We start from the raw sequence: 72,089 nt of genomic DNA on the forward strand, positions 1-72,089 counted from the left end.
AATGGAATTCTGATTTCGGGCACAGTATTGTGCCATGTCATTCGCATATTTACTACCAGTGGCAATATAATCACCACTTTGACTATGGGCAGCACACTTCACAACAGTCAATTGCTTAGGCAACTGTATCGCCTCAAGCAATTTTCCAACCACTTCAGCATTCTTAATGGGAGTTCCACTTGATGTCAAAAAGCCTCTCTGCAGCCATATTTGACCGAAGTCGTGTACGACTCCGAATCCATACTGGCTGTCAGTCCTCACAGACACTCTCACACTCTTTCCAATCTTACATGCTCTAGTCAAAGCCACAAGTTCAGCTACTTGTGCTGATTTTACTCCTTTCAAACATGATGCTTCCATTACTGCTGCAACTGTACATACCGCATAGGCTGCACTTAACACTCCATCATCTGTTCTCAAACATGACCCATCCACAAACAGAACAAAATCACTTTCTGGTAAAGGTACATCTTTTATGTCAGGTCGAGGTTTTGTACAGAAATCAAGTACATCCAGACAGTCATGATCTGCTTCATCTCTGACTTCCACATTCTCAGCATCAGGCAGTAATGTTGAAGGATTCACATTCAAACATCTCACAAGACTTACATTCGTGGCACCTAGTATAACTTTCTCATACTTAGTCATACTTGTGTCATATACTGAGTGCGACTCCTTGTTAAAAGGATTGCCACATCATGAGGTACGAACACTTTCACAGGATATCCCATCACAGTTCCCTCACTCTGTTCCAAACTTCGGCATGTAGCAGCTACTGCTTTCAAAAACCCAGGTAACTGAGTCCAGCGTTGATGAAAAATATGCAATTGTTCTCCTCAGTTTTCCATGCTTCTGTATTAGCACAGAGAGCGCACATCCATTTCTCTCACTGCAATACAACTCAAACTCCTTTTCATAGTCAGGCATACCTAATGCAGGTGCTTCACACAACCCATCTCTCAATCTTTTGAATGCTGCCAATTCCACTTTGTTCAAATCAATGGGATCTTTCACATCGCTTCTTGTCAGTTGTACCAAAGGTTTTGCTTTCAATTAAAAATTGCTAATCCATATACAACAATATCCAACCATTCCCAGAAACATTCTCAACTCTCTTTGGGTCATGGGTGGACTCATTCTTTTTATGATCTTGATCCTGTCTATCGTTATTTTTCTCAGTCCTTTTCCAATGTGATGTCCTAAATATTGTACTTCGTTCTTGCAAAATTGTAATTTTGATGGTGACACTTTAAGTCCTCCATCTGCCAAATGATTCAGCAAGGCTATCGTGTCAAGTTCACAAGCCTCACGGGTTTTCGATGCCACAAGAAGGTCGCCGATGTATTGGACTAGTACTGAATTTTCGGGCATTTCTAGACTTTCCAAAGACTTCTTCAATAGCTGGTTAAATATCGAGGGGCTTTCTGTATACCCCTGTGGAATTCGGCACCAAGCCAAAATACGCTCGCCGAAACGAAATGCAAAAATTTGCTGACTGTCATGGTGCAATGGGATGGAAAAGAAAACATGGCATAGATCAATTACTGTATACCATTCTGCGTCATGAGGAATTTGATATAGAATCACAGATGGATTTGGTACAATAGGACAGCAAGACACAACAATTTTGTTTATCTTTATCAGATCTTGTACTATCCTGAACTTCACACTAGGCTTTTTCAGTCCCATTATTGGTGAATTACATGGACTGCTCATTACTTCTCTCAAGATTCCTTGTTTTATCATCTTTTCAATCACAGGAGTCACTCCTTCAATTATTTCAGGTGTCAATTTATATTGAGGGACATTTGGATAACTTACTCCTTCTTTTACTGTTATTTTTACTGGATCTACATTTCTCATTAACCCCTTCAGTGCCACGCCCTGTCCCCCTCCTGTGCCGGGCGTTGCACTAGTGGGTGGGGTTCATGACGAGATAGTCTCGTCATGGGCACAGCGCAACCGTGCTCCATGACGAGACTATCTCGTCATGGGCACTGAAGAGGTTAATCCTACGTCTTCTCCTGTGAAATCCCAAACTTCTGCCTTAACAGATTGTTTTAATTCTTTAGGTAATTCATCGGGGTTAAATACAGCATAGGTTTCAATAACCTTATTTTCCTGTTTGTCATTGTCATTTTATACAGCACATCTCCATCTGGGGTTTCAAATGCTATCACATCCGGGGTACAAAATATAGTGCAGTTCATCTTGCACAACAAATCTCTACCTAACAAATTCACAGGACTGGTATCGCACACGACAAAGCGGTGCATTTCAGAGAATTTCCCTATGCTAACTTTCACTGGATCTGTAAGGTAAGTTTTAATCTGCCTGTTGGATACACCAACTACTTGGATCGTTTCATCCGAGAGAGGAAGATTCTTAACATCAGCTGATCTGACAGTTGATCGAGTAGCACCAGTATCAACTCGGAAAGTAATGCTTTTATCGTTAATCTTTCCATCTACAAGTGGGCCTGACTAGTCTACTTCTAGAGTTGCGCCAAGTACGCACTCTTCTTCCTCCCTTCGGTACCGTCAATAACTTTCTTCTGAATTACTCTCATCGCGTTGCAGCCAATACTGCGAAGCAGCGCTAGCACGCGGCGGCTTATTTACCTGTTCTCCGTTGTAGAATCCCGTTTCATTACTATACCTCTGGGAATTTTTGCTCTGTGGAAAAGGCGGTTTTGGCACCTGATTCTGTTGGGTAACAACCTGCTGATGTCGCTGCGGTTGACCACTCACCTCATTCTGCACCTGTGGATTCAATTATGCATTTTCATCGTTAGTACTTGGGGGAAATTTACACTCGGATTTCCAATGCCCTATCCTACCGCAATTATGACACAGACATTTCTTTTTAGCTTCCTCTATATTTCCTTTACCTTTCCCAGGACTACATTTTTGTCTTGATCCTGTATTATTCGCTTATTCTGCTAATTGAGCTTCCTGTCTCTCTGCTACCTTCACTTGTGCCCACATAGCCTTTTCTTTCAATTTTTGCTGTTTAGCCTCAATTTCATCCCTGAAATATTTAGCATGTCTCAATACTTCGTCTATTTTTTTATTCTGCCAGTCTACAGTATGTTGCTTTATCATCTCACTAATTTCTGGACGAAGACCATATACAAATCTGTATACGAAATGACTTAGATCCTTTTCACTCAGATTTTCATCTCCACTAAACTGTTTAAAGGCCAAAATCAGCCTCTCATAATATGCATGTACTGACTTTTTTCTTTCCTGATGAGTTCTGTCAATTTTTACCCAATCTGTCTCTGTAGGTGGAACCTTATTCTTCAGAAAGGCAATAACCTGTTCATACTTCTTCATTACCTCGGGGTCTGGAGCCCCTGTTTTTGGATCTCTTGAGTATTCCTGTGTTGGCCAATCTATCATTATTTTATACTCTGTCCATAGGTCTGCTGGTACTATCATGTCAAACAGGCTGTTTAGATCAATCCATAATTCTTTGGACAATTTCACGAATCTGTCTACCTGTCTATACCCTCAACGGGGTTTTCACGTAGTCGAGGGAAGTCATTTGTGAATGACAAAATATCTTGCCTAGTCCATGGGACATGTACATATCCTCCTCCTGGAATTTCTCTCATATGGCATTCTGTTACTACCTTCTCCTTTTCTCTAACCGGGAAAGCTGAAAAGGTTTTATCTGAAGCATCATCTCGTTTTCGATACCATCTACTTTTCCATTTGTCCACATCTCCCCATTTTCTCAACAAAATAATTATTTCTTTAATCTGACTCATTCGTCCTGTGGTATTCATATTTTCAATGTCCTTTTCAGTGAAATCTACCCGATATGGTTTCTATAGGGCTTTTACCTTTTCAATATCTATACCCATTTCATGTGCCACTTCTTCTAATCTTTCATGGAGACTTTTTGCTCTCCAGGTTATGCTTTTACACAGAAATAACAACTCCTCATCCTGGTAGGTTTTTAACTTCTCCGTAGGGATCGTTCCTACTATTAACTCTTCCAGTACCATTCGTAGTTTGGCCACATCTATTGACTGGGATTCTTTGTCTTTTTTCTGCAAGCTTCTCAACCATTCACTTAATTCCTCTGTAGATGGAAAAAATATCATAGAGGGTTTGAAGTGATGCGGTATGCGGTGGCGCCTCCTCGTATGTATGTGAGTATATAGCAAAACAAATGTGCACGGTGCTACAGGTGGGGGGATAACCCTGAACCCCCAAAGTAGACCGAAGTCTAAGATTTAAGTATTACAGATGACCTGTGCACACATGATAGTATCAACAGCTTGAATTACTGTCAGTCACAAAGAACACAATTATAACAGCCGTCAAATGGAGTTTTCTTTCTTTATGGTTTAATCGGTGATCAGATGCCCAGCCAACACGTGTTTCGTCAGAGTGTAAACCCACGGCTTCTTCAGAGCTAATGGACAAAGAGGTAGAGGTGCAATGAATCGAAATCCGGTTTTCGATAGATCCTCATACTTATACACGTACTCGCCGATGCCCTACACCAGGAAGACGATAGTGCTCCTGTTCTGGTACTTACCTCAATTTATTAATTGCACCTCTACCTACCTATTCAGCCGGGACGGAAGTACAACTGGCGGAGAGACTTTCGCTTTTCAGACCATCTGTCCATTAGCCCTGAAGAAGTCGTGGGTTTACACACTGACGAAACACGTGTTGGCTGGGCATCTGATCACCGATTAAACCATAAAGAAAGAAAACTCCATTTGACTGCTGTTATAATTGTGTTCTTTGTGACTGACAGTAATTCAAGCTGTTGATAGTATCATGTGGGCACAGGTCATCTGTAATCCTCTGTAGATGGACCTACTGACTTCTCTACATTACTTTGTCCAGAATCCTTTTGTGTTTAATATTGACTCCACTGTCGTTATACGTCTTTCTGCACAATTCTGGCCTACAAACGGATTATTTGAAACATTTGGTTCAATCATACTTATTGTCTGTCTCCATGGATTGTCATTTTGACTCAATTTTGACTGTTCAACCTGTTTATTGCTTTTATAAGGGACCGTTAAACAATGTTCGCCATCTTTTTGTTTATCGAAAATAGGCATTACTGGACCTATCGTTACTGGGACTGTTACAGCTTCCAGATTTTTGGTTAATTCTCTTATTTTCTCTGTCAATTCTAAGGTTGTCTTTGCTAGTTCCTCTAAATTTTCACCATCTATTTTACTTCCGGACTTCCTTTCTACCTCTAATGGAATTGTTTTTTCTTAAATCTTGGAACTCTGTTTCCGATTTTATGATTCGTAAAGTTTCTTTCATTGGGGCACTAGGTGTCAATATTTCTGGTTCTGGCCGATATGGGGGTGGATTTTTATAGAACATGTCATCAAGAACATCATCCTCTGATTCATTCACTCCATACCCTCTTGTTTCCATATTATGTCTCTTTTCTGCGCATTTTCTTCCTTCATTTTCTCCAGCAGTTCTTACAGAAAACAAGCCCTCAGTCATACTCGCATTCCGCCATCTTCTCATTCGATCATTATGATTCTCATGTCCGTAAGACCTACCAAACATGTACCTATACCTTCCGCCACTTCTCTGTCTTTCTCGGTCATGCATCTCATCTTCCGATTCTGTCAATGCTTCAAATTTTGCTGGTCTAGGTCTTGGTTCTAAATTCATCATTTTCTCTCTTAAATTTCTCAAAACTGCCAAATTAAATTAACCATGTTCTGGAAAAGCCAAAACTCTGTCTTTCTCAGTATACTTGACCCAATTGTCTAACCAAATACAGGTGTGATATCCGTATTTCGCAACCATAAAGGATGCGGGGGTTTTCGGTGGAGGAAGTAATTGTCCTTCCCTAGTCACAATCATGTTGTCCTTCTTAAACCATTTTTAATTCTACCGAACCAGGACTTCTTCTCCTTTTCGGGTGGATCGTAATACATCATTTCTACCTTTTCGTACATCTCTAGTTTCTCCTCTTGACTGTACCGCTTTTCTGTCCAATTGTAGCGCGACTCACATTAATGCACCAATCTGGAACGTCTACGTCACTCTGTAATTTTCCAATCCCAGCGCGACTCACACTAACGCACCAATCCGGAGCGTCTACGTCACCCTGTGATTCTCCACTCTTAGCGCGACGTACACTAACGCACCAATCCGGAGTGTTCTACGTTTCCGAATGACTGGCTAATCCCAGCGCGGTCGTTCTGACATCAGCAACCGCTGCCGCAGCTCCTGCTCCTGTCTACCCCTCCTTTACAAAATCCACTCGGTAAGTTTTGTTTCGAATTTACAATTCTGTGAGTAACAACAAAAAAACACCACCATTGTCCACTTCGCTAACCAAGGAATAGCAATAGACCTTTCTCACGAGAATTCCGTCTTTCCCGAGAGCAGCGCTTACCTCTGCCCTACTACGGAATCGTTATTTCCGTTGATAAAGTAGCACATCCCTCTACCTTACCCTTCTAACAAGCATTAGCTAACCGTTTCTCCAGATTTAAGACACTTGGGTGCCAATTCCGATCCGGTAAAAAAATTCCCCGTCCGACTCGTATCCGGATTTTTTTCCGTCCGAATCGTCAAAGTAGCGTACAAACTGCCAAGTACGATTCGAACGGAAAAAAGTCCATACGAATCGCATTGGGAAGATTTCCCCACACGTCCTCGGGTCGGGAAAAGTCACCGACACGTCCCCGGGCGAGAAACCCACCGTGCGGAAAAATAAAGTCCGACTGCGCAAGTACGATCCCTCCCGTCCTCCCCATTTCACAACCGTACGCAAAAAACACCGTCCGAACCGAACTCCCATAGCAACCATGGAGACATGTGCCCGCATACGCGCCGAACACCCCACCACCCCCCGCCCGCGTATGTACGCCCCGAACCCCCACCCGTGTATGTACGCACCAAACACCCACCCGTGTATGTACGCCCCCGAACCCCCCCCAGCCGTGTATGTACGCACCGAACCACCAGCCGTGTATGTACGCCCCCGAACCCCCCCCAGCCGTGTATGTACGCACCGAACCACCAGCCGTGTATGTACGCACCTAACACCCACCCCAGCCGTGTATGTACGCACCGAACCACCAGCCGTGTATGTACGCACCAAACACCCACCCGTGTATGTACGCCCCCGAACCCCCCCCCAGCCGTGTATGTACGCACCGAACCACCAGCCGTGTATGTACGCCCCCGAACCCCCCCCAGCCGTGTATGTACGGACCGAACCACCAGCCGTGTATGTACGCACCAAACACCCACCCGTGTATGTACGCCCCCGAACCCCCCCCAGCCGTGTATGTACGCACCGAACCACCAGCCGTGTATGTACGCACCAAACACCCACCCGTGTATGTACGCCCCCGAACCCCCCCCCAGCCGTGTATGTACGCACCGAACCACCAGCCGTGTATGTACGCCCCCGAACCCCCCCCCAGCCGTGTATGTACGCACCGAACCACCAGCCGTGTATGTACGCACCAAACCCCCACCCCAGCCGTGTATGTACGCACCGAACCACCAGCCGTGTATGTACGCACCAAACACCCACCCGTGTATGTACGCCCCCGAATCCCCCCCCCAGCCGTGTATGTACGCACCGAACCACCAGCCGTGTATGTACGCACCAAACACCCACCCGTGTATGTACGCCCCCGAACCCCCCCCAGCCGTGTATGTACGCACCGAACCACCAGCCGTGTATGTACGCCCCCGAACCCCCCCCCAGCCGTGTATGTACGCACCGAACCACCAGCCGTGTATGTACGCACCAAACACCCACCCGTGTATGTACGCCCCCGAACCCCCCCCCAGCCGTGTATGTACGCACCGAACCACCAGCCGTGTATGTACGCCCCCGAACCCCCCCCAGCCGTGTATGTACGGACCGAACCACCAGCCGTGTATGTACGCACCAAACACCCACCCGTGTATGTACGCCCCCGAACCCCCCCCAGCCGTGTATGTACGCACCGAACCACCAGCCGTGTATGTACGCCCCCGAACCCCCCCCAGCCGTGTATGTACGCACCGAACCACCAGCCGTGTATGTACGCCCCCGAACCCCCCCCCAGCCGTGTATGTACGCACCGAACCACCAGCCGTGTATGTACGCACCAAACCCCCACCCCAGCCGTGTATGTACGCACCGAACCACCAGCCGTGTATGTACGCACCAAACACCCACCCGTGTATGTACGCCCCCGAATCCCCCCCCCAGCCGTGTATGTACGCACCGAACCACCAGCCGTGTATGTACGCACCAAACACCCACCCGTGTATGTACGCCCCCGAACCCCCCCCAGCCGTGTATGTACGCACCGAACCACCAGCCGTGTATGTACGCCCCCGAACCCCCCCCCAGCCGTGTATGTACGCACCGAACCACCAGCCGTGTATGTACGCACCAAACCCCCACCCCAGCCGTGTATGTACGCACCGAACCACCAGCCGTGTATGTACGCACCAAACACCCACCCGTGTATGTACGCCCCCGAATCCCCCCCCCAGCCGTGTATGTACGCACCGAACCACCAGCCGTGTATGTACGCCCCCGAACCCCCCCCCAGCCGTGTATGTACGCACCGAACCACCAGCCGTGTATGTACGCACCAAACCCCCCCCCCAGCCGTGTATGTACGCACCGAACCACCAGCCGTGTATGTACGCACCAAACACCCACCCGTGTATGTACGCCCCCGAACCCCCCCCAGCCGTGTATGTACGCACCGAACCACCAGCCGTGTATGTACGCCCCCGAACCCCCCCCAGCCGTGTATGTACGCACCGAACCACCAGCCGTGTATGTACGCCCCCGAACCCCCCCCCAGCCGTGTATGTACGCACCGAACCACCAGCCGTGTATGTACGCACCAAACACCCACCCCAGCCGTGTATGTACGCACCGAACCACCAGCCGTGTATGTACGCACCAAACACCCACCCGTGTATGTACGCCCCCGAATCCCCCCCCCAGCCGTGTATGTACGCACCGAACCACCAGCCGTGTATGTACGCCCCCGAACCCCCCCCCAGCCGTGTATGTACGCACCGAACCACCAGCCGTGTATGTACGCACCAAACCCCCACCCCAGCCGTGTATGTACGCACCGAACCACCAGCCGTGTATGTACGCACCAAACACCCACCCGTGTATGTACGCCCCCGAACCCCCCCCAGCCGTGTATGTACGCACCGAACCACCAGCCGTGTATGTACGCACCAAACCCCCACCCCAGCCGTGTATGTACGCACCGAACCACCAGCCGTGTATGTACGCACCAAACACCCACCCGTGTATGTACGCCCCCGAACCCCCCCCCAGCCGTGTATGTACGCACCGAACCACCAGCCGTGTATGTACGCACCGAACCACCAGCCGTGTATGTACGCCCCCGAACCCCCCCCAGCCGTGTATGTACGCACCGAACCACCAGCCGTGTATGTACGCACCAAACCCCCACCCCAGCCGTGTATTTACGCACCTAACCACCACCCCACCAGGGAATGTACGGACCGCACCCCCACCAGTGCATGTACGGACCGTACTGACGCCAAAAAAACACGTACTGAACCCGGACAAACCATATTTACACAAGGAGAGTCAAGTAGAGTTTCCCCACACCACCAAACAGGCCCAACAACCCCACAAACATCACATACACTCACCTGCAACTGCCAAACTGCCAAACAGAGGCCCAAAACTCAATCACTCCTCATAACACACCCACACAAATTTCAAACACAGCCACACCCACAAATGGACCAATAAAAATGGACCACACACACAAACCATGAGCCTTTGCAACAGACCCACTGCTGCCAGAGCCCACAGACGACCCACACCACCATACTTGAACCTCACACTTGCATACCTTCACACAACCACCTACACAAACACCCCCTCATCACATTCACACACACACCTCCACTACCACACCCACACACCCACAGCCATCCACACCCACACCCCCACAACCACACCCCACGCCATGTCCACCACCAAGAATCCAAAGTTCACAAAGGAGGAGCTGGAGATCCTTGTCGACGAAATCCTCAGAGTCGAGCCACAGCTCTTTGGGACATTGGTCAGACAGACCAGCATATCCGAAAAAACCGCCATGTGGCAGAGGATCGTCGATTCTGTGAATGCTGTTGGGACAACCAGAAGGACCAGGCACGAGTGCCAATCCAGGTGGTACGATCTGCGGAGGACGGTCAAGAGGAAGATGACTGACAATCACAACCAGGGGAACATCACTGGAGGAGGGCCGCCCCCCAGACCGGTACAATACCATCCCTGGGAGGAGAAGGTGATGTCCACGCTGGCGGTGGAGGGACTACACGGACTGCCAGGACTCCCAGACCCTGGTGAGTACACAAACAACTCACCTCACATGGGGGGGATGCCATACACAATCAATCATGCATGCCACCCCCCCCAAGCCACCACCGGACACAACAACACTCCACAAACACACACATGCCACTGGCGCCTCCATGCCCCATGCATCAATCAGGGCCATGCCAAGTCACAGGCCACACAAAACACCAACACAACACAGGATGTGGTCGATGCTGGGAGTGGGGGCAGCAAAACTAACATTGAGCAACTCACAAGCACACAACAATGCCCTCAGCCCATATGGCCCAGGGCACAGCCATACAAACTGTGTGTACCCACACAGTACTGTCTTGCCTGCAAATGATGGCTGCCATGCAGGATGCCATGGGTCTGAAGGCACAATTTGCACATAACAGCAGACAATGAAGATGCATCGCTCTGATAGAGTCTCAGCACACACCGCCACAGCAGCAGCCTACACTCAGACACACTGCCCAATGGGTGCCCGGAGAACAGGGACTAACTCACATGAACAAGCCAATGGCCATTCAAAGACCGGCTAACTGTGTGTGCCCAGGAAGCTGGCCTGAGGTGACAGAGAGTGACAAAGAGAGGGAGGGAGAGGGGGAATGAGAGGGAAGGAGACAGAGGGGGGACACAGGGAGACAGACAGAGGGAGGGAGTAGGGTGACAGAGGGAGACCGACAGAGGGAGGGAGGAGGGTGACAGAGGGAGGGAGGAAGGGAGACACAGGGAGACTAAATCACCCTTGGGTGGTGTGGCCATGTCCACTCGTCAGCCGGTGGACTGTGTGCATGCAGACCAGGTCTGGCAGTGCCTCAACCCCCCCTTCCGTAGATGAAGACCGGTCCATGTGTCAATCTGTGCACGAGTCCATCCGTGCTGCAGGCACAGACCTAACCACACACCCAGTATACCCACCCACCGTGTCGGTAAGAACCCTGTCACAAATGCTTCAGTCCCCTACCTGCAACATCAAATTGCCTTTCCAAAACACCATTTGGCCACGTACAGTGCAACACGTAAGGCGCCTCTGCATGGCTCGCTACGCCCGCACACCACACTGCTGACTGTGTACCCAAATAGATGCATCAACTAAGATTGTGTCTCACACATGCGTAAAGCCCTGACAGCTGTGGCCAAGGGACATAGCCATGCACAAGTGCACTGTGAGAGGAATGCAGGACAGATCCAACTACCCAGAGGAAGAGTGCCAAATCAGAAATGCATGCAACATGGATGCCACATGTGACACTGTTAACATTGTCTCTCTCACACACAGGTCAACGTCGACGAACACCCCCCAACACTGGGGGGGAAGTCACACAGGACCAGGCTCCGCGGGATGATGACCCCACCGCCAGCGATGACTCTCACCACTCCGTGGATGACCCAGACCAACCTGGCCCCTCTGGTGTCCAACCACCTGCAGCACCTGCGTCAGGTACAACTGTGCCAACCACCACCCCCATTCCTGCCACATCCCAGGAGACGTCCAGGAGCCCTGCCCGCACACGACCACCCAGCCAGTCTGCCCAGGAGGGACACGGTCCTCCGGGCACCCAGGAGGAGGCAGGCGGCAACGCAGATGCCATCCCTCAGGGGTCCCGGAGACCCGATGCACCCACAACGGCAGGCCAGGTGCACGTGGGCAGGGGTGGCGGGAGTGGAGGACGGCGGAGGCGCGAACCTGACCAGGCAGCTCAGGACCCGGTAGTGTCCCAGGTCAGCAACATCCTGGATACATACCGGCGTGACACCAGGGGCATGGACCAGATTGCGTCCACCCTCAATGACATCAAGGGGACCCTCCAGGAGATGAAGACCCTGCAGTCCCAGCAACATGCCTGTCAACTGCAACACCAAGGAAGGATGGAGGATAGACAGGCTGAGCTGGTGGCGGTGCAAACCCAAATGACCGGTGTACTCCGTCGGATTGCCGACAACATGGGCAACCCTCCCTGTGGCACCAGGCGAAGGCCATTACCAGACACAGGGAGGGATCAGGAGGAGGAGGATTCATCCGACGGAGCGTCACAGACATCGTCACGGACTGCTTCCGAGGGTCCCCGCAGGAAGGTGGGTCGTCCACGAAAAAGACTGTGAGAGTCAGCAGAACATCACCATCTCCCAGGTCACCTGGCCTGGCACCTGGCCCTCTGGCCCAATAGCAGCACATGACATTCTCTGCCACATGGACTTGCTGGTCACTGTCTGACCTATGTTGACGAAGACTGTGGCATGGACTCTGACATTTTGCTACGACAAGGATACCAACTCCCCCAGTGAACTCTGGATTCTACACTCCCGCTGTGCACCTCTTGTCATCCCCACAAACCCGTACCCCACCACAAATAAATGAATCACACTTACAAGATGATGCCGTGATTCTACATTATTACAATACATGTGTGTGTCGTACAGTCAAAGCATGCCTGATCTCAGAATTAACTCCAACCATCCAAACCGTGGGGTCGCAGTCTTGCCCAGGACACACATGGGTCCCAATGTCTCATCTGATACAGACATGGAGTACCAAACTCACCTGTGCTGGGCCCAACCAGCTGAGTGGTTCCCGCACAACTGTGGCAACAGACACATTCAGGGGAGCAACAGTCATGCGCAGAGGTCAGGGATCATGTGGAGTGACCTGGCTTGCCGCTCCCAGGTATGTCTAGACATGTGTCCCTACAATGTGCAGCATGCTTGCGTCAGGCGGATGTTGAGAATGGTGGCTAGGCCAAGGTTGGATGCATGGAGATGCCAGAATGCAGTTTAGGATCACTGTGCCACATGGTTGTGTTGGGGTTGTGGGCTGCATCATGAGTGTGGGCGTGGATCTAGAAGGTCATCCTGCAGCTGGCTGTGAAACATTCCCCCCATCCCGTTAGGACGTTGATGTGGCCTGGTTGCCCGACGCAGTAGCAGAGCTGTGCAGATGCACTCCGGATATGGACAAGTACCATGGGAGTCGTGAGGCACATGTCCGTAGACTGCAGGGTAGGATTCTACACAGATGTTGTAGTTTCCCTGGGGGATGGTCTCTCTTGCCTTGAGGTGGATGGAACTGTGCATCTTGTGCATAATACAGTTCCCACTCCCTGACAAACCCCTAGCATCTTGTCACTCTACACATAGACACATATGCACCACCTATGAAAACTATGCCAGACCTGCGGCACGCACAGTGGCAACAGGGCACCATTGACAGGGAAGAGGCACCTTGGAGACAGAGGGACAAATTTATTAGTCATGTGTGTTGGAATGACAATGATACTCTGTCAACACATACACAGGTCATGTGGATGTACATGTGGGAGCAACACTGGCACCCCCCATTGCAACACAGATGCTGGCATCCCATTGACCTGGCACACAAGTGACGGATAACAGCTAAACACCCCCTGCTGCCACGGAGAGGCCGCTATACACCATTGAGGCCCTGATGGGGCAATCACACACCATGTCAACCCGGTGCAACCTGTATGTTTCCGAGGCCAGTGTTACACACAATGATGGCCTCATCACAATCCCCAATCCCCTGCCACATGACAGTCACCAAGTCTGAGCATGGCTCCAGGTGAAGCCTGCCCCATGTCATGTTCCCCATGTAGGATCACCATGTATGCAAATGGAACACACATGAACCGGAGAAGTGCACACAGACTACAAACAATTCACACACCCAAAACGACGTGAGGCATCCCTTACCCTGAGGAGATTTCAACACTTGCCCGTGCATGTGACGCTGAATCAGCACATGTCGCTGTGTTCATGAGGAGTAGCAGGAGCACAACAATGCCACCAGCAGACAGCATGCACATGGACCTGTGGAAGAGAGACACACAAGGATTCAGCACAAAGGAGCACATCCGCAAGCATGTACTTAACACGTATCATGTTGTTAACATGACAGGTGACAATGATGACCCTCAGACAACATCCTTCCATTGCGCCATCACTTGAGTGACACTTCAATACACACCACTGACTCACTTGGCAGACATGCAGATGGACACACACATTGCAACACATGCCACACACGGCCCAATGCGTGCACACTCAGACACTGGAACTCACCACTAAGCAAAGAAGTTGCGTATGAGCCGACTCCGCATGTCCTCCACAGCCTCCTCCTCCTCCACATCACTTGCCCCGTCACCAAGCCCTTCATCCTCCACGGGTGGATGGTCCTGGTCATCTTGATCCAGTATGAGTGGAACAGCTTCCTCCACTGCCATGTTGTGCAGCATGCAGCAGACGATGATGATCTTGCACACCTTCACCGGGGCATATGGGAGTGCTCCGCCGGTCTTGTGGAGGCACCGGAATCGGCTCTTCAGAAGTCCAAACGTCCTCTCAATGACTCTCCTGGTCCGCCCATGTGCGTTGTTGTAGAGGTGCTCGGCAGCCGTGCTGGGGTTGCGGACAGGCGTCATCAGCCATGGCATGTTGGGATAGCCAGCGTCCCCTACAAGGAAACATCATGGACAGAAGTGTGTCAGCACAGGCAGTGAGATTGGAAGATGACGCCAAACACTGAACTGCCAGAGTCTACCCACCAACAATACATGCTCGCTCGTTCCGCAGCTGCAGCATCATTTCTGGCACCCTGCTACGCCTCATGATGAAGGCATCGTGTGCTGATCCTGGAAAGCGAACACAGACATGTGAAATCACCATGTTGGACAGACACACCACAAGGGCATTAATGGAGTGATAATGTTTGCGATTCCTATACACCACCTCCTGTGCCTGTGGTGGTACCAACGCAACATGTGTCCCATCTATGGACCCAATGACATGGGGCATCCCTCCCAGGGCATAGAACTCACGCTTGACATCTGTCAACTGCTCACGATTTGGGAATTTAATGTACTCATCCAGGTGAAACAACATGGCCTCTAAGAAATCATGCAGAACACGGCTGAACATCGTCTGGGACATGCCCCCGACATCAGCAATGGTATGTTGGAACGTACCCGTGGCAAGGAAATGTAGGGCTGCCATCACCTTCAACTTGGGTGTCAGTGCACTTGGATACCTGTGGCGCGGGAGGAGTTGTGCTTCCAGCCGGCCAGTCAACTCATCAATCAACCGTTGGCTGAATCTGTAGCGGCGTATACAGTCCCGTTCATGCAGGGCAGCAATGTCTGGCATACGTCGAGGGAGAGGCGGAGCCCTGCAGTGAAATGGAAGGAACACCTAAGAGTGAGCACTGTACAACAACATCGTCAATGCACTGAGCACATGTTACACAGCCAATACACATATGCCACGTTGTGAGTCAGGTCTGTGCCACAGTTCCTGGACACGAACGCCAGTCAGGTTACACTCCTACCAAGGGACAGCCACTAACGGAGGGGGGCAAGATCACGATGACATGGCATGAGACTAGCTGTGGGCCAGTGTAAGTGAACATGCACACGCATCACAGGATTCACAGACATCCACACATGTGCAGAAGTAGTATGCGTATGGTACAGACAGGTAGTTGGATGCGATATGCACTGGTCACATGTCATAGGAATAGGACAGGCCACACACATTGCCTTTGAGGAGTACATGTCGAGACAGAACATACATAGGGAGCATGTGGATATGTACTTGTGTTGATACTCCGTGTAGTTGGATACATACACACCTCATGGCAAATCACATATGTGGGCTGGTGTGCGGAACAGTGTGCCATGCCCATCGACACACAGACACATGTTGGCAGCAGCAACTGCTGACACATTGAATCACACACCTACAGCAAAATCATGGAAAGACATGCCACACACATGACATGGTTGCAGCATGCAACGCAGCCATACACGTGTCATATGTAATATTCCGTGTACCTGGCATCAGGGGACAGGTGCGGGTGTCCGTGACTGGGACATGCAAGTGACTCATGGCTCCACTAGTGTGTACGACATGCACACATGTCAAAGGAGTGCAGGGGATGTGTGGTACAATGCGCACCATCACACACGACATGTGTACACAGCTCATCGTACATGTGCTTTGCCCACACCTCAGGGGTAAAGTGCCACATCACATCCTGACACACCTGTGTCACACACAGGTGGTATTGCACAGACAATGCATTGGTGTCCACCCTTGGCAATACCTGTCCGCTCCATTCCTGTCTGTGTGCCGCCTGTCACCACTGACAGTTGTAATACGCACCGTACATACGCTCGGAGCGCGTGTATAGGGTCCCTGGGCCAATATTGCCGCTGGCGTATGCGTACGCCACAGTAGTACGGACTGTACACGCGCTTGTGCGGTCCGGATCACAATATGGGCGCTGGCGTATGCGTACGCCACAGTAGTACGGACTGTACACGCGCTTGTACGGTCCGGATCACAATATGGGCGCTGGCGTATGCGTACGCCACAGTAGTACGGACTGTACACGCGCTTGTGCGGTCCGGATCACAATATGGGCGCTGGCGTATGCGTACGCCACAGTAGTACGGACTGTACACGCGCTTGTACGGTCCGTACTACTGTGGCGTACGCATACGCCAGCGCCCTTATTGTGATCCGGACCGTACAAGCGCGTGTACAGTCCGTACTACTGTGGCGTACGCATACGCCAGCGCCCATATTGTGATCCGGACCGTACAAGCGCGTGTACAGTCCGTACTACTGTGGCGTACGCATACGCCAGCGCCCATATTGTGATCCGGACCGTACAAGCGCGTGTACAGTCCGTACTACTGTGGCGTACGCATACGCCAGCGCCCATATTGTGATCCGGACCGTACAAGCGCATGTACGGTCGGTATCACTGCTTGTGGGGTGCCCTAGGGCGTGGAACGCACCGTACCTGTGTGTAAATGTATGAAAACACATAGGGGACACATGAGGGACAAGTATAAGGGCCTAAATGCCTGATGGTTGCCATGGAGACTGAGTTAAATTTTTGATTTTGAGCACCAGGTGCACAGCAGAAGTCAGTTTGAAAGAATCTACATTGTTGCAATGTGGATGTTGACTTGACATCATTATCAAAACTGAAACCATGCAAAGCCACACACTGGGGTAGGTTTGAAGGGATTGGATGAAACGTAGGATGCTAATGTGACTGACCAATCAATCTGTACTCCTATACATGAACAGGCCAGCCAGGCATATATAAGGCAGCCAGGTCCCATGAGAGAGCACTTGCCTGCACATCCATTCATCCATTACCACTGCTGCTGATAGTGATTCCTCTGGCACCATGTCCAGGACTGTGGAGAGGTCACAGCCATTCACCCAGGAGGAGAACCTTGCCCTGATAGATGTGATCCTCCCACAGTTCCAGAGCCTGTATGGTCGACCAGGGGTTCAGGTGAGTGCAGACTCCACTAGCTTAGACTGTGCCCCTTTTGTGTGACAGTGACTTCTGGCATTGTGTCCATGTGTGACAGACATGCACTGTTGTTTGGAGTGGGTCCCAGGGTGTGGAAGGCCTCATGTCACCCATGCAGAGCATGCTGTGTTTCCTGTGTGCACTCCTCACTTGCATAGTGCCTACTGTGACAATGAATGCAAGGTGCATGCCACATTCTGCCTGCATACTCCTCCTGGGGATGTTGTTTCCACAGTCCTGATGTGATCCTGTGTTCCCCCCAGTGTGACAGGTGTCAGTACCCATGGATGTGTGTTTGTTCAGTGTACCTGTGCTGTGAGTGTCCAAAGGCCGTGTTCGTCCCCTGCACATTGGTGTGTGTGTTAGTCCCCTGTCATGTGGGTGAGTGCATATGGGGAGTGTTGCACACAAGCAGCATGAGGGATGGATATGGCCTGGCCATCGGATGTGAGCAGGGAGCAGTGCTGTGTGCATGCCGTGCTGAGCCAGCCCCACACCTGTGACACCCCCGTCTACTGGCACATGGGCAGAGTGAGGTGTGTACCCGCAGTTGGCAATGCCATGTGATTGTCCTGTACCTGTGTGTGTCTGTGTACTCTGCTGAGGTAGCATCAGTGTGCTGGGGCAGGTGACTGCTGTGAGGTGCTGTACATAATCCTGGTGTAGCCTGTGAGGCACAGTGTGATCCCTGGTCAGTGAGTGTGTGGTACCCCTCATGCCACCCGTGTGCTTCCACTGGCACGTAGTGCATTTGGCCTTCCACAGTGGATAATGTCCCTATGACAAAGGTGCAATTAGTTGCATGCATACCATGGCCTGTTCATAATGAGGATTGTTCTATATGTGTGTCTCTGTGTCTTTGCTCATGTGGATTAATGTATTCTCTCTTTTGCATCCTCACAGGTAGGCGCCATTGCCAAGGGGGAGATCTGGAGGGAAGCCGTCAGTGCCGTGAGGGGTACAGAGGGTCGGAGGCGGAGCCTGTCTCAGGTGAGGAAACGCTGGCAGGACATCCGGTGCTGGACGAGGAGGATTGCACGGCTCCTGCTGGGGGACTCACCTGAGAGCCGTAAGAACCGTGGCCGCCGTCGTCTGACCCACATCCAGAAGCGTGTGCTGGCGGTGGTCTTCCCCGATATGGACAGGCGCCTACAGGAGAGGCAGCAGCAGGAAGGGGGTAGGTACATGTGTGTCAGTTGTGTGTCCCCAGCCAATGTAAGTGTGCAGTTGCATGGATACACTGCCAGGGTTTGATTGTGCAGTGCGTCAACTTCTCCACAAAGTAGCACAGTGCTGTTCTCACTCCCTCCCTTCCCCTCCTTGCAATGTGTTCCCTGGTCTGTCGCCACTCTTGCACAAGGTTATTTATGCAGGCAGTTCATGCAGGTGCCCTATGCTATCAGCATCATGTGTGGGGGTGATGTGCCACAGGTATGGGGACCTTGCGTGTGCCATGGCCAATTTCAGTCATTGTGGTGTCCATGTCACTTGGCACTGATTGTGAATCACGACATAGGGGTGTGTCTCCAAACTGTACAGCCTTCCAGCATGCATGTCCAATTGTGTGCCCTCTGACATGATGTGCCTGAGTGGGAGGCCTGCTAAGTGCAGGGACGGTTGCTTAATTTGCAGTCATGTCCATCCTGGACCATGGAGGAGTGTGGGCACTACTGTGCCCTGGGGCACCTCTTCCTAGGTATCATGTGCGTCATCCAACAATATGGCCATTCACTGTGTCTTTGCCATGGGTTGCGTAGGGTGGCATTGTACCCTGGGCTCAACTGTTAGGACCTACAGGTTGCTACATGTGTCCACTGTACAGGGGGACCCATTTTGCTTGTGCATACTCACAGTGGGCATTACCTGTGTGTGTTGTTGAGACAATCTGATGATGTTTGCCTGTCAATGATGTGTGGACATGGCCACCAGGGGCTGTGTGTTTACAGTCATGAATTAGTGGAGGCCATGTGTTTCCATCCCAGAGTAAGAGGTGTACATACTTTCTCCGTCTCAATGAGATTGTCTCAGGTGTGGGTGGTTTGTGCGTACAAGGCCTACATGTCAGAAGCTTCATCCTCCTTGCTGGGTTTAGCCTGTGTGTGATGTTTGACTGGACATACGCTCAAGGTGCAGTGACCCTGTCATGTGTGGCCTGGTTTCATGTATTGCCTTTGCAGCATGCGGCAAGAGTAAATGGATATGATTCATGCTCATCCCTTTTTGACGACGCAGTGTGGTGCAGGTGCTGTGCACATTTGTCCCCAGAGGCTGACTCCTCTCTAAAATTTCAGGTGCAGTGATTTGCTGTTGTGTCATGATCTCCATTGTGTCTCAGTGGCATGGTGGGTAGAAAAACTGTGTGTTCCATGGCCTACATGTGTACATTGTTTTGTAGGTGTTACTCCTGTTGCTTTTCAGGCTATGCAATGTGACCTATGTATATTTGACTCATGTGACATATGTGTACAGGTGTCTGATTTTCTCCTGTCTCTTCACCTTGCCCACAGCATCGCCGGGGGACACGGAAGGAGACACTAGCACGGACCGGGAGGAGAGATTGAGCACCAGTACCAGCAGTGCTGTCCTGTCTGGCACATGGAGTGGCACGGAGGCCGAAGGGAGTGAGGCGGAGGACCTGTTGACTGCCAACACAGACTATGACGCAGACGGGTCCGAGGCTGAGCTCCCAGAGGTGGCGGAGTCTGCCCCCCCAGCTGATGGCAGCCCTCCACATCCCCCCGCCACCTCAGGTTCCATCACCGGCCTCCCACATGCTCGTGGCCCTTCCCTCCGTGCTCGGTCCCCACATGTCTCCTTCCTGCCAGGCACCGCACCCCCTGCCCCTGTCACCACTGCTGCGGTGAGTGCGGAGTCTGTGGACATCCTGAGGCAGTTGCAGGTTGGTCAGACTGCGATGCTAAATGTCCTCCATGCCCACACCCAGGTGCTGACCCAGATGGAGGCATACATGGAGGGCATGTCGGCTGCGCAGTCTGACCAACGGCAGTTGCTGAGGTCCATAGACTCCACACTGACTGCAGCACTGGATCTCCTGCAGCGCTGCGTAACACCCCCTACCCCTGCCCCATCCCCAATTCCCACTCCCGTGCCTGTCCCACGCACATCCAGACGTCAGCGTGCACGCACCCCAACAGACACAGGCACCACACCACCAGGGAAGTCGAAGCGCACACCTCCTGTCACGCACACACAGGGTGAGGAAGGCACACCCACTGGGTCGGGGGGGAAACGTAGAACACGCAGCCACAGTGGGAGTCCGCATTCCACACAACCCACTCCCTCCAAATCCACTCCCCTTAGCTCTCCTGGCCAACAGTCAGTGACAGCATCATCCACTGCGAGTGTGCCCCCCAGCCCCAGGATGACACCACCCCGCAAGCGGTGGAGGCGGGACCCGGCCAGGGGAGTTGAGTCCCCCACCCTGTCCACACCCTCCCCCAGTGGCGCTGCGACCCATCCCTTTGCCCCCCCCCCCTCCTTGGGGCCTGTGGTTGGATTGGGTACGGGGGAGTCGCTGGGGGAACTTGCCGACGTGTGCAGCGCCATTCTGTCCTCCACCTTTGGCGCTGGCACCCCCCCTGTGGCAGATTCATCCCTCCCTGCACCCACAACACCTACCCTTTCCCCTCCTGTCCCTGCGGTGCCTGTTTCCACCCTCCCCCCTGATGCCCCCTCTTCTGTGGATGAAATGGACTTGTGAACTGTGCAGCCAAGCTAGGGGACACACGTCCCGATGTGTACCCCCCCCCCGGACATTGCTGCTGGGCTGGCCCATGGCCCTTGTACATAGTGGACATTTTCTCTGATATATTTTCCTGCTGAATAAAGCCTTTTCTTTTTGTTTTGCACACTGATGCTTTCCTGGACTTGCTGTTGGTGCTGGTGCTCCCTGCGTTGGGGTGGTGATAATGTGTTAGGGGTCTGTGAAATGTTGGAGTGTGCTGCTCATGGGGTGTACCCTGCCATCTGCGTGCCATCACAAAGGTCTCTGCAAATGGTATTTGGTCATGTTTGCTCTCACTGTATGGTGACATTGTCCCAAGGTGTGTTCCGTCCTCTGTGGCCCAGCCCATTTTTCCTGCAGGGTGTCTCCCAAATGCTGTGCTGTGCTGTGTCTACATTTCCTGGATGTGTGAGGGTTGCCTTTCAATATAGCCATGCTGGCTCAGCGATGTCTCCGCCTGCATCTGGGGTATCACCCTTGTAGGTCACTGAACTTGTTGATGGGGTATATTGTCCGATGTCTGGGCACTGCTGGGAGTGATAGGTACACACCCCTCCTGTGTCTGGGCACTGCTGGGAGTGATAGGCACACACCCCTCCTGTGTCTGGGCACTGCTGGGAGGACCCTGCACCCACCCCTCCTGTGTCTGGGCACTGCTGGGGGTGTTTTGCACACCCCATTCTTATAGCAGGTTCGGTGCGTACATGCACGGGTGGGGTGGGGGTTTGGTGCGTACATACACGGCTGGTGTGGTGGTTTGGTGCGTACATACACGGGTGGGCGTTTGGTGCGTACATACACGGGTGGTGGTTTGGTGCGTACATACACGGCTGGGGTGGTGGTTTGGTGCGTACATACACGGGTGGTGGTTCGGTGCGTACATACACGGCTGGGGGGGGGTTCGGGGGCGTACATACACGGGTGGGTGTTTGGTGCGTACATACACGGCTGGTGGTTCGGTGCGTACATACACGGCTGGGGGGGGGTTCGGGGGCGTACATACACGGGTGGGTGTTTGGTGCGTACATACACGGCTGGTGGTTCGGTGCGTACATACACGGCTGGGGGGGGGTTCGGGGGCGTACATACACGGGTGGTGGTTCGGTGCGTACATACACGGCTGGGGTGGGTGTTAGGTGCGTACATACACGGGTGGGGGTTCGGGGCGTACATACACGGCTGGGGGGGGTTCGGGGGCGTACATACACGGGTGGTGGTTCGGTGCGTACATACACGGCTGGGGTGGGTGTTAGGTGCGTACATACACGGGTGGGGGTTTGGTGCGTACATACACGGCTGGGGGGGGTTCGGGGGCGTACATACACGGGTGGTGGTTCGGTGCGTACATACACGGGTGGTGGTTCGGTGCGTACATACACGGCTGGGGTGGGGGTTTGGTGCGTACATACACGGGTGGGCGTTTGGTGCGTACATACACGGGTGGTGGTTTGGTGCGTACATACACGGCTGGGGTGGTGGTTTGGTGCGTACATACACGGGTGGTGGTTCGGTGCGTACATACACGGCTGGGGGGGGGTTTGGTGCGTACATACACGGGTGGTGGTTTGGTGCGTACATACACGGCTGGGGTGGTGGTTTGGTGCGTACATACACGGGTGGTGGTTCGGTGCGTACATACACGGCTGGGGGGGGGTTCGGTGCGTACATACACGGGTGGTGGTTCGGTGCGTACATACACGGCTGGGGTGGGGGTTTGGTGCGTACATACACGGCTGGTGTGGTGGTTTGGTGCGTACATACACGGGTGGTGGTTTGGTGCGTACATACACGGCTGGGGTGGGGGTTCGGTCCGTACATACACGGGTGGGGGTTCGGGGCGTACATACTCTGCTGGTGTGGTGGTTTGGTGCGTACATACACGGGTGGGCGTTTGGTGCGTACATACACGGGTGGTGGTTTGGTGCGTACATACACGGCTGGGGTGGGGGTTCGGTCCGTACATACACGGGTGGGGGTTCGGGGCGTACATACTCTGCTGGTGTGGTGGTTTGGTGCGTACATACACGGGTGGGCGTTTGGTGCGTACATACACGGGTGGTGGTTCGGTGCGTACATACACGGCTGGGGTGGGTGTTAGGTGCGTACATACACGGGTGGGGGTTCGGGGCGTACATACACGGCTGGGGGGGGTTCGGGGGCGTACATACACGGGTGGTGGTTCGGTGCGTACATACACGGCTGGGGTGGGTGTTAGGTGCGTACATACACGGGTGGGGGTTTGGTGCGTACATACACGGCTGGGGGGGGTTCGGGGGCGTACATACACGGGTGGTGGTTCGGTGCGTACATACACGGGTGGTGGTTCGGTGCGTACATACACGGCTGGGGTGGGGGTTTGGTGCGTACATACACGGGTGGGCGTTTGGTGCGTACATACACGGGTGGTGGTTTGGTGCGTACATACACGGCTGGGGTGGTGGTTTGGTGCGTACATACACGGGTGGTGGTTTGGTGCGTACATACACGGCTGGGGTGGGGGTTCGGTCCGTACATACACGGGTGGGGGTTCGGGGCGTACATACCAGGGTGGGGTGGGGGTTCGGGGCGTACATACACGGGTGGCGCTTGGGTGCGTACATACACGGGTGGCGGTTCGGGGCGTACATACACGGGTGGGGGTTCGGGGCGTACATACACGAGTGGGGGTTCGGGGCGTACATGCACGGGTGGGGGTACGGGCCGTACTTCCACGGGTGGGGGTACGGTCCGTACATACCCCTGCCCACGCTCTGCGTGCCTGGGTACGGGCCGTACCCATGCCTTTGGTGTGTGGGTACGGTGCGTCCCACCATTGTTGCGGGCCGTGGGGTCCGCACCGTACACAGGCCTTGGGGGCGTGGCTACGGGTCGTACCACGCGTACCCCTACATGACCCCAGCAATGCTGGTACGAGCTGTACCAAGGCCTTTCTGACGTGGGTACGGGCCGTACCGCTATTGTTGGAGTGACGTAGGGGGACGCGTGGTACGTTCCGTACCCACGCTCTTGCGGCCTGGGTAGGGTACGTACCGGTTCGCGTGACCATCCACTTCCGTTGTGGCGGACGCTTGCGTTGCTGGCCTTGCCCCCACCCCCTGGAAGTGACCAGGCCCTGATGGTCAGGTATGTCCAGGCCATGTGTGATTTGGTACCATGTGTTGGTGTTGTGTGTCCTGCCCCTGCCCCCCCCTTTGCCCCTGGTTGTTGTGCTGACCTTCTGCGGCGTCTGCGTCGGTTCCTGTACGCCAGGTGGACTGCTAGGAGGGCAGGGATGGCACGTAGGTTCGGGTCCATGTCTGTTCGTCGCGTCCAGCTGCTCCTTGCGTGTGTCGTCCTGATTTCCCGGCAGTTTTTGGCAGCCGGTAAATATTTTCCGTGCGGGATGACGTCGGTTCGAATCGTACTTCCTGGTTCGTGAAACGTAGGCTGGATGCGTACCGACGTCACGTCGGCTCCTTTCAGGATCGGAATTGTGTTTAGTTTCTGTTCGGTCGGTGTTTTGTTCGAATCGTACGGAAATGGTGTTTCCGTATGATTCGTACTTGCATTTTCGGATGGATTTCGCACCGGGTACGAGTCGGACGGAGAAAAGGCTCCGTCCGACGGTTCGTACCCGGTTTTTACCGGATCGGAATTGGCACCATGGTTGGAGACCCAATGCTCCTGAGAAATAAAACTAGAGTTTCACAGTTAACCCGAATGCCTTCACATTCACGCACTTTCACACGAGAAAATGTAGTACATCCACACAGAATCCTGTCTTTCCCGAGAACAGCGAACAGTCTGTCCTACTACAGAATTATGACATACGTTGATAAAGTAGCACTTCCCTCTACTTTATCCTTCTAGCAAGCTCAGAGAACACCTGTTACCTTTCCAGTGATAAGCGTTATCGGAATACCATTTGGACTCCTGGTACCTACGACCGGAAATTTCACAGGTGACCTTCGCTACCATACACTTCTTTCATACAGGAGCTATTTCTAATGGCAACACACAACGATGTCACCAATTCGAACCCAAACAATGCGTTGTGCAACTTCAATCGTTACACGTTCTTCCCTGTGTACCTATAGGGCAACAACAATTCCGACTTTCCCAAGAGCAGTGCTTACCTCTGCTCTACTACGGAACCGTTACAAACTTCTGACTTCCTACATCCCAGAAGCCACATAGAAATCAACCCGACTCAACATAGAGTGTTAATACATAAACCAATATCAATCAATAAGCAATTTACAAGCTATATTCACCAAACCAAAACAATAACAACCATCATCTTGCTACCAGAAAAACTGATGCAGCATGGAATTTTAAATCCTCCCTTCGTCACAGATCAAATATCACTAGCACATTCACTCAATACATTCATTGGTGGGCCCCATAACACCAACACTCACACTTCATTGATCCGTTCTCACAGGAGAGATAGATTATCCAAACGCTGACATGAAAAGAATATCTTTCAATTAAAAGAACCTAATTTACCTGAACATACATTAAGTACTTTTATTAAACTCAGAACCTCGAGACATTCCCCTCATTTAGTCTTTAATTTACATTTAATCTTATTCTAATTTTTCTAAATAAATCACCCGACACATTTGTTTGTTAGAATAATAATTTTGTTTATCTAGTCAGTTGCATATTTAATAAATCATAAACCAAATCACCGAACATCATATTTACCTAATCTGGCTATTAGTCATCCTCTAAGTCAATCAAGTCGTGGAAAAGTCTTTAATTCATCAAAGTCAGGCGTCAATTCAGTCTTTCAAAGATTCAGGATAACAGCTGTCCAGCAGTGTCACAGTCCTCTCCGTCAGCATAACGTCAGGAAAAAGGAAAAGGAACTGGAACTCTATTAAACTCCCTAGTCTACCTTCTTTTATAATGAAATTAATGTCAAAATGTAACAAAAATCAGTTTTAGAAAATCCTGATTGGCTGGTTTGGGGTCATTCGGTAAAGTTCTCACATAGTCCGTTAGGTTAAGTCATCACACTTGCTGGTTCCGGTTTTAAAGACAGTCCTTTGTTTCGTGATTTTGGCGAAGCTCCCTGGGTGTCCTTGATGGGTACATCTTGCCTGGGGTCAGGACGAGGCCACTGTTGCTGGCGGTGGCGCAGGTGCACTTCACCCAAAACCTCGTGAAACGGTAGCAGTCATGTCATGTGTCTCAGTCAGCCATCTTTTCTTAGGCCCAAATGGTCAACTTAAGTAAAACAAACACAAAACATAATTAAAACATTGAAATGGCTAATAAAATGTTAAACCCTCACTAATTCCCCTATGTGTAAGTAATATTCTAGCATGATAGCAACATTTAAAGCGTTTATATTCACCCAGTGATGTCATCTGGTGCAACTTACAATTACGTCACAAAAGCAACATATATCATGCAATATTCTAATTTTCTACCATTAGTATACAATTAGTTTAGCCATGCAAATCCCACGTGTAATTCTTTCGTTAATATAATTGGTGAGTTGTCACTTCAAACGGATTAATAATATTACAATTAATAGATTATTCAGATTAATATAAACATGCAGAATGGTGGGGGGTATAGAAAATTTTGTATTACCCGCTCGAGCACTATAACGTCCCTGAAACCTGTGTTTTTCTCTGTGAATTTCTAAGGTTTTTTAAATGCTAATTTCTAACTATAACGTCCCTGAAACCTATGTTTTTTTCAGTGAATTGCAAAGGTTTTTCAAATGCTAATTTCTAACTATAACATTAGCGATTGCAGAGTGGTGGAGAGAGGTGAGTGTGGCCTTCAAACACCTTTTAGCAATTTCACTGTGTGGGATTTGGCGGAAGTAACAGGAGGGATAGTTAGCCCCCAACGCCAACCTTGCGGGCCAACTACCCCTTTTATTACCTCCAGTAAGTCCTACACAGCAGGATTGCTAGCTTGTTATATCAAGCCCCACCCCCTCCCTGCAGCACTCTGCAAACGCGCCCCCTGGCGCGTTCTAAGTTGGGGGATTAAGTCCCCGTGAATCCTGACAGTCCCTGGGGGCCAACAAGGCCACCATGTACCTGCACAAAGCACCACAGAGCTGCATTGCAGAGAGTTGTAAAAAGGGGCGTGGCCTCAGACCACCTCTCTGCAACGCTGCTCTGTGGCCCTTACTGGAGGTACATGGTGGGCTAGTTTGGCCCCCAGGGATCCTCAAGATTAAAGAGGCTTAATCCCTCAATTTACAATGCGCCAGGGGGAGCGTTATCACACTTGTTATGTCAGGCCCCGTCCCCTCCCTGCACCACTGTGTAAACGAGCCCCCTAGCGCATTGTAAATTGGGGGATTACGTTTCCTTGAATCCTGAGGGTCCCTGGGGGCCAGCTAGCCCACCATGTACCTCCAGTAAGTGCCACAGAGCTGCATTGCAGAGGTGTAAAATGGGTGTGGCCTCAGACGACCTCTCTGCAACGCAGCTCTGTAGCGCTTACTGGAGGTACTTGGTGGGCTAACTGTCCCCCAGGGACCCTCAGGATTCAAGGGAACTTAATCCCCCAACTTACAATGCGCTTGGGGGCTCGTTTGTTATATTACATATAATAGGGGTTTCACTTACCTCATATATACTTCCCAGTTTGTTGTGAAGGCATGCGTGGTAAAAGCATATGCGTGGTAAAGACTTGCGTGGTAAAGGCAATGCGTGGTAAAGGCATTGTTTTGTAAAGACTGCATAGGAATGGCATATAATATCCACGGATTCCACTTTCTTTAAGCCACAACCCAAGTAATTATAGGTGGCAGGTTGTTCTAGATCAGTACCTCGCAAGACATTTAGAACAATCTTTTGCGCTGAATCTCTAAAAGTTTATCCCTGCGTTGAGCTTCATTTAGTATTACAGGAGGTTAAGCACTGGATTTTTCTTTCTGATTTAAGCCTTCGTTTCCAACATGCTTGAAAGGTGAAAGAGTGATGAAACTGTCTACTAATCGGGTTGTCTGTCATATTCAGTACACTGCTGTATTTAAACTTTGACTGTAATTATTGTACTATCTCATAGTAATTGTCACCAGTGTTTAACAATCGCTGAACGCTGGTGTATAGGTACATAGAAGAGATGTTTAAATTATCGGAAGTAACCTGGTTATTTTTGCATTTTAATGCTTATTTGCTCTGCAAACATTCAAATACTGCAATTATAGTATCAACACTGCTGAGCATTACTCCTACATTTAGTGGCACACTTTAACCCCTTCTGTGCCCATGACGAGATAGTCTCGTCATGGAGCGCGGTTGCGCTGTGCCCATGACGAGACTATCTCGTCATGGACCCCGCCCGCTAATGAAAGGGCCGGCACAGGAGGGGGAAAGGGCGGGGCACTCAAGGGGTTAAATAACAACACTGGCATTTACTGTGGGAAAATTGGGAATAACAAGCAGCAGCTAAATTGAAGCATGATCTTGAGCATTTTCACCCGGACAATTAGCACCAGCTCGATCTTCCAAACGTTTTTGCTGGTGATAATGACTGACAAAGTTGCTGTTACTTAGGCCCACATTCCCCATAATTGGTATAATTTTTATCACACCTGTTAAAATCTAAGTCTGATTTTATTAAGTGCGCTGTGCACCACCCAATTACAGGTTTTCGGGGAATAGCTTGCAGGTTGTGACGCATTTTGCACCAAAATCTGCATGTTCAGGTATATCCCAGATATTTTCCCCCAATGCATTTCACCAGGTATGACCTGCCAATATTTGTCTCAAAACTCATAATTGCGATATTGCGATAACAGTAGTTATCCTGCATATTGCAACTAACTAGAACACTAGTAAAGAGTACCTTAATGTAGAATTTCTGCATCTGTGATGTGCTAAAAAAAAAAATCACATCCATTTTTTGTGTGCAAAACGGCCTACTCACAAAAATGGTGACATTAGCAGAAATCTGGTTTACTGCATCAGATTCCCTTGGTTATTCATCATTCATGGCCAACTTTTCACTGGAAAATTCAGCTGTCATGAGTAATTGAATTCCTAGGGGAACTGTATGTGCTGGTGGTGTTCCATATTACTTAGAATCCCTAGGGGCCCAGTAACCATGGTTACCGGTCCATAGGAGATTACGAATAACTTGTGATGAGGGCGCAAGTATCTATGCGTATCCTGTTGAAACACTTAAAATTAAAGGTTTCACTGTTTGTGTTGGACTACAGGAAAATGTTACAAAAGTTACTTGAGGTGTGTTGGCAATAGCCTTTTCTAGGGTGCTTTCCTTCGACTTTTTTCTTTTCTCCTTCCCAGTTTTCCGCTGATCTGAATGCTAGCCTTAGAACATTAAGCACGTTTGACAATGCCGTTCAGTACCAAAAAGCTGTACTCGTCATATACATAATTGGCTAATTCGAGTCAGCTGTAAGTCCTTTGTCAAGAGGTAAGACATATACCCAGGGCATGTATCTCGACTGCTCCTCTGTGGGCCTACAGCACTGGTTGTGCATACCCGGAGGTAGCTCATCGATTGTGCCACAGGTTTACCCTGGTGGTGCCTGTTTGCGCAGGCTACTGTTACTTGGGGTGGCATTTAAAAAGCTACATGCCAAGGTTCTGCATGTCTCTTGTTATATCGGAGTTCTCCCTCGGAACAAGGTGCTGTATTGGAAAGAGGTAGGGCATGTGCGTGTGTGCGTTACATGCAAGGGTCATGAATGGCACCGGGTGGTGTGTTCAGTATGACGGGGCTTGCTTCTTGCATTGGATTGACATTGGGAAATGTAGAGAAAGGCTATTGAGTAGTATTTCCCATGGGCAGAATAGTAGCAGTATCATGTTTGTAATGGCAAATCCTACCCGGTAGTATGAGTGGATCCAACATTACGTGGGTGGAAATGTCACTTTCAGGAAAGTGGGCATTACGATGCATGTGGTTTTGTGCACCTGTTGATCTGTCTCCACTTCACATTTGGGTGCTAGGGCGACAGCTACATCTGTGTATTCCTGTTTGAAGGCCATGAACTAGGGGCTCAAGGGAAACTGCAGATCTCTGACTTGTGGGGCCTTTCTGAGATGGTTACGTGAGGGTGGAATTGGCACCTGCATTCCAAGGGCTAGGGTCTTGGCCCCACTAAAGATAGTGATCTAACCTCCCTGAGTAGGATTGCAGACAGGACAGAATTTAGATAGGGTCTGTGCATTTTTTGAAAGGTGGCTTTTTGAACTGATTTGCATCTTCAAAGGCTGTCTTGGGTATAACTACTGGGGCTCCGGCCTTAGAAGTTAGAGACGCTTTTGGATTTGGAACCATACTACGCTGGTTCGACACTGGGACATTGACATGAGGAATCTTTAGGGCAGGAAAGAATGCAACTGGATTATCAACAGACTTGTGGTGGGCTGGGGCTTGTCGTACTCCAGGAATGGATTTTGCCTTGATTTTGCTGGCCGGCTGCTAAGGGCCAACTGTTGTGGCCCGGGTCCCAAAGTACTCTCCAAGGGCCAGTTAGCTGTACTCTTATCCTCACGATCCCAGGGACACAAAGATTTACTGTTTCCACGAGATCGGAAAGACCGCACTGGGTGGGGCGGAAAAGGGTGGAAGTAATTGTTGGTTGGGACAAGGACCGTCCTGACGTACACCACCATCACACTGTGCAGAGGAGTGTACTCGTAAAGATCAGCAGCCACCAGAGGTTCCGAGACCTGAGGAGTTTGAGGAGTGCGAGGGAAGCTTGCAGAGTCCAAAGAACCAGTGCTTGCAACCAAGGGGACCAGTGCTAGTTTGTGCTCCAGAGTGTGTAGTGTATGAGGGATAATAGGGGTACATGAGCTGGGGGCTGAGAGTGTCTGCAACCTCCAGATCGGGATGACGACAGTGCCTGACATCGTGGGTCCTGTCTAAGGTCATTGGCTCCCTCTCCCTGGACTCACGTCACAAGGTACTTTGTTGTGGTGAACATTGTGACAAAGCCTGAGGGGATTTGGTGTGCTTGTGGGCACCTGCAGCTGAATCCCGGGGTCTACGGCAGTTCACGCTTTCACCTGAGGGGAAACATTTCTCCAGACTTGGAAGCATTCCAGCTTCCTGGGTCGCAACCTTTTGTCTACGGGGGATCGCGATCCCGCACTTGTTTCAGGTGCTGCCGGGCGCCTGGAGGTCTAATTCGAATGGACGAAACTAAGTAACTGTTTCTTTCCATATTTGATGGTTCCGACTGTGTAGTTGAGTGACTAAGGGGCTGGGTCATGAGGCATAGGCGAAGACCTGTGACTTATCTTTCTACCAATGGGAAAGTTTGCCAATTGCATATAACTGTAAAGTTTATATACAATGTGTATCTCGTTTTGATTTCAGTGTTGTTTAATAAAAACACAAGTGTTTTATACATACAGTGTGGAGACATTTTGTGGCTTATGCAGTGTGTTGCGAGCATGGTGTTGTGCCAATCGTTTACACATGGGCCCTGAAGATAAGCCTGACTGCTCGGTGCCAAGCTACCTAAGGGTGAACACAGATTATCGGACATGTGTAGGGTACTCATCCTGTCTAGAGCGGAGGATTCTGACTGGCTTCGATACGTCCCTGCCAGCCAGAAACCGCTGGGTCTAACAAGGTGCTTCCTGACTCCATGCTGCTGAGAGTTCCATCAATGCGATAATAATTAGGATAACACGCAGAGAGATCTTGTGTGTTACTTTTGCACTCATATATGTTGAAAACATTTTTGTGTGATTGATATTGACTTACTCCTTGGCTTTCATGTTTTGGGTATGAGTGCCTGAAACACATCGCTCTTGAAATTGTGCAGTAATTTGAACACTGCGTTGCATATACATTTATTGGACATTTGTTAAATAGCCATGAAACATTTTTTTCTGAAGCTTTTCTTATGATTTTCCTCATTCTAGGAAAATATTAATAAATGTTGATGTCAAATACCAGTATATTCTACTTTCTACCTACTGAAGGAAAGCAGATAAAGTTTTGAATTTTGGAGTACAATTTAACAGTTTTAAGATATGAGTTTTGTGTTTTTTTCTTATTTGAACATGTATTCTGGTAAATAATCTCTTTTTGTGTTGCAACATTGTTTTTATCTCATTATCTTGGGATTAACTCTCACAAACACTTTGCCATTTAGGTAGACTACTGTTGATTGTAGCACTTCTGAATTAACATATGGGATATTGGTCATGTGTGTACCTGTAGGATCTCTCTAACCTGGTTGGTATCTCAGATGCCTGAGACTGCATGGTTTGTCATTACAGTGAGGTATATTAACTATTCATTGGGAGGCTCTCTCTCTACGATTTTTAAATGGAGCTTAATGCTGTTCTTTACAATACAATTTTCAAATAAATGTGATAAAATGCCACAAGGGACTTCTCTGGGGGGCACTATATTTTAATATTTTCATGGTGTGCCAAGCAAGCCCAATATTTAACAGATGTCCTAATGTGGGAAGAAGCAACCACACCAAAATGTTAACTTTTATGTGGCTAACCAGTCCATTTTTCTTTAAAGGTCCATACAAATTGGTAGATATGCCATAGATTTTACGTGCATTTGAAATTATTGGGGTTTGCTGTTTTAAGTGACTTAATTTCCCAATCTCTTCCTTCACTTCTGTCATAAACTCACTCATATATTAAAACAGAGCACCTTTTTTTGACAGGGGAGTTTGGAAAATGAAAATGCACAGAGATCACACATTGTAGGCAGCTCTTACAAACAAGCGCTAGAGCTGCTGCTCATGTTACATAGAGCCCAATTGACAAAGATTTTTCTGAGAAGATTTATGTTTGACTCCTGTTTTAGGTACCATTACTTAGGGATTTCAGGCATTATTCACAAAACGGTTTCTGTAAGTGGTTGTCAGTTATGTGGGACTTACTAACACATTTCTAGGAGTAAAAGACATACTTTAAATATCAGGCGTGTAAATCACAGATTCAAGTACGCATGATACAACCAAGAGTGGAGTGAGATAAAGGACTTATTAAATCAATGTGTATCCTCCATAATCCATGTATCTATATATACGTATGAGCTCCAAGACTGGATTTAACTTGATATTTCTTGGGATGGGATTTACCTTCTTCAGACTTTGACACCGAACCTTCAAATTCTGGGATGAATCTATGATTTATGTCTGAGATAAATAAAATGCATCAAGTATCTTTAAATCACTTCTAATGCCCATATACAAGATAATATCTATATGTTATTGAACATCCTGACCATATTTGTTGTGGAGGACGGGGAACAAGAAGATATCTCCATGTCTCCTGTGTTTCGTTTAGTCGGGTTCCTGTACATATCACTAGTGTTGCTTCCTACAACTAATAAATAGTCTATTTAAAGTCACGGTTGTAAGTACAGCAGTGAACAGTTAAATTGGTGACTGGTTGGCATCTAGAATTTTATTCATAACCCCGTACAGAAGGGATAAAAACATGCAGGTTCACTCTTCTCTGCTGTCAACACGTTACTGCATATCAATAAGTCCATCTTGGGTCTCACAATTCGCCAGGGCAAATATAAAAAGTGAAGATCACCTTTAGCCATATGGCCTGATCACAAATGGCTCATTAAATTGTGATACACCCCTGTAAATTTCCAGGCGTGATAAAGATTGTAACCCGTTTTAAATTTCTGCCGGTGAAAACTGCTGGAATTAAACAAGAAGAAAAGGACCGGTATTTTGTGGGACATGAAGACTGCACCAAAATCCGCAGGGTAGTCCCCAAAAAGTTGTAATAGGGGATAATTGTTGCATTAAAAAGAAATCTGAACACCTCGCTGTTGGATTTGTATCAGATGCGACAATTATCGGATTACTTGTAATCCGCCCCATTGGAGGAGAGAGGGAGTTTCTCTTCTCCTTTCGTGACAGCTGTGGCAGTATAGAGAAAGTGAGAATGTTTTTGTTTCCACATTTCTCAGCTCAAGGAGCAATTCCCACAATATGCACTGTCTTTAATAGCACCGTTCTCCTCTAGTCGGTGTCTGCATGGAAATTCCTGAGTATGTCACACCAGTGTTTGGAGTAATATAGATGGTCCTTACATCTACATCTGGAACAAATATAAATTCCATTTTACCACATCATATTCTACGCCCAATCTCTTAGCTTTATGTCCTTACACCCTCAATTGTCCTTCATTGTGCCGGGTTTTGCCACCTTAATGACAAGGAGCCACAATATCCCAATGATGCCTTCAATATTCCAGGGTCACAATTGTGCCTGTGGTGGCCTCTTTAAAAGCCAAAGTATGCCAAAGATGCCTGTAATATGGTTTGGCCACTATTACACCAGGGGTGACCACCGTAATGCCAAGGAAGCACAGCATGATATGCCTGCCACCAGTATACCAGGACTACCATTATGCCTGAGTAGGCCACCACAATGCCAAAGGGATGTGCTATATGCCAAGGATGCCCACAATATTCCAGGAACATCATTATTCCAGGAATGACTTCCACTATCTCCCCAATTCTGGAGAAATATGTCCTCCATCAAGTCCCTACTGGCACAGGTGCACATTACACAGTCAGATATTCATGCCCACATGCTACACTCTCACTTACATGAAAATAAATCACACACACACACACTGCAGTCAACAACAAGCCACCTTTTCCTAGTCCTTCCTAATTCTTTATAGTGCAGCCCACAGCTCTCCACCTCCTGTACCGAGGCTGGAATTGAAAGGTAACATACACAGGACAAGTTAAGGGCACAAAAGAAGGGAGGCAGATGGTGGTGAAGGCAGGGACTGATGCATGAATCAATTGCTGTGATGCAGTCACTGTCCTATCCAGACTCCCACTACTCACTCTCATCAGTTAATCTTCTGCAAAGAGGTTCAGTGAGCAGCCACAGGACTGGGCCCATCTCAAGTCAGGGCTCAGGAAGAGAATGTTTCTGATCCTCGGCTAGCACCAAACTGCTCCTATCAGCAGTGAGCACTTGCCTGTGCATTTGCTTGCATGCACAAACAGGTACACTCACAAATATAGTGTGCATATGCTACTGTTATGCATTGCTACTGTCTAACTCAGCGGTGGGCAGTGGACTTGCAGCAGAACAGCCTGCTAATAAATGCCTCCCCAGCCTGATAGACCTCTTCCTCAAAGGCAACTCACCCCAAATATATAACTCATAAACTATTTTGCAGGAAACAAGAGTGGTTACATGAATTAAAATGAAAAGACGAAGACATATAGGAGAAAGGGGGCACTTTAGAATTTTTTTTAAGTGATAGAAACCATGTCCATTTACAACTTAGATGAGTTAAGCTGGATAGGTTGTATGCAGTGTCATGAATACCTCTTCTATCAAGTTGGTTCTTTCGAATCTGATGTGATAGAAATTGTGTTCATCATTGTCAAGTAAAAGAAACACACAACACTTGGTATAGCCTATAAAGTCTAATGTGTTTAATGCAAATAGCCCAAAAGGAAGCAAAATAATGCAGGCAATTGCAGTTTCAACAGACCAGAGCCTCCGCCCTTAATAAGTTTTAGCATATTATGCTAAAATCCATACATCCAGTCAAACTTTTTATACAGTTTTTCTCAATACAAGTGGATGGAGGTGAGAGCATGTGATTGAGACGGGGGGGATGCTAGCACATTCTGGCAGTCTGTGGCCATGATATAACAAATCTAGACAGTTTTATTTTTTTCATCGAGGGCACTCTAATTAAATGCACATTTCTCCCCACATCAACTGGCAAGTGACTGTACATCTAGCAAGAAGAGAGATTAATTGTTTGGAGGTAGTTCTCAAGCAACAGTACGTAGGAGTTGTTCACATACACAGCAGCAACCTTGCTCAAGGACAGCATCAGTACAATTAGGTCTTTTTATAACTCCCTATTCCGCAGCAAGAATGCATCCCAACATGAGTCAGATACTGAAAGAAGCAGTAAACACAGCAGGCCAGACCCACAGAGGGATCCAGTATCCAGTAGACACCCGTTTACATTAAGCGGAGGTGGTAATGATGAGGGCAGATAGGCGCAATATTGCATGACTATGGAGGGGCAGATGAAGACAGTGGTCACTGGTGGTCCAACCCATTAACAGGTGGCAAGGGAGTGACAGGAATAGCTCCAGAAGAGGGCTTCAGCCTTTGGCTTGATGTTGGTCTGGAAGTGGACACCGATGGGCAGGTGTCCCTGGGCATTTCAACTGGTTTGAAATAGGAGCAGTGGATCCATGTCGCCAGACTGCAACACTTCACGGCAGTGAGGTTACAGAGTGGTCTTCTGTTATGTTCATTCTAGTAGCTGCACGTGCTTGTTGTTCTATCTCCATGGTAGCATCTTGTGAAGACAGTTACTACCAGGAGAACCAAGCAGGCTGGCAGCTGGAGTTGGTGGTCCTATTCATGTAAAATAAAAAAGGGCTTTGAAACCTACCTGTGTGAGTACTTTCAACGCTGGCGACGATCGACGCTTGCGGAGGAACAAGCCTGCCACCAACTTTTCCTCTTTCCTCTGAACCTGCACATCGACTTTTTTCTCCACGACTTTCCTGTGACCAGAGAAGAAGTATTGTGATCCTCGAGATTTCCTGACTTTGCTGCTGTTATTCCGGTTCTTCTGCCAGTCTGGAGCCGTTTTTGAGTAAATGTCAACACTTTTCCGGATTTTGCCTTCTCAACCGTCTTAACCGCTCGTGATCTTGCTCGTGCACTCTATGACATGACGTGCACAGTCTGGGGGCATTAAACATTCGTCATCACGCTCATGCACGCAATCGATGTAGCGTAACTTTGCGTGCCGCCATATTGTTTATGTGGATCTCCTTGACAACCTCATCACGGAGCAACGCCACAGGTGAAATTGACTTTCTCTTTATATTTCAGCGATCGTAAACACAAATCGCATGTGACATTTTCCTTATTATCATTTCTGAAAGGATTCCACTCGTACTTTGTCATTTAACCGCAAATGTGTTTCAAATTGAATTACAAGTGTTTTTTTTTTAAACTGTAACTGACACTCTTTAGCTAATTGCGCCAGAGATACCTTTTTAGTCTGTGCCAGCTTGTACAATTTTAAAACTACTTGTGCCTGCACCATTCATTGTTTTTGATTTAATCCTTGACTTATTTTTGTGCATATTAACGAAACAAGAAACTGAACTTCCATACTTCTAAACTTCATCATGGCTGCCACTACCATGAGCCAACCACCACCTTTTCTTTGTGAAAGAGTTGAACCAGTACTACCGTGGAAAAGATGGAAACTACTTTTTGACTCATATTTAGTAGCCATTGGTGGTGAAAAGTTCTCAGCTCATAGGAGACAAGCTATTCTCCTTCAAAATCTTGGAGTGGAAGGGCACTATATTTATGAAAGTATTGACTTAATTCCTGTTGGTGAGGTAGATGGTGAACTGTCTGTTGTATTTGAAATGTCCATAAAAATGTTGGAAATGTACTTTGGACCACGCATCAATGTTGTGTTAGAAAGGCACAAGTTTTTCATGAGTATCCAAGAGCCTAATGAAAACATTGGTAATTATATTGCATCACTTAAAACGCTTGCCCGTACCTGTGAGTTTGGAGATCTCCTGACTCATTGATACGTGATCAATTGGTCAAGTGTACTGATAGTCCTAGAGTACAAGAGAAACTTCTGTCTAAAAACCTGTCTATCAAGGAAGCTATAGCTATTGTGGAGGGCAGGGATAATACCTCTGGTTGGGTAAAAGAGATGAAAACTCATAAGGCAATAACGGATAGTGCTCCAACTCCGAGTAGCATTCATGAACTAACCCAAAGGGAACCTCCTCAAGACTTTATTGACAATGTCTCTAAAAATATGCGTGGAACCAAGACCAAACCTTCCACAGATTTTTCGAAGATGAAATGCTATAGATGTGGTAGTACCAATCACTCCTCCAACTACCCACAGTGTTATGCAAGAAGCACAACCTGACTCAAATGTGGAATAAAGGGTCACTATGCCAGAGTATGCAAGTCTGGTGGCAAAGTGCGCACTGTAGAGAATGTTGAAACTGGTGACACCTTGAGAACGGTCATGCTAAGCGTGCGAGGTGATGGCATGGTTGACGCTGATCTCATCAGTATGCCAGAATGTGAGGTGATGATTGGTGACAAGCTAATAGTGGTTTTGGCAGATTCTGGCTCTCCTTTCACAATGCTGGGCAATGAACTGTGTGACAAGACTTTTCCTGAGCTCCAACTTTCAGCCCCTGACATTAGTCCTGTTAGTTATGGTGGCTCACATATTGATGTAATTGAGTTTGCCATCATGAAAATTCATTTCAAGAGAAGAGAGACCATTGAGAAGATTTATGTTGCCAAACAAGGTGATAATCTTCTTGGCTGGAGACATCAGAGAGACTTGGGAATAATCCTCAACCCTAATGCTCGTTTTCCATCTGAGAAAGTCAGCAATCAGCTGCCTCTAGCAAGTTTTTTTAGGGGTTCCTACAAGTCTTCTCTGACAACCTTGGTCTTCTTAAGAATTTTGAACACTGTATAGTACCCAAGCAGAACGCAACACCGGTGGTACACAAGGTTAGGAAGGTTCCCAACATGATGCTTGAACCTCTCAGAAATGAACTCAAGAGACTGGTATTACTGGGTGTGATTGAGGAAATCAAATCCTCTGAATGGTTGGCCCCAGTGGTTTTTGCTCCCAAGGATGGAGGGAAAGTATTAGGATGTGTGTGGACTTGAGGAGTCTGAATAGGTGGATATGGGTTGACTGTCAACCCCTGCCAAACATCTCTGAGTCGATTAACATGCTTGTTGGTGCTAAGGTTTTCAGCATGTTAGACTTGTCCTCAGCCTATCACCAGGTGCCCCTCCATCCAGAGTCAAAACATTTAACATCTTTTGTGACACCACTGGGGGCCTCCTGTTTTTTCAGAATGCCATTTGGATTAGCCTCTGTGGCTGCCTGTTTCCAACGCATTATGAAGATGATTTTGGGTGACATTTCCAACGTCATGTTCTTTCAGGATGACATTTTGGTCTACGGTATGAATGATTTAGAACATGACAGAGTTCTGAGAATTGCTTTACAAAGACTGAGTGACAATGGTTTGACTGTAAATAGACTAAAGTGTAAGATTGGGGTCTCTTCCGTCACATATTTGGGACATGTTATTTCCGGGAAGGGTATCCGACCAAAACTGGATCTGGCTAGGAGTATTGTAGCTGCTCCTGCCCCAACAGATAAAGAGCAGGGCAGGTCTTTCCTTGGCCTTGCTGAGCTTTACTCTAAGTTTGTTCCAGGTTTTGCCTCCACTGTTGAACCCATCAGGGCCCTCCTAAGGAAAGGCACACACTTTGTATGGTCACCAGAGTGTGTTGCAGCTTTTGGTTCCATCAAACAGGCAATATGTAAGATGCCTACACTTGGTCACTTTTGACTCCAAGAGGAAAACTTTCTAAACTACTGATGCAAGTTTGTGTGGCCTTGGAGCAGTACTTTCCCAAGTTGACGGTGGTGTGGAAAAAGTAATTGCTTTTGCTTGAAGAGCGTTGAAAAAACCAGAGCAACAGTATTCATGTATCGAAAGGGAGGCTTTGGCTATTGTCTGGGCAATTAAACATTTTAAGTTTTACCTTTGGGGCATTCCCTTTTCAGTTAGATCTGATCATCACCCCTTAGTTCAGATTTTCTCATGTGCGGAGAGTGAGACTCACACCTAGACTTAAGCGTTTGAGTGAGGGGTTGGAAGAATTCAATTTTCAAGTACAATATCTTCCTGGCTCTGCCAGTAAAGCAGCAGATTGCTTGTCGAGACTCCCCATTGACTGTTGCAATGATACCATTGAAGGTTATGCTGTTAGTGTTTGCTGGGTCAAGGAACCAGCTATCCAAGAGTCGGAATGGGAACAAGCTTTGTTAGGAGATGTGTTGCTTCCTATTGTTAAGGATTTTGTTGTTAAAGGGTGGCCTGACAGCAAGAGATTTGATTCTGATCTATCACCCTTCTGGTGCATTAGGAATGAACTTACCCTATGTCAGGGTCAACTCATGCGGGGTGAGAGAGTAATACCTCCTGATGCCTTAAGACCTAAGCTGGTGAATCTTGCTCATGAGGGACACTTAGGGAGAAATCTCACGAAGTGTCGCTTACGTGAAAGGTATTGGTGGCACCAGGATGGATAGCCATGTTGAAGAGGTTGTTAAAGGGTGCTGTCTGTGTGCCTCCAGTGATCAATCCCAAATCAATAATACTGCTCCTTTGTCACCTGTTGAGATTCCGCGTGAGCCCTGGATAAAGCTTGGTTTGGACCTTATGGGTCCTTTTGAACTCTTGGGTCCCTCAGAGAAGTTTGTGATTATTCTGGTGGATTACTCTTCCAAGTGGGTGTCCACCAGGTGTGTGAGTTCTATCAGCACCAGGGTTGTTATTGATTTCTTGAAGGATGCGTTTGCATGTGAGGGCATACCCAGATTCCTCATCATGGATAATGGGGTGCAGTTTATCTCACAAGAGATGCAGGAGTTTTTGAGGGACTATGGCATCACTCATCAGAAAACTGCGCTTTATGCACCTCAAGCCAATGGACTTGCAGAACGTGTGAACAGGGTGGTAACGGGATGTGTGCAGAGGGCTGTTGAGAGGAAGGTTTCTCTCAAGAGTGTCTTAAGAGATACTTGGTGGGCACATCGCGCTGCTCTCAGTGTTGGATTAAAAAAGTCTCCCTTTCAAATATTGAGAGGGAGAGTTGCTTTATCCAAACTCAATCCTGCCTGGTTACCTCTCATTGAGGGTCCTGTTGCGAATAAGGAGGAGGTGGATGCTAAAGTTAAATCTTATCAAGAGAGGTATAAGGAGAGGTTTGACTTCAAGAATTCTACCAAAGCCACAACCTGGAAAGTGGGTGATTGGGTTCTTATCAAAAAACCACAGTGGCAAAAAAAGGGTATCACTGAGTTCATGGGTCCTTTTGTCATCACTCATGTTTACAAAAATGTAGTTACTGTTCATAATGGTAGCAAATGAAGTATGTCTCGATTGGTGAGATTTCGGGGAGACAAATCCGTGTTTCCATCATGTTCAAGTGATTTGCCTGGTCCACGTTCTCATGCAAGAGGTTCATCTCCCAGGTTGCGTTGTCCTCCTAAACGTTATGAGGACTATGAATTGTATTGATTTAATTTGTGAGGTTTTGAACTATTCATGCTATGTTTTTCTTGCGCATTTCTTTATTCTCATGCATACTTTCTTTTCTTCTTGATTCCTTCTTTCTTTTCCTTCTTTTCTTTGTATTTTCAGTATGGGGGATGTGTTATGTTCATTCTAGTAGCTGCACGTGCTTGCTGTTCTATCTCCATGGTAGCGTCTCGTGAAGACAGTTACTACCAGGAGAACCAAGCAGGCTGGCAGCTGTAGTTGGTGGTCCTATTCATGTAAAATAAAAAAGGGCTTTGAAACCTACCTGTGTAAGTCCTTTCAACATCTTCCTCTGATGCACTCGTGTGATGACCCAATCTCTAAGCTGAAGAGAATGACAGGCCTTGGTCAGAAACTCAGGTAAGGCAGCTTGAAGCTTGGAACAGAAACTGTAGAGACATCCTATAAGCTTTCTGCAATATTGTAAAACTGCATCATCATTCAGTTGTAGGTCTAACCTAGCAGCAGAGACTGGAGGCTTTGGGGGAACCATTATGGGTCACCATTCACTGTTTCATAAGGGCTTATGGTCATGATAGACCACAAAGCTAAGGGTAGAGCATCAGGCCACTTCAGTTGTGCTTCAAAACATATCTTTGCATTTTTTGTTATTGAAGGTGCCATTGTTCCTTTCCACTTTGCCTGCTGATTCTAGGTAATATGAGCAATGGAACTGTTGATCTATCCATAAGGTTTTGTAGATCTTATGTACTACCGTTGAAATGAAGTGTGTTCCCAGTCACTTGATAAGTGACTCTGGATTCCAAACATGAAATAAAATCTCTAAGCAGGTGATGGCATCTGCTGTTGTGCAAGGGTATGCTTCCAGCCATCCCAAAAGGGCAGACTATTGCCGGGACATTTGTGTATGAAGCACACCAGGACATCCAGATAAAATCCATCTGCAGGTGTACAAAGGGAAGTCAAGAAAGAGGGTGAGCAGCAGAGGTGGTCTTCATCCCTTCCTCAGCATTATGTAATTGACAATTGACATAGAAGAGACAATGATTTTGGCAATAGAAGAAAAGAAGGGTTCATACCAGTGAATTACTGTTGATTTAATGGGTACTGAGGTCTTCTATATAGGTTTTTGCTGTAGGCCGATCTTTTCACTGGTTCCATCAAAAATATATGAACGCCGCATCATTGGCCCCTGTGGACCGCAATGTGGGACATACCTGGGAAAGTAAATCAGTAAAATAGTGAGACCTTTAATTGTTAATCAATGTAAATTAGTAAATAGTGTTCTCGTCTAGAAACACGAGAACTTCATTCTCATGTTGCTGGGGTATGTTTAGACAAACTCCATCTGGGGGTGCAAAACAAAGTACAATTCAGTTTACAAAGTAGATCATGACCTTATAGATTAGCTGGTGAGCTAAGTTGAATAGAAAGTAATGCTTTTTGATAACAGGCCCGAAGGAGATCAAGATGGGTTGAGAGATGTGATGGGGAACTCTTTGATTACAAATACTGACTGCATCTATCAGTAAGACCGAGAAAGTTAAGGAGGGAAACTCAAATGTTTTTAAACATAGCAGCTATTGTTGGTGTAAAAAAGGCAAGTGGTTTGTTTACCATTATTAAGGCAATCTACATAGGAACATTTCTGGTCTACTGGGATTAGTGTATTCATGACACAGTTGGAACTTCTTACACTGTCCTAAAATTCAGGAGATGAATCTTGGGTAACTTGGTGAACTTTGGGTGGGTCAGCAAGACCTGGGACATTAGATACCGGTACTTCACACATGGACACCAGAAAGTGGCCTAAAGTCCGAGCTGCAGTGTAGGGATCGACCAGTTTAGGTGCCAATATCTCCCTATATGTGGGATAAAACTCTACTGGTAGGTTATCCGCACCAGGTACTTTGCCCAGTGCGATAGCCTTAACTTTGGCCCTCACTTCCTGAAGTGTAATGGCACCGCCAAGCTCCGTGGCTTCCTCCCGAGTGAGCACCGGGCAGGCCACTGGGTCCAAATACTCATCAAGGACCTGGGGGTTCAAGACAGTCCATGGGGAGTAAAGGTATCCGCAAACCGATCATTAATGCTGTCCTCACTATACAAGAGTTCACATGCCCCCAACTCCACTTCCACAATCATAGAGCCCCTGGAAGTAGGATTGGTGAAACACACCAGCAACGTCCCTGCCTTGTCGCACTCTGCATGGGCATGTATCATGTACTCTTGATGGCCGTAGCAGCGGAGCATCTCATCTCAGGCCGCCAGTAGCTTCTTGGCCTCTAGTAATGGCTGCTTTAATGGTGTGTTTCCTGGTCTGGCTTTTTCTAGGTCCCGCAACTTGATCCTGGTCCTCACCCTCCCCCACAAACATGTGCTGCACTCCCACCACCTCAGCAATGCTGTGCCTTCTAATGACTGCCTTCAAAGCATCCCACTCAATAAATGGTGAGGCAGCAGTGGGCGTATTATTTATGAAGAATTATTTTTTTTTTTGCCTCGTCGATATTGTGGTGGAACACAGGATCTTCCAGTGCCTCCAATGGCGTTAGTTTTTGCCATTGCCCCAGATTTACACCTCCTTGTAAATCTGGAGAGCACCAAAAGCAACGAGTGTTGCGATGAAACACCCACAGCAAGACCCATTGCACGCCCCTTTCACGCTAAGTGATGTATGTAAAAGGGCCTTATTTACAAGGTGGCGTTAAGCCACAAAGAGTGTCTTAACGCTGCTTTGTAAATATGGAGAAGGGCATAACACCACCAGAACGTTGCTAAAATGGACGTTCTAGTGGCGATATCCCCTGGTAAATATGCCCCGATATTTTTTAGGATGTTAGTTTTCTATCCTCCTTCCTCACTACTCATAGCCTACTTGGCCACTTTTAATCTGGATTCAGGGGATTGTACTCTACGGAAACTTCCTTCACTCGTGATCCAACTTCATAATCGCTGTGCCCCACAACCATTCTCTAACTCTGTGCTGTCTCAACAGCATTTGATATTGTTGATCACCTCCACATTACTATACACCGTAACCAACCTAGAGATGAAAGAATCTGTTCTGCCTGATTCTCATCCGATCTGTTTCTTCGCAGTCTCTTGGAGCTTCTCATTCCTCACACTACATGTGTGCTACTGGGTGTCCCTCAAGCTCAGTCTCTTCTCACTTTCCATGGCATCTCTTGACAATATTATCACATCCCTTGGCTTCCCAATGATCTGTACACAGCTGATACCAAAATCTATTTCTTTTTTTCTTCTCATATTAAGACATTGACATTAAAATGCCTTACAGCCTTCTGCCCTCGGATGGCAGTTCACTGACTTATGTTAAATTCATCCAAAATAGAAATCCTCTATTTTCCAGCCATCACAGCCCCTGAATCAATTCCATACCCTATATGTCAAGAACTTTAAGGAACATCATAGTGATCATAATAAACACAGTTACAGCAGACAGATTTCAGTTGCTGAATAGTTGAATATGTGAAATATATGGTCAAAATGTCATCATCAGTTGGTAAAAGGCAGCGGTGGAGTGATGCATTACGTGGTCTATGGATGAACATTGAGTTGTGGGGAGGGCACAGCTGACAAGGCAATGTTGGAAGAGTGTTACCTGCTCCCTCTGTGGTGCACCAAGAGGGAGGGTGGGGGCAGACGCTCCCCCTGCCTGTAATCATCTGCAGTTTCATCCGGTGTCCATTTGCACCTAGTAAAACCAGGTGTGGTGTTTCTGTACCCAGGTATAACATTTTGGGGCCGATTCCGATCCGGGTCGGAAGGGCACCGAACGTGATCCGGCCGGAAAAACTACGAGCCGTACGCGTGTTTCCGGCCGACTCGTACAGCTGTACGAGCGAGCAAGTACGATGTGTGCTACGTGAGATTCACCTACCGAGTCGTCTCTGGGTCCGAACCGCTCCGTACGTCTCGGTCGGAAGCTAACCGTGGCGTGCAATGGATGCGATTTACAACCGAGCCAGTACGATGCACGCGTCGGACAGCCTGTGCAAGCCAGAGTGTCCAGCTCGCAAAAGCTCCCGGAAGTCGGACTTTGGGGGTCTGTGTCAGACCCCCTGACACCCGCAGCCCTACGACTCGGACACAGGGGGAGACCTATGGGTCTCCCCGACACAGGCATGTACGGTGCGGATGGCACCAATGCGTTCCCACTGTAGGGGGCGCACTTGTTCGAGACGTACCCATTCAGTCAATGGGAGCCCATGTACGCGTCGTACGACCGGCTCCCATTGACTTCTATGGGAGTCCGACTGAACCGAGTCCGACAGCATACGTGCGCATCGTACTCGCTCGGTCGGATTGTAGAGGTCCGGCTCGGTCGGAAAACACTCCGGATCCGACTCGGTCTGAGTGCTTTCCGACCCGGATCGGAACCGGCCCCTAAGTTATTAAATACCTCCTAACACTCTCGTTTTTCCATTTTTCAGCATTTCTTATTTCAACTCATAGCATTTTAGGATCTGCCAGAACATTTCAAGGATTTTTCGTACCAGACAAGGGATTGACACTGGAACGACAAGGGCTGTTTTAAAAAATTAAAGCGGTCGATTTATTTTTGTCGGTTTGGCAATTCTCATAAGGGATATTCTGCAGTTTTGGTTTATCAAACTACGGGGCATATTATCAAGGGCCTTATCTCTGCTTTTTTGGCTTTAAAAGCCAAAAAAGCGGAGATAATGTTTTCGCTCTATTAACAAAGCAGTGCTAACATGCATTAGCGCATGTTAGCAGCCTTGTTACCGACGCCTCGCTTTGTATCTCTAATGAGATGCAAAGTGGGCGTCCCTGGGCAGTACAACCTTGCAAATATGGCTGATGTGCACATCGCGATATTTACAAGGCTGCCCCAGCATTTAAGCAGACGTTAGTTTTTGGAGAAAACTGCTGTTTTCGCCAAAAACTAACGTCTGCTAAAATGCAGACTTACCTATCCCTAACATTGGGGTGAATTATGCTGATACGACCAAAGGGTCGTATCAGCAAGGTTGTTGCCGTTTTGCAGGGAACATCGCTGGAAAACCAGCTATGTTCCCTGCAAAACGGCGCTTTCCCCGCTATCGCTGGAATTTTTGGTTCAGTGACTAAATATCGAGGGACATAATATAGAATGCCCAAAATATCGACTCCAAAATATCGAAGTACAGACTATAGAATCCCTATCTACAAACAGGTAAGTACTAAAATATGGATTCCAAAATATAGAATGTTAAAATATAGTTAACTAAAAAATAAAAAAATTTAAATGTATTAAAAATAAGATAAAAGTAATCAAATCTTAAAAACAATTAAATAAAACATACTTAAAATAATATAAAACAAGCTTAAAATGTAAAAATAATCAATGTAATGTAAAAAAAAAGTAGAGATTTTGTTGGATAGTCAGAGCGTAAAAATTACTATTCCCACTCCAGTGAGTGCAACAGTAGGGAAAACGTTGGATGGCGTAGGGGTAAAAATTACTATTCCGACTCCAAAGAGTGCAACAGTAGGGAAAGCGTTGGATAGCGGGAGGGTAAAAATTACTATTCCCACTCCAGAGAGTGCAACAGTATGGAAAGCGTTGGATAGTGAGAGGGTAAAAATGACTATTCCCACTCCAGAGAGTGCAACAGTAGGGAAAGTGTTGGATAGCGGGAGAGTGAAAATTACTATTCCCAATCCAGATAGTGCAACAGTAGGGAAAGCGTTGGATAGTGGGAGGGTAAAAATGACTATTCCCACTCCAGAGAGTGCAACAGTAGGGAAAGCGTTGGATAGCGGGAGAGTAAAAATTACTATTCCCAATCCAGATAGTGCAACAGTAGGGAAAGCGTTGGATAGCGGGAAGATAAAAATTACTACTCCCACTCCAGTGAGTGCAACAGTAGGGAAAGCGTTGGATAGCGTAGGGGTAAAAATTACTATTCCCTCTCCAGTGAGTGCAACAGTAGGGAAAACGTTGGATAGCGTAGGGGTCAAAATTACTATTCCCACTCTAAAGAGTGCAACAGTAGGGAAAGCGTTGGATAGCGGGAGGGTAAAAATTACTATTCCCACTCCAGTGAGTGCAACAGTAGGGAAAGCATTGGATAGCGGGAGGGTAAAAATTACTATTCCCACTCCAGTGAGTGCAACAGTAGGGAAAGCGTTGGATACCGGGAGGGTAAAAATGACTATTCCCACTCCAGAGAGTGCAACAGTAGGGAAAGCGTTGGATAGCGGGAGAGTAAAAATTACTATTCCCAATCCAGATAGTGCAACAGTAGGGAAAGCGTTGGATAGCGGGAAGATAAAAATTACTATTCCCACTCCAGTGAGTGCAACAGTAGGGAAAGCGTTGGATAGCGTAGGGGTAAAAATTACTATTCCCACTCCAGTGAGTGCAACAGTAGGGAAAACGTTGGATAGCGTAGGGGTCAAAATTACTATTCCCACTCTAAAGAGTGCAACAGTAGGGAAAGCGTTGGATAGCGGGAGGGTAAAAATTACTATTCCCACTCCAGTGAGTGCAACAGTAGGGAAAGCATTGGATAGCGGGAGGGTAAAAATTACTATTCCCACTCCAGTGAGTGCAACAGTAGGGAAAGCGTTGGATAGCGGGAGGGTAAAAATGACTATTCCCACTCCAGAGAGTGCAACAGTAGGGAAAGCGTTGGATAGCGGGAGGTTAAAAATTACTATTCCCACTCCTGAGAGTGCAACAGTAGGGAATGTAATGATTTAATATTAAAATAAGATTAAATTAATTATCAATACTAATTACAAATTAATTAAAAATAATTACCAATTAATAAAAATTAATTACCATTGAAAAGAAATTAATTAGCAATTAATAAAAATTAATTACCAATTAATAATTAATTATCAATTAATTATGAATACATATAAATAAAAATGTATATTTACTTTATTACAATTAAATTACTTCCCACCCAATTCCCCTATAAAGTCACAACCCACTCCCAATAATAAAGAATACAATTAACATTATCAATTAATAAAAATTAATTAGCAATTAATCAAAATTAATTCGCAATTAATTATCAATACACATAAATAACAATGAATATTTACTTTATTACAATTAAATTACTTCCCACCCAATTCCCCTATAAACCCACAACCTGCTCCTAATAATAAAAAATACAATTAACATAATTATCAATTAATCAATTAATAAAAAATAATTACCAATTAATAAACATTAATTACCAATTAATAATTATCAATCAATTAATTATCAATACATATAAATAAAAAATAATATTTAATTTACTATAATTAAATTACTTTCCACCCTATTCCCCTATAAACCCACAACCCTCTACGGAATTAAATTGCGCAAAAATTAAATTACATAACATTCATTACTTTATAAAATTAAACATACATTACAAAAGTAATACATAATTTTAACACATATACTACCATACATAACACTAATTTTTTTACGATATTATGGAAATCGATATTTTAAATTCGATATTATGGAAATCGATATTTCATACCCCAATTTCGATATTCTGTCCTATCTATATTTTGGTAATTCGATGTTCTGTCCTATCTATATTTTCGAGTCGATATTCTGTCCTGTCTATATTTTGGATTCTATATTTTGGTCGTTTACCGGAATTTTTATCGCCCTGGAGAAACGCGTTGCTAATAACATGCTACCAGGGCGATAAATTCCAGCGATGGACGGCGATAAATAAAAAAGCGCGCTTTGCGTTATTTATCGCCCCTACATTTCTTCAGTTTGAAAACGTCTTATTAACACACTGCCATTCAAATTGCCATAAAACCTTTGCCTTTTCATACAGTTGCGTTGGAAAATTGTTGTACAAAATACACAATTTGAAGCATTTTAAAGACATTTTTTAGGGGATGCTAAAATGCAGACTTACCTATCCCTAACATTGGGGTGAATTATGCTGATACGACCAAAGGGTCGTATCAGCAAGGTTGTTGCCGTTTTGCAGGGAACATCGCTGGAAAACCAGCTATGTTCCCTGCAAAACGGCGCTTTCCCCGCTATCGCTGGAATTTTTGGTTCAGTGACTAAATATCGAGGGACATAATATAGAATGCCCAAAATATCGACTCCAAAATATCGAAGTACAGACTATAGAATCCCTATCTACAAACAGGTACGTACTAAAATATGGATTCCAAAATATAGAATGTTAAAATATAGTTAACTAAAAAATAAAAATTTTTAAATGTATTAAAAATAAGATAAAAGTAATCAAATCTTAAAAACAATTAAATAAAACATACTTAAAATAATATAAAACAAGCTTAAAATGTAAAAATAATCAATGTAATGTAAAAAAAAAGTAGAGATTTTGTTGGATAGTCAGAGCGTAAAAATTACTATTCCCACTCCAGTGAGTGCAACAGTAGGGAAAACGTTGGATGGCGTAGGGGTAAAAATTACTATTCCGACTCCAAAGAGTGCAACAGTAGGGAAAGCATTGGATAGCGGGAGGGTAAAAATTACTATTCCCACTCCAGAGAGTGCAACAGTATGGTAAGCGTTGGATAGTGGGAGGGTAAAAATGACTATTCCCACTCCAGAGAGTGCAACAGTAGGGAAAGTGTTGGATAGCGGGAGAGTGAAAATTACTATTCCCAATCCAGATAGTGCAACAGTAGGGAAAGCGTTGGATAGTGGGAGGGTAAAAATGACTATTTCCACTCCAGAGAGTGCAACAGTAGGGAAAGCGTTGGATAGCGGGAGAGTAAAAATTACTATTCCCAATCCAGATAGTGCAACAGTAGGGAAAGCGTTGGATAGCGGGAAGATAAAAATTACTACTCCCACTCCAGTGAGTGCAACAGTAGGGAAAGCGTTGGATAGCGTAGGGGTAAAAATTACTATTCCCTCTCCAGTGAGTGCAACAGTAGGGAAAACGTTGGATAGCGTAGGGGTCAAAATTACTATTCCCACTCTAAAGAGTGCAACAGTAGGGAAAGCGTTGGATAGCGGGAGGGTAAAAATTACTATTCCCACTCCAGTGAGTGCAACAGTAGGGAAAGCATTGGATAGCGGGAGGGTAAAAATTACTATTCCCACTCCAGTGAGTGCAACAGTAGGGAAAGCGTTGGATACCGGGAGGGTAAAAATGACTATTCCCACTCCAGAGAGTGCAACAGTAGGGAAAGCGTTGGATAGCGGGAGAGTAAAAATTACTATTCCCAATCCAGATAGTGCAACAGTAGGGAAAGCGTTGGATAGCGGGAAGATAAAAATTACTATTCCCACTCCAGTGAGTGCAACAGTAGGGAAAGCGTTGGATAGCGTAGGGGTAAAAATTACTATTCCCACTCCAGTGAGTGCAACAGTAGGGAAAACGTTGGATAGCGTAGGGGTCAAAATTACTATTCCCACTCTAAAGAGTGCAACAGTAGGGAAAGCGTTGGATAGCGGGAGGGTAAAAATTACTATTCCCACTCCAGTGAGTGCAACAGTAGGGAAAGCATTGGATAGCGGGATGGTAAAAATTACTATTCCCACTCCAGTGAGTACAACAGTAGGGAAAGCGTTGGATACCGGGAGGGTAAAAATGACTATTCCCACTCCAGAGAGTGCAACAGTAGGGAAAGCGTTGGATAGCGGGAGAGTAAAAATTACTATTCCAAATCCAGATAGTGCAACAGTAGGGAAAGCGTTGGATAGCGGGAAGATAAAAATTACTATTCCCACTCCAGTGAGTGCAACAGTAGGGAAAGCGTTGGATAGCGTAGGGGTAAAAGTAGAGATTTTGTTGGATAGTCAGAGCGTAAAAATTACTATTCCCACTCCAGTGAGTGCAACAGTAGGGAAAGCGTTGGATAGCGGGAGGGTAAAAATTACTATTCCCACTCCAGTGAGTGCAACAGTAGGGAAAGCGTTGGATAACGGGAGGGTAAAAATTACTATTCCCACTCCAGTGAGTGCAACAGTAGGGAAAGCGTTGGATAGAGGGAGGGTAAAAATTACTATTCCCACTCCACAGAGTGCAACAGTAGGGAAAGCGTTGGATAGCGGGAGGGTAAAAATTACTATTCGCACTCCAGTGAGTGCAACAGTAGGGAAAGCGTTGGATAGCGGGAGGGTAAAAATTACTATTCGCACTCCAGTGAGTGCAACAGTAGGGAAAGCGTTGGATAGCGGGAGGGTAAAAATGACTATTCCCACTCCAGAGAGTGCAACAGTAGGGAAAGCGTTGGATAGCGGGAGGTTAAAAATTACTATTCCCACTCCTGAGAGTGCAACAGTAGGGAATGTAATGATTTAATATTAAAATAAGATTAAATTAATTATCAATACTAATTACAAATTAATTAAAAATAATTACCAATTAATAAAAATTAATTACCATTGAAAAGAAATTAATTAGCAATTAATAAAAATTAATTACCAATTAATAATTAATTATCAATTAATTATGAATACATATAAATAAAAATGTATATTTACTTTATTACAATTAAATTACTTCCCACCCAATTCCCCTATAAAGTCACAACCCACTCCCAATAATAAAAAATACAATTAACATTATCAATTAATAAAAATTAATTAGCAATTAATCAAAATTAATTCGCAATTAATTATCAATACACATAAATAACAATGAATATTTACTTTATTACAATTAAATTACTTCCCACCCAATTCCCCTATAAACCCACAACCCGCTCCTAATAATAAAAAATACAATTAACATAATTATCAATTAATCAATTAATAAAAAATAATTACCAATTAATAAACATTAATTACCAATTAATAATTATCAATCAATTAATTATCAATACATATAAATAAAAAATAATATTTAATTTACTATAATTAAATTACTTTCCACCCTATTCCCCTATAAACCCACAACCCTCTACGGAATTAAATTGCGCAAAAATTAAATTACATAACATTCATTACTTTATAAAATTAAACATACATTACAAAAGTAATACATAATTTTAACACATATACTACCATACATAACACTAATTTTTTTACGATATTATGGAAATCGATATTTTAAATTCGATATTATGGAAATCGATATTTCATACCCCAATTTCGATATTCTGTCCTATCTATATTTTGGTAATTCGATGTTCTGTCCTATCTATATTTTCGAGTCGATATTCTGTCCTGTCTATATTTTGGATTCTATATTTTGGTCGTTTACCGGAATTTTTATCGCCCTGGAGAAACGCGTTGCTAATAACATGCTACCAGGGCGATAAATTCCAGCGATGGACGGCGATAAATAAAAAAGCGCGCTTTGCGTTATTTATCGCCCCTACATTTCTTCAGTTTGAAAACGTCTTATTAACACACTGCCATTCAAATTGCCATAAAACCTTTGCCTTTTCATACAGTTGCGTTGGAAAATTGTTGTACAAAATACACAATTTGAAGCATTTTTAAAGACATTTTTTAGGGGAAGGAAGACCTTTGCTTACCCATCTGTGGAGGAATTATCTCAGTTGGCAGACCTTGAAGCCTTAAAGTTTTCTTGAGTGTAATTTCCCAACTTCCTGGGCACCCTGGGGCTTTTTGTTGCTTTATTTGAAAATCTGTACTGTGAAAAGCAGCTCTTGTTCCCATTTTTTCAGATTTGTTTTGTGATAGACTAACCTAACCTCCCTGGTGGATAGTAAGGCTTAGGACAGGTATTTACTCCCTACATGTTTCAATGTTCACTAGCCTCTCATGGCTTTGGTACGGATAGAAAGGTTGATGAGAGACATGGTCCTAACTATTCACCAGTGCTTGAATGATACCTAGCTGTATCTCCAGGTCACAGTGAAAAATGTAATCATCCGTCTCACTAACTTCCTTAAGCTGAGTGCCTTATACCTCCTGAAGGTCAAAAGTTCCAGCTTTCCTCCTGTTCAATTTACAGCCTCCAATAACCTGTGTGGTATCCTCCTCTTAAAGGTGGCAGTATGTTAAGAAAGTAAAATAAGCTCCACCTCTGCTCCACCACACTCAATAACGCATAAAAGGAAAACCTTTTTTATACAATCCAAACCCACTGTAGTAATGCCATGCTTCATCATTGGGGTCACCCTGACTCCTAAAGGTCAGTGTGGGCTCGACCGTGTTCCAGGCAGCTCTTTGAAGTGTTTTATGTTTTTTTGGGGGGTTATATACCATAAGATTAAATTAACACTAGTGTCATAGGATCACAATATCCTTATTGCCCCGTTCATTTACAGTGTTATTCTTCCCACTCCCCACCCACTAATAAAGGGATACCTTGGGGTGGATAAGGAATTTTATCTAATAGTATATAACTCCCCCCAAAAAACCCAAAAACTCTTCAAAGAGCTCCCTGGAATACAGTCAAGCCCACCCTGACCTTTAGGAGTCGGGGTAAACCCGATGATGAAGCATGCCACTACTAGAATAGGGTAGGATTATATAAAGAAGGTTTTCCTTTTTCCCGCCACTGAGTGTGATGGACCAGAGGTGTAACTTATTTCCTTCCTTACCATACTGCCACCTTAAAGAGGAGAATATCACACAGGTTATTGGCTATCTAATAGAGAGTAAGTATCCCCTTACCTTTCATATATGAAAGGACCTCTCTACCCTCCTGGGTCCAGGAGTCCCACTCCTGCTCCTAAGTGTTTAAGCAATTTACATCCTCCTCATTCAGTACTGGAGGTTGGCCCTTGTACGTACCAGAATCTTCCCAAATGGTTCCAATTGGTTCTAGACATTAAGCTAAAAGGAAGCCAGAAACCATCTCATAAAAGAATCAGATATAGGCTCAGCAATACACTCTCTGGTACTTTCCAGACTAGAGTTAATGCAATGCTCACCTACCATACAACATGTTGCAATGCATCTGATCCTGGGTATCCACTATTTTTCCCAAATCACACAGTCGTCATTTTGCTCAACCAGCTTGTAATGGAAGTTCAGTAGGTTTTCAAGATATTCTCCTTGTCGTGTCGAGGCATATTGGACAGTGAGGACAACAGAGCGGACAGCAGGACCCTGGGAATCTGATACTGCTTTGCAAGAGTTCCACCCTAAATCTCTGAATTGTCTAGTGAGCAAATTCACAATCATGGTATGCTGCGGATCTTTCTCAGATAAAGACAGATCCTACATGTAAGTCCCAAACTTCAAGAGGCAGCAAGTATTGAGTCTTTCTTTCTCTTGCAGTTCTCCAAGGATCGGGAACTTTGTCCCCCTTCTATTTTTTTCATTTATACTTATTGGTTTTGTGCAGCGCACAACACAATAAGCAATCTGCTGGAAAGCTTTTCATCATCGTTGTTTCTTTGAGCTGCTTTGTTTCCCATTTCTCATCATCTACTGGAAAAAAGCTCAAGATTTTGCTTTGAAAGAAATAATCATGCACATCATCCAACCTATATTTACACCCTGTCACAAAAGAGGTTCTGGAATTGAAAAAATTGTATGCGTGACTACTTGCATGTTTATGCAAGGTAGGAGTGTTTGAATGTCAATAGGAAATACTCACCTGTATGTTCACCATTGACCTAGTCTTGGTGACACCCAAAACCTATCCTTTAACCTTCTGGTCAATATTTTGCAACTAACCATTACTAGTCTTTTTGGTGTGACTGATTTCAAGTGCACAGATGCTACACCACCCCCTGAACGCATCGACCCAAATTTGCTGATGGCTTCACTCATACCTCTCAAATGGGTGCTCCTCTGGGATAGGTACTTTCGTTTCCTGGTGTTACATAAACACTAATAACATACAAACAATACCACACAACCCTGATGGTTTCAATGAAATCTGCACACTTCTAATGTTGTAGACTTCCATTGCCATGTTTCTCATCACCAGTGATTGGGCAGATGCTTCTCTGATGTATTATTCTGAAGGTAGCATTTGCATACAAGTCTAAAGCTCGCCTTTGTATGTGTTAGGTCTATATGCGATGGCTGCGGGGTTGTTTGTGTCTGATTTACTGTCTATGGATAGTCCTCGCTTAGATTTCATTAACCCTGGAGGCCTTCCTTCAGATCTTACCAGGCCTTTACTTAATGTCTGTTTGGCTGCTATGTTACCCCGCCTGCATGAGGTTCTTGCCAACACCCATCTGGATTTTCCTTATTCCACAAACACGTGTCTTTCTAACCAGATGATACCTTTATTGGAGCTTTATCTAGTCTGTCCCCTAGTTTTATCCCTTTCTTGTGTCATTCTCCCTCACATACCCACTTAGAATTCTACTAACTTAACGTAGATATTTATGTTTAGCGGTTTTGTAAAGCATCACGTGTAGCATTGTGGTTGCTTCAGAGCACTCTTAGACCAATCAGAGGGAGGTGATATTTATTTGGCGTGTTGGGGAGTGTTGATGCTGAGTGGAAGCATGCCATCCCACCCGAAGGTCATCCTGCCTATTAGTATCCTGAAGGTCAAGACTGAAGAACTCACCATGGGGCTGAGAAGTTGCTTTTGGCTGGTAAAGGTAGTAGCCTCAGACATAGAGCCAGCCCCTCCAATGGGAAATGCTGGGAGTTCATTAGCCATTGTGCTAGCTGAGAAAGAATTTACCTGAAACGATAAGTTGTCATGTTCATCCTGAACTGCTGTCTGCGTGGTTTGGATTCAGTGATTTTGCTAACTCAAATCCGAATAACTTTCCTCAACAGGTTGAGGCCGTGGTGCACACCGTTGACCACTGTATTGGAAAAGGCAGCCCATGGTCAAGTATGATTCCCAGGGTCTTGGCCTTTCCGACCGGGAGGGAGGCCATACACAGCATCCGTGGCCAAGTAAATGGGATGGTGTTGTTGAAGCCATTGCCCACTAATATCTCCTCTGTCTTGCTACGGTGAAGCCAATGTCGCTTGCTCTAATTGAAGATGTATCACTGAACCTGCCTGGGTTACCAACCCAGCCTGCACTTTAAGCAGCAGGGATGAGTGTGATGGTCGCCGAGAGTCACTGCAGGCTAGTTCAGCTCTGCTAAACTGTGCTGAAAAAGTATTGCCATGGTGGCTTTGGTCTGTAAGTAAAGATCGATTAAGTTAAGGGTCGCTCTAATCACCATCGCCCACTCTTTCAAGCATTTAAGAAGATGTGGTTGAGCCAGAGTGTCATCATAGGCAGTAGATAGATCCAGGAGGTTGCGGCCTGTGGGCTGGTCCTTCTCCAAAGCTATGAGCCCAGACCTCGCAAAGGTCACCAGCCCAGAAGACTATCATGAGAAATGTTGTTGAGCTTCACTCATTGTTGTACCTGTTTGGTCGCCTTCCCCTCTGTGATCTTACATGGAAAAGGTAAGCTGGAAATTGTGCAGTGGTTGGCCTGGTCTTTCGATTTGCGGAATGTTTGATCATGGCACGTTTTACTGGTCCAATCCTGAGGGTCCTATGGAAAGGCGTGATTAACCACATCGAACTGTCTCACAGGTGTAGGAACAGATTTCTCTGGCGCAGGTGTAGCAACGAATTGCTTGATCACTGTGCAAGACTCCACTGGTTGCTTTGATTTTTAGTGCCATTTACTCACATTATATTTTTTAAAGACCAGAAGAAGGTTTGAAATATTGATCAGAGAATTTATGCAAAATGCACCGGTTCAAGGTTGTGGCGTATGCAATGCTTTAAATGGGCAGGGACTGTCCAGTACGGAGTACCTGCAATTCTTTCATTTGAAAGAGAGAGTACCTGCACTTCTCAGCACTACTAGTACCGCAATACATTTCATGGGAGAGTACCTGCACATCTCTGCAGCAAAAAGGTACCCTGAATTGTGAGTGCCTGCACTTCTATATTTCCATTTAAAGCACTGACATATGGTCTCACAAATCTCTTCCATTTTTTGTCTTGAAGCATGTCAAATGATTCTTGTTGCATCAAGTGTTTTCTTTCGTAATTTAGGTCTTAATGTTACGATTTTTATAAAATGTTTGTACTGAATTGCACTATTACTATAAAGATGTTTTGCGCAAATTGCATCTCTGTCGTACTCGCACGTTATACCAAAAGATCACTCTTTTATATAAAGTATTTTTTTGTCAAATAAAATATTTATTGTCTAGATTTTCATATAAAAATACCCTGACACCCTTTGGGACATAGACGGAGTTCTTTAGAAAACGGTAACGCTAGTCTTACATTTTCTAGAAAATAATACCTCCTTCTGGTCTCTGCAGGCTACTTTTTGTTGCCTTTTTGTGTTTTGTGTGACTACTCTCTGGCCCGATGGGAAGCCGGGGTGGCTCTCAGAGCGCCCAGCATAGATAGGTGGTGCCTGTAACACTCTCCTGAGCCATAAACGAGGCCTATGAATATGTGGAGGGGGGAGGGAGCCCTCATCTCTGTGGCGAGGGTCTCGTCCTTCACCTTTGTCCAGCTCGAGCGCAGCCCTCGGCAGGGCCCAGACTCCATTAAAGCCCCTCCATCTATCTCTATGCTAATCCGGCCCGCGCATTATGCAGCCTGCGCGTGCATCCTTCTGGCCTGGACAGGCTGCTGACACGAAGCAGCCATTAGCCCTTCGCGCGGGCGAGGCGCTGCTAATTGCGCAGAATGTAATTAACGATTATGCAATATCGGGGCCCTTGCAACTGTCATTAATGTCCACTACCCACAAGAGATAGTTCTTACTGAATTAGGGAGTTATTACTGCATGGGAAAATCTACTTAATCCTAAATATGCTAATTAACACCGCGTGCACTTTAGACACTGGTTAAAAGCACCAGTCGCCTCAAAACAGGATCCAGACCGCTTAGAATGTATTTTCCTTTACAAGGTAAATTAAATGTAATAGTACAGTGTATTGGACGCGGGGCTAGTGTATTAAAAAACGGGCTTTTCTGTAATGGATACTGTGATGAATGTCATTGCAATAATGGTGTTAATGCGTCTGAATATGCGACCCATTAAAACAATGTTCTCTGGTTACACATATTTACCCTTTCTCTCTCCCATCCCCCCGCTTCTCACTCGTCCGCTCTTTCCCTCCCTCCCTCCCTCCTCCTCTGCTTCTCTTTTTTTACCTGTCTTTGCATGCTTCCCTCTGCCTTTCCCTTTTTCTCTTCTCTTTCTCCTGTGTTCTGTGCTTCCATTCTCTATCCTCTTGTTCTTGCTCCATTACCCTCTCGCCTCACTCTTTTTGACATCTCTCCTTGTTTCTCTCTCCCACAGCCGTTCTTCTCTCTCTCTCTTTCTCGTCCCCTCCTCTCTCCCTTTCTCTGTTTCTTCCCCCCTCGCTCACTCTCTCTGATTCTCTCTATTCCTCCGTCTTCCTCTGTGTCTCTGTCGTTATTCCTTTGTCTCTTTTTCCCTCTTCGCTCCTGATAGATCTACATCTCACCATGTCACAGTTTCTCTTTTGTTTCTCGTTGTCTCTGCGATTCTTTAGCGCTGTCTATTTCCCCTTGTCGCACCGAATATTTCTCTCTTCGTCTCTTTGTCCTCTTTTCTCTGCGTTTCTCTCTTTCTATTATCTTTTGTTTAGTGTATTTAACTCGTTCCTGTCCCTTCTCCCTACCCCTCTCTGCCTTATAGTGGCTTCCTCTACGCGCTTTCTCTCTATTAATTGTTTTTTTACTTTGTGTTCGCCCAGCTTTCTTCTTCAGCTCCCTCTCTCTCGAGTGTTTTTGGCTCCACACGTTCATGCCTACTTTCGGGGACCATCTCTTCTTTTCTCCTCCACCCTGTTCCTCTTTTTCCTGCTTGTCCCCATCTGTCTTTCGTTGATCCCTCTCAGCCTGTCTCTTTTCTACCCGCCTCCCCCTCTATCTCTTTCTGTCTGAAGCTCTCGAGCAGTCTGCGCCTCCATATGTTTAGCTCCTTTTGTAAAGTGTTGTCTTCAGAGCTCCTGTCATATGTACTCCAATCCTCCACCCTCGTAAGTCCCTTTACTCGCCCTTTCACTGTCGCATACTTTGCCTCCTGGACTCTCTCTAGCCTCCCTGCGAACTTTGGCTGCTCCCTCTCTCTTAACTTCCTTTTCTTTGTTTTTCATTCTTTCTTTCTCTTTCGTTTCCTCGTTCTTCTGTTTGCATAATTTCTGTTTCTTCCTTTTTTCTTTCCATTTCTAGCACATATACCTCTATGGTTTCCATTTTTCTTTCCTTTTCTCCTTATCTATCTATCTATCTCTCTATCTATCTATCTATCTATCTATCTATCTATCTATCTATCTATCTATCTATCTATCTATCTATCTGTCTATCTGTCTGTCTATCTATCTATCTATCTATCTATCTATCTATCTATCTATCTATCTATCTATCTATCTATCTATCTATCTATCTATCTATCTATCTATTCTGTCCATCCGTCCCTGCTCTACTCTCGCCCCGCCCCTTCCTGCCTCCATACGTGCGGCTTGTGATAAACAGGCGGATGGACGCAGCTTCTGTTCGCGCCGCTAGGTCGGGGGCAGAGTCAGAGACACCGTCGTGTCTCGGTGACATTCCGCAGGACAGGCTCAGCCTCGCTCCTAAGGCTGTCATAAACTGCTCCAGCGCACACTGGCGCTCAGACATCAGAAGAACGGGTCTTAGCGCTGAGTACCGTTTTCAGATGTTCCTCAGTTCGTGCGCTACTGGTTTTTCACAAACGGTGAAACAAATGATGTTTATTTGCTATATAGATGAACACGCAGGTACCAGTGACCCTCTTGTTGCGCTAGGGAAATCGCAAGGCAGTTCAGAGGTATAATATTCAAGGAATGGTGAGAATGGCAGTGCTAATATAAGTGCTGAGAAGGATAGTAATGTAGCAATAAGGAGTGCATGATGGTGTTAGTATAGGCTGATATTCTTATATTATTGTCACTCCTCTGGTTGTGCTATATAGTACATGCTTTTATTAATTATTGTGGTTATTAGCATGACTATTTTGCTAATAATAATTAAAAAAAATATTATTATACTAACAATAATACCCGGCGTATTGCAGAATACTTATTAATAGCCAATAAACAAATATTTCCATTCCAAATTAGATACTGACGCTCAGTCGCGTGGTTCGTATTTGTCAAGGGTTGACACGGATATTTGGCGCCTGGACATAAACCGGCAGGTAGTAGGCGCTGTCTGGTGAGTGGAGAGAGGAAAGGCCTTTGTCTCCAGGGCTGTGGTAAGTAAGCGGGGGCGTGCGCCCGTGCCTCGGCCTTCAAGCCCCGCGCTGGTCCTCGGGCTTCCGGCACAACGCAACCCCTTCCGCCTCTTTCTAACCTTGGTCGGACCAGTGATGCTCGTGTTTCAATCGATAATACCGGAAAGAATCACGTTCCACCAAAGACTCATAAAACAATACAAATTGTTTTCCTCAAATTGGTGGGTCCGTCTGAGAGTGACTAATAAACCTAGAAGTGATGTGAAACTCCGACCTTGAAATGATGAATTCAAACAAAAAGTTTGTATTTGCAAACATGTCTTGTATTTACGTTGAGGCTTGCGCGAGTGCTGTGCCTTGTGCTGTTTGAGCACTGTGGACTGTATGCATGCATGTGATGCGCAGTCTGGGGGACCCTATGTGTGCGTGGACTACTTGAAGGTAGGTGCACATGATGTGTGTTATATGTTTGTGCTGCATATCTGATGCTCATATGTGTATTTTGGGGCGTGTTGTTTGGTCTGTGACTGACTGGGAAGAGCGGTGTGTTTGTGTGTGTGGTATATGTGGTGCGTGTACGTGCTGCACGCTGTGTTTGTATGTGTTATGCGCTTAGTTTATTAGTTTGATTAGTGTCAGATGTGGGGAGATGTGAAGCATGCGCTGCTTGCTGTGTGTAACATCTATGCTATGTGGCGTGCTTGCAAATACGTCTGTGTAGTATGTGCGATGGATTTAGTGTGTGACCTATGTAAAGTGTGCCTTTGTGGAGTGAACTTCATATGACCTGCTGTCCTTGTGTGTGGCGTGTGTTAAATAAAGTATGTCGCATTGACTCAGTGTATAGTTTTTGATATCTGCAGTGAGTGTGGAGTGATTTTCATGTGAGGTATGCGATGACGCACTTGCTTTCTGTGCTGTGTGTAGTTCGTATGTGGGTAGTTGGTATGTACGTGCATGCCACATTTGCTTTGTGTAGTCTGCATTTTGTCTGGATGTGGGGTAGGCCGTTTATGTGTGTCACTTTTGCTTTGCGTGATGTACCGTATGTGGGGTTTGTGTCTGTGTAGGGAGCGTCGGGGTGTGTGTCTTTGTGTAGTTGTGCATGGCACCGTTGCTTTGTTTAGTCTATGTTGTGTCTCTCTCGATGTAGGGTAGGCCTGTCTCGGTGTCACTTTTCTTTGTATGGTGTACTGTCAGTGGGGTTTGTCTCTCTGTGTGTGGCCTGTCGGTTTGTGCATGTTTGTGTGCTAGTGCATTCCACTTGTGCTTTGTGTGATGTGGTTTTCGTGTTGACGTGGGGTACGTTGCTGTGTATGTGCCTTTGGGTGCCACGCTTGCTTCCTACTGCGCACGTAGTTTGCGTCTGTGCCGTGAGTGGTTGCGGGAGCGAGCCCGCGTGTATGCGCGCCTACGTGCGCGGCGGAGTCTACGGCTGGGGGTTGGCGTATCTCTCGGCAGCAGGCTCATTCTTGTAGTTGTTCTCTTCGAGGGCCCGTTCTTTGTCTGCGAATGCCCCCAGCTGGCAGATGGTTTGAAGTATATTTTAGGAGAAACAAATCTGCTTTTAAACATCTATTGACCAACAGTTGGAAAGGAGGACAATACGAACGTACGCGGGCGCGGAGTGAAGCGGCCCCGCTATGCTCTCAGAAAGAAACCTGCCACCTTCGGGCTGGCTCCTCGTCCTGCACACGGTGTACCGGGAACGCTCGCATCTCCCGTGTGACGGCTCAAATCCCCATTTATAAAACACAAGAGGGTTTTTTTTTGTTCCGTTTTTAATTCTAGCTGTAATGACTGGAACTGATGACAGAATGAATTTGTGTTTATTGGCACTTGGAGAGGCGCTGAGTGTGCAGCTGGCGAGCAGTCTGATCCGCGCGGCAAGGAGAGGCGGCTCTCCGTAAAGCAACTCACTTTGCAGCACCCTCCCTTCTTCACCTGGCCGTGTCCTAGGTGGTGTTGGAGTACGTTTTAATTCCAAACAAAATATATTTTCCGTTTATCAGATCGGCAATGTGACTTCTGATGACTGCAGATTTTATTTTCTTCAGTAAACGAATTATTGTTATTTATTTATTTTCGGGGGAGTTTTATATAGCGTCAACTCGACACTAAGGAATCAGAGCGCTTTATGTGAGCACCCGTTGCGTTACAGATGGACATATTCATGTTTTGTTAGGCACGGGGAGATTAAGTGATTTTGCCCAGAATCACAGGATGTTTGAGCGTCTCTGCTGAGACTCGAACCCGGTTCCCCAGCTTCGAGATCGTCTGTGTGGGTGAACAGGCCAAGTGTGCTGTCCTGGAGAAGAACGGCAAACCACTGCCCAGAGAGGTAAAGAGTACAGGCACCCTTACAGTCATAAAAAGATTAATAACAAAAGTACAAATGCAGGACCGAGCCGCAGGCGGCGTGGGCTGGCTGCCCCCAGGGCAGAGGTCACAGTCTACGCTGGTGACAAAGTAAGCGGAGGGTGGGGTGGGTGCGGGGTGTCTTTGGCTCCCTGGGGGTATGGGCGGGTTGTTACGGAACACGTGTATTTTTCTCAGGTTTTAGGAGAGCGCTCCGAGTCTCTTTGCTTACTTCAGAGCGCTAAGCGAGAGACAGGGCAGTGATCCCATAATGTGCTCCGCGAATACCTCGCATGGCGTGCGGGCTGTGGAGTGGTTGACGCAATTTCCTTTGAAAAGCCACTGTCGCACTGGGTCCCACAATAATAAAGGACACATCTCTTATACCTGAAGCACACAACCCCAGTGATGCCAGGTGTTACTGCTAAAAAAAACACAGGAGGCTCCATGCCAGAATAACCCTGCTAGAAGACACATTTAACGGTGCCCCTTTCGAGCGTTATGGCCAGAGCTGCCACTTTGAAACTGGGGAACCGGGTTCGAGTCCTGGCGTCGGTTCAACAGCCTACGATTCTGAGCAAATTGGAACGGAATGTGCCCGTGTGTAATGTAACCTGCTTCCGACTGCAAGAGTTCGACAGGAAATGTCTGGGAACGTACTTGTTTGTTCTCTAACATTGCTCCCAGTGGGAGCGAGCCAGTTTGCGGAGTCAGTGTTAAACTGTGTGTCCTAATTGAGCGCCAACTTAAGAGACCTTTAGGTGTGTGCTACAATGTACAAAGAGAAATAAAATCAAGCAAAAAAAACAACCAAATAAATAAATATGAAACGCGCGAGATGCACATCTGCCAGCGGTGTATGCTATGTAACCAGTGCGCATTATTACATTTAAAGGGCCTCTTTGTGGGGCTCCAGTTTTCTATTCTAAATGGTTTACAAGAAACCCAGCTACGTCAGGTGGGACTTCGACAAGTACGGAAATACCGCAACATGTGGTTGATTCCATTTGTACATCGGGCCTGCTTCTAATGCCCAATGACGTCTGTTGGTTCTAGTTGCCACCTTTATTTAATACGCATCCTTTACATTGTTTTTTTTTCGGATCGACATGTGTTGTTCGGAATAAAACACATATAAGCCCCAGTTGGATGTAAATACAAATGATGTCATGAAATGTCTACTAGGTTTAATTACATCTGACCAGGTACCTCAGAAATTGAATCAAACTTCCATACCCATCAGATCCATAGGTGGCAGCCGCCATTTTATGGCGAATAAAGACTTTCCATTGAGTCATACAACAGACCCCCCTTTTGTTTCCACACACTACTCTATATTTTTATTGAGACATTTTACCAGGGCATTTATTTCTATCGCAACAAACGTACATTTGTTTTTCTTTTCAAAGAAAAAACGGAGTTTAATTAGTATTGATTACAATTTATACAAAGCCTCGAAGACCTTGGACCTTCTTTAGTAACATTGTTGTGATAATAAAAACTGAAAACCATTAATAATAGCAGTAGTAGCAATACATTCGTTTATAGCGCTGATTGCCACAGATTTGCCGTTTCAATGAGCTGCAACTAACACGTTTTAGTGTCTTCTCTCTCTAATCAGTTCACAGAGGCCCAGAGGGGGGAATAGTGCACATTATCAATGCCAATTCATACAACAATAAGAATGAATCAATGAACGAAAATGGCCATTTTCACCGGGGACCTTCATCACAGCACAACATTTCTGTACACATTAACGCACGGACCACTGCTCTTTATTAAATTCTAATACTTATATCTGCCATATCGGGCGTAGTTACTGCTAGCCCAGCCGAAAGTAACACCACAGCACTTAGTTAAATTATTCCTACATGCCAGTCAGTCAGTCAAAAATCTTTATTTCGACCACTAGGGCCATAAAAGCACCTAGGATAAAAACACGTGGGCCACTTTTGTGCCGCCGTTGCGTCACTTCTGTGACGAAGCAGCGGCGTAAAGCTAGCGCCATGCTGCGGGGTATTTACAACGTGACGCTTCTAGGGAGATTCGTCACGTTGTAAAGCCCTGCGCCACATGGGGGGCGTTCCGGCGCAGGAACGCCTCGGAAAAGTGGCTGAGTGAAATCAACAAGAATTCACTCAGTCACTTTTCTGACCCCCCTGCGTCAAAACCTTGCGCCTGCTTGAAGCAGGCGTAAGGTTTGACACACCATGTTAGATATAGGCAGGGTTGGCACAGTGCTGGAGTTGCGTCGCGCCCGCGACACAACTCCAGCACTGCGCCAACCTTAGGGCAGCAGATGCGACACGCATCTGCATTTCCTTGCGCCATGATGCACCGCATTTACAATGCGGCGCATCCATGGTGGCGCAAGGATTGAGATGCGTGTCGCAAGTTTCCTGGCGCATCCCTGCTGATTTGCAGGGATGCGCCAGGAAACGTAAATCTGCCCCATTAAATGCAATATATAGCAGGATCATATGAAATGTATATTTTTGAATGGGACTTTATCTGTACATTCGTATCAGAAATCTTGAATTTGCAAATCCAACTCTTCTAAACGTCCTCAAGCGGAGGGTTGTGCACTATACATACAATGCATGTCCTCTACATTAGGCACACAGTTGAGGACAATAAAGTGCATATGAACAGAGGACAATTTCATTCAAGTATTTAAGGGAGCACATAAATAATACATTATATGAGAAGCTGTCCAAATGTACAATAGAAATAACCATTTCTTTTAAAAAGTAATGGCGATGCCGAGATAAAAATAACGGAATAAAATTCTAAAAGTTATAAAACATCTTTAGCAATAAATAATTCACAAAAAATCCTACATGCACTTTCACCGATTTTTCTTTTTCTGAGACATGCTTTCGCAGCACAAGGCCAATCAACAAGGATGCTAGGTGTGTCGAGAGAGCACATCTAATCAGAGACGTTTTAATGCATGGGCAAAGTGAGCTCTGGCCCAGGGCCCCAGCCTTTCAGGGGGCCCCCTGACAAAGTCAGCTCTGTTCTCCAGAGTTTTGCCCTAATGACCTTGAATATTGCTTAAACAGATTGTTTTAAATACTGTTTTCCTTTAATTTCTTTTTTATGTACTTGATGTGTGAAAGTCTAGTACAGCCATTTTGCAGAGAAATGCTGTGCTTGTTTCATGCAATATACATAAAAAAGTTTCTTTTAGATCAAAACAATGCCTAACATATAAGAAATGGGAGGGCATGAAAGAAATTATATGCAGTAATATTGGTGAGCTGCTGATGTGTTACAATATTGAAAACACACATAACTATCCCTGAACATTAGATGTAAACACATTTTGGGCCTTATTTATGAGAAGTGATGCATCGCATGATGGATGCGTCATATTTACTGTATGATGCATCATGTTGCAAGGAGTTACAGATACGTCAGTATTTCGGACATATCTGTAGGCGCAAAAGTGATGCATTGCTGGGGTATGTCTGAAAATAGACGCAACTCCAGCAATGTGTCCTTTCACATGGGGCTTGCCTGCATCAGTCTTACACCTGCTGTGAGGCAGGTGTAAGATATTGACACAATGGCGTCCTAGAAGTGGCGCACTGAGTTCTCATAGATTTCAATGCGTCACAAAGCAACACCCACCCTGCATACATTATACCTGGTGCAGATATAATGTGGTGCAGGGGTTTACAAAGTGATGCATCTGTCTAGATGCGCCACTTTGTACATAGGGGGCAACATGGCACATTTTTTACGCTGCCGGTACATCGCAAAAAGTGACGCACCCGCAGCATAAAAGTGAAGCAAGGCCTCATAAATAAGGCCCTTAGAATTTGAACAAGTGTTCCTTTGCACTGTCAGGGCCCTCATGAAATGAAATAGTGTATTTAATAAATCGTGCAGCTACTCAGACTCGAGTGTCCTGGCGCTTGACAGCGGGAGGAAAATGTGCGTAAAAGACCCATCAGTTATTAAAAAGCCAGGTTTTTCCTGAAAGAGTAGGTCTGTGGTTAGCCTCAGAGACTCAGGGGGGCTATTCCACAATTTTGCGCCTAGAAAGCTGAGGGATCTTCCTCCAGTGCGGGCACGGCATATTTTAGGCACGATGGCCAGGTTGGCATTGGAAGATCTTAGGGGTCTACATGTTGTGTAGCGATTAACGCGCTTATTTAGGTAGCCGGCTCCTGAGCCAGGGAAAGCTTTAAAGAAGATGGTCATCGCTTTGAAGTCGATCCGTTCTTTTATGTGGAGCCAGTGTAGAGACTTAAAAAAAGGGGGTCATACTAGATCTGGGTTTAGGTCTCAGGAAGGCTCTGGCCGACGCGTTTTGTACCACTTGTAGGCGCTGGATAAGGAATTTAGGAAGACATAGTCAAGCTTTGATGTCACCAGAGCCTGCAGCACGATCTTTCTGCTCTCAAGCGCTCAAGCTCTCAAGCGGTAACAGTGGCAGGAATTTTTTTAGCATCCGGAGTATGCCAAAGCAAACGCCAGTTAGATTTTAGATTTGAAAGCACATGGAGAGTGTCTTGTCTATGACATTTCCTACGTTTTTTATTTTCTCCTTTTCCGCGGGCAGGGGCGGCAGATCTTATGGCAACCAAGAGCTCCAGTCAGGTGTTTCTGGATTACCATGTCCTGAGATCTATTTGCCAAGAAGGATGACATCCATGTTAAGGCGGTCCCCCCAGGCCAATGTTAGCAAGTCTCTCCAGGAGCCTCCCATCTGGGACCGTATCGAAGGCCGCCGACAGATCGAGCAGTATCAGAACAGCCTTGCCTTCCTGGTCCAGCTTACCCTTGAGAAATTCAGTCACTTCCAGCAGAGCGGTCTCCGTACTGTAGTTAGCCCTAAAACCGGATTGGGACTCATGAAGGAGCTTCCCATCTTCAATGTATTTTTGGAGAGCCTGGTTTTCATGCTTCTCTAATACCTTGGAGAGGGCCGGAAGAAGGGAGATTGCCCTGTAGTTGGTAGGGTTCGTAGGTTTGGCCTTAGCCTTTTTTATCAATGGAAAAAGCTTAGCATTCTTCCATAATTTCGGAATGTTGCCTGAGGCGAGGGAAGCATTAAAGAGCTGGTTTACCGTGGGGTTTATGGTAGGTTCAGGATATTCGCTGGACATGGGTCGGTAGGAGAGCCAGACTTAATGCTATGGAGAAGGGTCAGTGACTCTTCAAGCTGAAACTCAGGGAAAGCTAGTGAAGATGGAGGATCCAAGAGGTGAAATATGCTATTAGAACCAAGGTAGAAGGCCAGTTCTTCCTCTGAGCTGTTAGTGAAGGCATGTTGGATAACGGAGATCTTCTTGAGGACGAATTGAGCTATTTGCTTAGACCATTCTTCCGTGCATGGCCCTTCCTTTGTGCCAGCTTTCGGGGCGGTAAAGGATTTAACTATACTAAAGATTTCCTTACTCTTATTTTGGGCAATTTCTATCTTGGTTTGAAAGACGTTTTTCTTGGCTGCCTTCACGAGAATGTAATGAGCTTTTAAGTTGTCTTTATACACCTTCCTGTCCTCAGGTGGATAGGATTTACGCCATTTCCGTTCCATTTTTCTACAATTTCTTTTGCTAGATCTGAGGGAATCAGTAAACCATGGAGCTGGTGGGGCCGAACTCTTTGTGGAGCGGGAAACCACTGGTACCACTGCATCAATGTTGGTTCGGAGCCATGAATCTATTGAGAGGGTGTCCGAGTAGGGGCAGCCAGCCAGCTCCGGTGAGGAATGACCGAGATCATCTGCTAAAATCGGGATGGATATTTTATGGAACGTCCTGTAATTAGAGTCCCTCTGCCCTGCGTTAGCCCGAGGTCTGTGGCAGAGTTGGTAATGACGAATTTTAATAGGAGGTGGTCAGACCAGATAATGGGAAGAGGTAAGCTTACTGATAAATCAAAGTTGTGAAAGATTTGGTCTAGAGTATGGCCCTTCTCATGGGTGGCCAAAGAAATAGATGGAAACGTGTTGCAGGCCTGCAGCGTGTCCAACAAGGAAATTGTTTGAGGGTCTTTTCCATTGTCCATATATTGAAATCTCCCAGAATAAGTCAGTTGTTGTATTTTAAGGCCAGGGAGGTGGTGGCTGTATTAAGCATAGTAATAAAATTTCCAATTGCACTGGGAGGTCTGTAAATCAGAAAACCAGCAGTGCTATGATGGGGGGATAAGGTACGGCGGAAGCCTAAGGACTCTGCGCTCTTGATGTTTTCCATCGGGATGGGAGAGCAGTCTAGTTTTTTATAGTAAATTATGGCGACACCGCCCCCCTTCCCAATCTCTCCCAAGGATTTTATAACCCGTAGGGATGGCCAAGGTGATAGTAGGGTTGGAGGCTTCAGACAGTCAGGTCTCAGTGAGAAATACAAAATTAGGCTGTTCGTCTAAAAGTAGGCCATAAATGTGTGGTTCATGCTTTCGCATAGAGTGACAATTTAAAAGGGTGGCCTATAAGTCCTCTATTTTCTTATTGTTTTTACACTTATTGTTGCGTGGGAGGATCTTGGGTGTGAGATTACTGGGCTGGAGGAGAGACCAGTTGCACTTATTGCACCGAAAGTCTACCTCCAAGCTCGGATCAGCCGCTGTACACTGAGATAAAGGTAGCCGCCTAAGGCTAAGCAGTTTTGTTCTAGTGTAATATAGTGGAAGAAACTCACCGGAGGGGAAATGGGCAGCATGGCCGGCGCCGGACGCCTCCGTGACACCTCACAGCACATACAGGCTTGCCTATGGCGTGCTCGCTGCGTTTGTTCGTTTGCACTGGGAATATGTTGGCTAATGCATATGATGCAAACTGGATCGCTAACGCAGCTGAGGAAGTGGAAACTGCGTTGCCAGAAGTGAGGAGCCCGATTGTAGCCCCAGCCCTCCGCACAATCGGAGAATCAGCCGCGGCAGACCAGGACTGGAGTAAAAGCAAGATGCGTATCAAAGCAGCTAAGGATTTGTAGGCAAGCAGAATCAAGAAAAGTGTAAGTGTGCGTAGGTAGGAGAAATTGTTAAAAAGCACAGAGTAATTCAGCCACACATATACAATTTAAAAAGTATTAATATAGCAGGGCAGGAAACACTAAATCCTACCGCTGTCAGCTGCTTGCGTCCGTTTACATCGGGAATATATAGACTAATGCCTATGATGCAAACTGGATCACTAACGCAGCTGAGGAAGCAGAAACTGCGTGGGAAATAGGGGCTCAAATTGGATCACAGATTCAAAGCTGTTATGAACAGGGGCCCCCAAAATATGTTTGGCCCAGGGCCCCCAAAATCCTTAAGATGTCCCTGCATCTAATAAATATTAAAATATTCATAATGCTAATAACCGTTTGTTTTCACATTATGCCTCCTATTAAGGTGCTTTGCTAAGTGCTACCATGTGGCCCTACTGCTTTCTCAGAGCTCTAAGCCGTCATTCCATAGTGCTATAAACAACAGGTGGAATTGCTGGCAGTATGTGAAATTGGAGAAAAACAAACCTTGTGAAATCAATTATGATGGCCCCTTTCCTTCAAACCAGGTTCCTCTTATGTTTTATCTTGAATGGCCTTCACCAAAGTGATAAACCCAACACGTGAAAGCCGTCTTTGCGAAAAATGCTTGTGTCCAGTTTTCTTTGCACCTGTTTTCTTTTTAGGCTGGTGAAGCCCCCTGAATATTTTTGTCTTTTGTTGGGTGCTAACCCCCATACCACTCAGTAGCCCTTTTTTATGGCCCCTATTTTTGGCAAATCATTGCTTACATTTTCAAAGCTCCCCTCTTTTGAGCACACTTTACTTGTTTGCCATCTTCCTCCTGTTTCCCTTCCTATGTGTATGTTTTTTCCTGAGAAGGCAGGAATGACCTTTATTACCCAGTGGTGGTCGGCACTGGGTAGTTATAGTTGGGATCGTGTTTACATAAGAAATGCCCTTTTTTGTATTGCCAATAACTTTGGTGCCATTTGACAAATCTTCATGAAACTTTACAAAAAAGTGCTACTTTTCGACTAGTTTGTGGTGATCTGTCAAGTGGGGGCCAAGAAAAGAGGGGGTCCCAAAATGCGTTTTCCTCATTAATTTTTCCTCAAGGAACTTTATACACAGTTATAGCCCAAACCGCTGAACGAATTTACACCAAACTTGGCAGAAAGCTAGCTCTTGTGTTATGTTCCATATAGGTACCAGAATATAGGCTCCTGTAGCAATCTACCCTTTCACCTGTATTCTCCCCTACCATTATATCAATCAATCAATACATTTGTAAAGCGCGCTACTTACCCGTGAGGGTCTCAAAGCGCTGGGGGGGGGGGGGAGGTGGGGGGATGCTGCTACTGCTCGAAGAGCCAGGTCTTGAGGAGTCTTCTGAAGGTCAGCAGGTCTTGGGTCTACATAACTGTTCTTGGGACTGATCTTTTACCTAGTTACGGTACTGCTAACAGGATGTGGGGGTTTCCCTGAAAACTAGCCTCATCCATTACGCATGAGGATTCTTGGAAACTCAGCAGGACTACCATCTCCTGCATAATAACTATGTATAAGGGTCATTCCTTCCGTCATCCTAAGTCCGACATGACACAGCAAGGTAGAAACCCTGAGGATACCACTTTGGGTATATAAACACCATAGCTTGCTGAGGTAGTCAGAGGAGAAAAGGACTTCCATGCTGACACACTGACGCGAGACGCCGAGGTTCCTGCATGCAGACACTCGAGCTCGCAGTGGTCTGACATTCCTTGCGGGGTGTCGCACATCTCGAGACCAAGACAGGGTCCCACAGTCTCTCACTTCAGGTAAAGAGGTTGACTTTATCCTAGAGTGATTCTTGGCTTTACACCTACATACATTCTAGGTACACTTAGGTACATCTAGTTAGGGTCGCATCGTAGGAGTACGCATTTTACTGTCATGTATTTTATATACTTGCCTGTATTCATCGCTTTAGCACTATGATAGAAATCTACCATCCCTTTACTCTGTTGGTGCTTATAATCATTTATATCTGTTTCTGTCTTGGGTTGTTTCAGCACACCTATTTTACACTAGAATGGTGCTGGTTCTTAAATGCTTATTGGAAACCGTCCCTACCGTTTATTCTGTGT

This window comes from Triturus cristatus, chromosome 6 (assembly GCF_964204655.1).
Source record: "Triturus cristatus chromosome 6, aTriCri1.1, whole genome shotgun sequence".
In the NCBI taxonomy this organism is placed as follows: Eukaryota; Metazoa; Chordata; class Amphibia; order Caudata; family Salamandridae; genus Triturus; species Triturus cristatus.